The following is a 72,089-nucleotide window of genomic DNA, read 5'->3' as shown; positions in this document are numbered from 1 at the left end:
AAGATTGTAGGAAGAATCCAATCAGGAAGAGCAGTACTTAGATAGGGGATGGCTCCCAAACTGTGGTAAGCAGCCTCTTAAAAAAAAAAAAAAGACAGAAGAAAGCAATGGTAGTGACAGAAGCAACTGGGATGGAAGAAGGGTATATGATTTGAGCAGCCAGCCGGCAGCAGAAAGGGACAGTATGGGAAGGTGCATCTAATAGGGTTTTAGAATGGGCAGACCCATGTGTATATGGGTATGTATGTATGTATGTATGTGTCTGTATGTATGTGTCTAATTAGTTTTTATTTTATTTTTTTTTATTGTTATCTATGTCTTGCTGCTGTTTTTGTATTGTATTTGTATTGTTGTACACTGGAAGCTCCTGTCACCAAGACAAGTAAGCATACTTGGCAATAAAGCTGATTCTGATTCTGCTTCTGGAAGATAACCCAGGCCAGGCCAATTTTACTAATAAGATCCACCTATGACACTCTTCCAAGCCCTGGAAATTTGTTTTTGTAGTATGCTAAAGAGGAGAGTTGTCCCCTCTGTGAGGCCCAAAGAGTAAATCTGCAGCACATGTTGGCCGGATGCAAGACTGCCTTGGCACAAGGACAGTATAGGTGGCGGCATGATCCGGTTCTGTGAAAGCTGGAAGAGATCCTAGAGGTGTGCAGAATAAAGAACAACAAAGGCCATCATGCTCCTCAGAGGAAGTACATTGAGTTTGTTAAAAAGGGAGGTGCCACACAAGGCACAGCACAGAGGGAGGAAAGGTAAATCCTGGCACATGGAAGTGATTGGTCAATGGTGGTCGACCTTGGCAAGCAGCTAAAATTTCATTCTGAGATTGCCCTTACCTTCTTGAGGCCGGATATAGTGTTATGGTCGGCATCTGCTAGGATAGTCATAATGATTGAACTTACTGTCCCATGGGAAGAGGGACTGGAGGAAGCCTATGAGAAGAAGAAGCTAAAATATGCTGATCTGGCCAACGAGTACAGGGAAAATAGATGGAGGGCTGTCACTTTCCAGACACTGGAATCTTTGGATCAGCGTTGAAAAAGTCTCTGAAGGAAATGGCAGAGGAAGCAGAAAAAGGGAGCTTCTGGCTAAGGGTTAAAAAGGAAGAAGGAAAAGTGGGGTGTGCAGAAGTTAGAAAGTAGGAATAGGGAGCAATTGCAATATGTGGTGAGTAGTATGTAGAAGAGTAAGGGGTGGGGAAGAATTATTTCCGCTGACCCTTATCTGGGGGTTTCTGGAGAGGGATTGAGTGGAGGAGTGAAACCAGGCCAAGCTAGGCATTGGAGGGGTGGCTGACGCAGTCTTGCGACTCGCCTCTCACGTCGCACTCCTACTAAATCTGTTGGATGATTTGTTTAAGAATAGGCACTGGATGGGTGGTATGTCTGCTCATGGGGGTGCAGTGGCAGATTTAAGCATGGAGGCGGCACGAGGGACCCACACAGACACAGACACATAGGTCAACAACTTTTGGGGGCGTGTTGAAGCGTGTTACGCCCAGGGCGCAATACAAGCTAGAACCGCTACTTGGGGGGGGGGGGGGTTGTATTGAACCCTGGTTGTATGGTATGTCTCGACGAGAAAGGACAAATGTCTTGATGGGAAAGCAAGAACGAAAGGCAATCGAAAGGATCCAGTGTCCAGCTGTGGGGGGTGGCAGGGAGACATCCCCGACCGCTGTCCCACCACCAGGAGATGTTCTTGGATTAATGGGGCGAAACATCTGTGATTGGTGGCTCCCAGCTGATGACCTCGTAGCTAGATGACCGGAGGCACCGGCGGAGCTGCGGCAGGCAATAATGTGCAGCAGGTTTAGACATCTACCTGTGCAGCAGATTTTTTAATAAAGTATGTTTTGAGTCTGAAAACTGTCTGCACTTGGGTTTTCCTTACTAATACCTGACATGCCACAGCAAAAATATGCTAATATGGTAATGTGCTATCGAACTTACTCCTTTAGCCTATTTTAAAAAGTAACATTTCAATGTTAATAAAAAAATGTAAACAAATGCATGTTTTCTTCAAGGGTTTCTCAATTAAGAATGCATTGCCTATTGAAATCAGTTTTATTATTTCCCAAATCCTGTGTTCCATTTTATTTTTTAGAATTCCATGTTTTAAAGTTTAATTTCACTTCATCAAATAATGACTAATCAAATGTATTCCTAAAACTTTTAACAAATGAATCAAGAGCAGTTACTTTTCAAAATACCAAAGATTGATTTATCAAACTTTTATTCAGTACAAAACTCTTACTTATGATGTACAGTATTACTTTATTATTAATAGTATTGGTATTATTAATTCTTATTTTTTTATATGATTACTACAGAGAATACAACATTTTTCTATGCATTTGTAATATATAGGTATTTATGTCACAATTAGTTCAATTTCAAGTGTCTAGCTTGTATTTTGAATCAAGATTTTATTTTGACATGTTGTTTTAACGGAAGCTTCACAAGTCAGGATAAACATTTCGCTACATGGCCCAGTGTGATTATTAAAGTGCAAATGCTGTGATTTAATAATATAAATATAACGTTTACATGTGCTGCATGCTTCACAGTGGATGAGCGCTGTTCTTTCATCTCTTATAACACACAGCGCGCATGATTCTGTTGAGTTTGGAATTGTGTTGTCGGCTTCACACATTCACTTTAAAGGTGCATCATATGACAATATTAGTAATTTTGAAACATGTATAAAATCATGAGCACTCACATGAGCTGAAGAATCAAGTCATATCAGTAACCTTATAAAAGCTGTTTTATTCTACATGGAGAGGGTCCGCACATGGGGGTTAGGGTTAGGGTTAAACAAGAAAAAACTTAGGGCAAGATTAAATTTTATCCTTCGGAAATTGATTGTATCCTGAAAAGTGTGTGTTACCAGAATGGAGAAAGGTGGTTGGAGGAGTGATATTAGCTGAAATGAAAAGTTATTTCAGAGGGAGAGCGGAGTTGATTAAAGATTACAAAAAACAAGCAACTTTTTATTTGAAATTATTGCTTTGATGAATTGTGGAAAACAAGACCAGGAGCATGCAGTCTTGTTCATCTAGATTTCATGTTGACTTTTGTTCTTTAAACAACAACATGCTTTTAAAGCAGGATGCATTTCACACCTGAGCTTTTGTTCTTTGAAGATTGATTCCACTCCTCCATGAAAGGACAAGAAATATTCTATCTGTCTTCAGATTATTTTTGCTTCACCTGTCACTGACATGCCAGGAACATCAAAGCAGCGTGAGATGCAATGCTGGCACAAAGGACAAACATGATCCAGAGAATAAAGGAAAACAAAATACATACAGTACATACAATTTGTCTTTGTGTGCATATGTTAATGAGGTATGTCAAACTAGCCTTACATTCTCACTGCTGATGATCCTTTTTGTAGTTGTTGTTGCTGACAGAGATGTGTTTGCGTTTGTGATTTGTGCAAGTGTTAATAAAAACCCTATAAAAAAAAGATTACACTACAACTCTAGAGATAACACAATTCTAAAGAAATGTTGTGTTATGTTTCTTATGTTATATTTTGTGTTATGTTATGTTTAGTTGTGTTTCAAACCAGCTGGCAAAGCTTCCCAATGGAAACGGTGGAATTGTGGAATCTAAAAATATAAGTGAAGGTGAGACTTCAAAGAGACCATGCTGGAGAAGCAAGTTTTGAAATAATATTAGAATCGTTATGGAGGCCTCAGATATGGCGTGATGTCAAGCAGACTTGGCTGCTGGTGGAAAAGCCACAGAAACAGACTGTTCATTCCAACACCAATGAATTCAAACAGTTTTGAATGTGGAAAACTGCAGCAAATTAGCCATAACTGCATAATTTAATATGTAGAGTAGCTAGAACCTGTATAAACCATTGGCAACAAGACAAAAACAAGAAACAGCATTCCTAGCAAAGTTAACCTTGATAATTTGAAGGATTTTTGAGTGAAGCGGGAAATTATGGCTGAAACTTGGTTTTATGTATTGGGATTAGATTAGTTCATGAAAAGTAGACTATTACATTAGCAGAAAAGACAGTTTAAAAGACAGAGAGTTGTTACACTTTAATAAAAAAACTATGAAAACGTTATTTATATTTTTAGAATAATGTGCAGTGATGAGTAAGTCCATGTATCAAGAAAGACAACATTATCAAGAAAGCAAAAATATATTTTGACTTCATGTTAAGGACCTTGTAAAGTAAATTGTAAACTACTTATTCAATTAACCTTCTGGGTGAATTCACTAAGAAAAAAGCACCAACATCTACCATGGTAGTGCCATGTGTTTTTGGAGATGTACCATGTTAATACCATGTGTCATGTAAACACCAAGGTATATGACAATGACTACGATGATCATTCAATGCCATGGTATTTACATGTATCAAAGTATCTTATGTTGGGCTGGGAATTGATACAGATATACAGATCTGATATATACTTGACATGATATATACTATACTTGACAGTCTAATGGCTTTTTTATGTTTATTTAATTTGTAGTTTTTGATCAGCTGACTGCTAATAAGAATATTAAAAGAGATAATATACTACAGTATAATACAATTTGGTTGCATATGCAAGTAATTTAATCGCATTGTAGAGGGTTGTTGAGTGAAAGATCGATCTTGGGATTTAAGAATCAATATAGAGATCGTTTAAATGAAGATTGCGATGCATCAGAAAATCTATATTTTACCCAGTCCTAATCATCTATTACCAACACTGTACCATTGTACTGGAAAAGTAATTTCTTTGTACTTTTGTATGAAAACAAAGATTTACCAGTGTCAGAGACAAAAGTTTAGACCAAATGCATTTTTGTTAAGATCCATAGCCAACTTTCTCAGTTTATCTTTCTCCCACCTCTGTAAACAACAATAACACAGCGTAGCAGGGAAAACCCTTTCAGATCTCTCTTCAAAAGTGTGCTGAATAAAGATTTAGGAGAGCAGAGAGAGTTGCCAAGGTGATAAGGATTGGCATGCCCAGGCAAGAAACCATAGAAACATTTGGAATTCTGCAAAGTAGGTCTGTAACGAATCATATCTCCGATGTTCAGAGCAGAACAGAGGATCAGAAGAGTTTGAGGGAACAGCAGTGTCGACAGAAACACAGAATATAACCTTCATGACCAGCCGCTGAGAAAAAGTAATAGGGGATACACTCAGGGCTCAAGTTGAGGGGGGATGCGATGGGATGCCATCCCCCTTGTTGCAAGAAATACCAGAAAGCATCCCCCTTGTAAAACCACCATTCCCCCTTATCATCCCCTTTGGATCAATTGTGTTATGTACTGTATTACTTAGAACTAATCATGCAAGTAAAATATTACATTTTCTAAGTTTGATAAATAACAGACTTTAAATAAGGGCGATTAGCCAATCAGAATGCTATTTCGACGTGTGAGGTTGCCAGATTTCTATAGGTGAAATCCTCCAATCAGATCTGGACACTTGTACAGTTCGGATATATTCTGCCAGGGTGACACTTTAGTCACACAACCAGGCAACCTTGAGCATGCGAGCTCTCACTCCACTGCAAAAAGACGCCGGTTTTCTGAAAAAACTGGCAAACATGTATGTCGGAGTTTTTCCCGGTGTGTTCACATGAAACTAACGCCACTGAACGTAATGCAAAAAAGTTTTGCGCACTTTAAAAAATGGCCAACAGAACAGTTCAAGAAAATATTTAGTCTTTCTTAAAAAGAAGAGAACAGATGGTGAGATATTGCTATGACGAGTGTATAGTTACAACATGTAAGCCAAAAACATGTTTTCAATTCAAACTGTTTTCAGGGTTTCGCCCATAAAACGCTTTTGTATGTAGAAAAAAATGTTTACACCACTGTTTAAGCATCCTTCTTAGAAACAGCCCAAATGTCCTTTACTAGTTCGGTTATTGGAGTTTTTTTTTTTTTTTTTTACAAATTAACCACAGTAAAAAGAGGTGACCTGCAATTATAACCTCAAGGATCTATTTCTACTTGATATAGCCCATAAAAATTACCCATATAACCCATGTGTCATTATATTATAGTAGATGTTTTACCAGTGCCCAATTTTTTTTATTGGCTCCAGAGTGATTTGTCACATGACATTTACATCTCAGGTTATTGCCTCAAAAACGGTTTTGCCCAGAACTGAGTGACCATGAGAGAAGATGGTGAAATGAACACTAGAGGCACTAAAACAACAATTACTTTTATCCCTTTTCACACAAATCACGAGTAAAATGGCAGATTGTTAGATCATAAACACTTACTTTTCACCCTGTTCCTCACACAATGCTATCTTATGACATCTAATCTCTTTTACTAGCGCGCATGACTCATTTTAACATTTGCATTACATAATCAACTACATTTACAAGCTTGTACGAGTGTGATCAAATTGTTTGGTAGCTCAACTGATAGAGTGTTGCACTTGTGACGTAAAGGAGAGGGGTGCAAGACCACATGTGAGCCCAAAGTGTCATAGAAGCACCACAAAATGACGTGGTTGTGTTTTTCATCTCACATATGCTTTTTATTACACTATAGGTTAGGTTTAGGTTTAAGGTTTATTCAGTTGGGCAGTCACATACCAATCAGATTCCGCCTCTGCAGATGGTCGGAACTCCACAAAGCTGCAGTGCGACACTGTATTTGAAATGACTGGCCTCTGGTCTGTCATCTGTCTTTTGTCATTTGATGCAGTGAAAAGGTGGCTTCAGTCCAGTAAGATGAAAGAAAATGATCTGCAAAAATTTCTTTCTTAGGAAGTGTAATTAAGTAAAAGTACAAGGATTCCGTTTAAATTACACTTGAGTAAAGTAGAAATCCCAAAAAATTATACTTAAGTATTTTTACTCAATTAATTTACACCCCTGTTTTTACAATAATACTTCTGCAAGCTGCATGGAATTTGAATGCAATACAATAAGAAGAACTACATTAACGGATTAAGGACAGTCCTCAGTGGCCTATTTGAGTTATACTTGTCTAAAGTCAGCTGTGAAAGTGAGTAGTTTTGATATCTAATATTGAGAAAAAAAAAAATAAATTGTGGATAGGCCATCTTGGGAAATCCGCTGCTATGGCATTTCTTTAATACTGTTTAATCCCATGAGGACACAATTAATGATCCAATTAATTGCATTATCAGATTAAATCTCAGAAAGCCTAGAAATGTCAAGCAAACACCCAACACCAGTTCAAGACAACCTCATAATTACTCACCCTATAATACTGCAACTTAATATATTTTCTTTCTATAGCTTTCTATAAAAATGTGACCAAGAATATTCTTATTGTCTACTTAAAATCAAAAAAATGAAATTAGATAACAGAATTAATTCATTTATCATAATATTAATATCTATCATCTACACTGGGGTCCAAAAGTCTGAGATCACAATTGAAAATATGGGAATTTATTTAAACCTGGAAATAAACAAAAAGCTTTAAAGGGATAGTTCACCCAAAAATTTAAATTCTCTCATCATTTTCTCACCCTCATGCCATTCCAGATGTGTATGACTTTCTTTCTTCTGCTGAACACAAAGGAAGACATTTCAGCTCTGTAGGTCCATACAATGCAAGTGAATGGTGGACAGAACTTTAAAGCTCCAAAAATCACATAAAGGCAACATAAAAGTAATCCATAAGACTCCAGTGGTAAAATCCATGTCTTCAGAAACGATACGATAGTTGTGGGAGAGAAACAGATCAACATTTAAGTCATTTTTTACTATAAATTCTCCTCCCTGTCCAGTGGGTGGTGATATGCATGACGAATGCAAATCGCCAAAAACAAAAGAAGGAGAATTTGAAAGCAGAGATGTATAGTAAAAAAAATGACTTAATTTCACACCCGCACATATCATCTTTTGAATCTATTATGCATATGCTTTTGAATCATATCGCTTCTGAAGATATGGATTTAACCACTGGAGTCGTATTATTTACTTTTATGCTGCCTTTATGTGCTTTTGGAGCTTAGAAATGTTGGTATCCATTCACTTGCATTGTGAGGACCTACAAAGCTGAAATATTCTTCTAAAAATCTTTGTTTGTGTTCAGCAAAAGAAAGAAAGTCATACACTGTCCTTGTAGCCTGTGAAGACTGTCACATCGGGGGTGGATGTGTGCCACAGCTGGGCATGCAGGGGCGAGGAGACCGCCGCTGGAACGCCAATCCTGCAAGGAAAAACCCGTGGACGGTGGTCATGATGACGACCGTGCACACTGGATATGTGACCCAGGGAAGGAGGAAACCGCTCTTTCGCTCTTTTTCAAAGAAAAAGGCAACAAAAGATTCTCCACCCGGCCCTCCACTGGGGGATGGAGTGGTCTTACTACCAGCTCCAATGCAGTGGGTTTCGTTGACCCTGGGTCGCCCGTCTCAGGGGCGTTTTGACGACCTTTGTGGGTTCTTAGCTGCCGGCCATGAGACAGGTGGTGTCTGCTTCCTGTGGTGGGCTCCTTGCCTTGGCCGGGCCGAAGGGGCGGGCTGCAGCAGAGCCAGTGCAGTCACCGCAGGGGGATGCCCTTGGCGATGAGCAGACAGAGTGCAGGATCTTGAGCCACGCTGGGGCAGGATATGCCCGATAGCCTCCATCTGCTGCTTCACCGTCGAGAACTGCTGGGCAAAGTCCTCGAGGGTGTCGCCGAATATGCCAGCCTGGGAGATGGCAGCAAGGAACCGTGTCTTGTCAGCCTCACCCATCTCGACCAGATTGAGCCAAAGGTGGTGCTCCTAGACCACTGATGTGGACATCGTCCGCCCAAGAGTCCGCACCGTGACCTTCGTCGCTCGGAGAGCGAGGTCGTCGCCGAGCGCAGTTCCTGCATCAAATCTGGGGTGGAACTACCCTCATGCAGTTCTTTTAGCGCCTTGGCTTGGTGGACCTGCAGGAGAGCCATGGTGTGCAGGGCAGAGGAGGCTTGTCCAGCAGTGCTGTAGGCTTTGGCCGTCAGGGATGACGTGAACCTACAGGGCTTGGACGGGAGCTTTGGGCGTCTGCGCCAGGTGGCGGTGCTCTGCAGGCATAGGTGCACCGTGAGTGCCTTATCCACCGGGGGAATCACGTATAGCCCCTGGCCACCCCGCCATTGAGGGTAGTGAGGGCGGGGGAGCTGAGAAATCGGGACCGGGCAGTAAAAGGTGCCTCCCACGATTTGTCAGCTCCTCGTGCACTTCCGAGAAGAAAGGCACTGGAGCGGGGCGTGGCTGCTTTGAGCAGCACCGCGAGCCCAGGAACCAATCATTGAGCCGCCCGGGAAAGCATGTCCGTCATCTTGCATCCGCCTGTGACTGGGCAATCGACCCCCGAAGGGGGGAGCCCAGCTGAGGATTCTGCGTCCGACTGGACAAGCCTGCTCTCCGATGCTGCGCTCGAGAGCTCATCAGCTTCGCGGGCTCCGAACAAGAGGTCGAACTCGCCGTGAGACGAGCTGGCGGACTCATCCGGAAGCCCGATCGGGGCAGACGAGCGTGCTGGGGAATGGGAGGTCCGCGGGGGGATATCCGGCGGAGGCGATCCCATTGGAGTTCTTACGAAAGCAAGCCACGACCGCAACGTTGCCATGGTCATGTTCTCGCAGTGAGAACATGAACCATCCACAAACGCTGCCTCTGTGTGGGTCGAGCCCAGACACGAAAGACAGCGATCGTAACCGTCTGAAGTTGAGAGGTAACGACCGCAACCAGGAATAACACACAATCGGAAAGGCATCTTTAAAAAGACGCGTCTTTAAAAAGACGCTTCATGTGTGCCGCTCTTTTAGAGAAATATACTCTTTCAGGAAAATATACTCTCTTTTCTCTGCCAAAGCGCCCAGGGGCATTCTCTGCAGTGCACCAGTGTGTCCAGGGGAGTGGCATGCAAATACCACTCGGCAATTTTCATTGGCCTTTTATCAAAGACCAGAGGTGTTTCGGACTCCCAAGAGTGACCCCTAGTGTCACTACATCGACACAATGTCGAGTGAGTGACAGATAGGGAAAGGGGAACATACCAAATACTAAGGAATTCTGAAATTCATGTAAAAAGGTTCTAATAACATTTTTCCCTCAAAGGGTTTTGCTGATATAATACTGTATAATTAGCAATGAAAAATATTGTGTTCGATTATAAAATAATGCAAAAACAGAAGCATTTTCACTAATAATCAGTCTTTTGGGTTCTATTATATACTTTTGGACTGGGAGCTGGTGCAAATGAACCTCCATTCTCTAAAGAGACGACAAATATATATAAAAGAACTGAGGGGGATATATTCGTCCTTATCTCTAGGTAGCAAGCTGGTTGACCCACTGTACCTCAGACAGGCGGTAAGCTCCTGGAGACATTCCTTTACATTTAGAGCTTTCCTAATGGATAAAGGTTACACTGTCCTCAGGTCATATAATATAGGATGACAAGGACAGACGGCAGATAGGTCATTGTAATCCCATTGGGGGTCCTCTCGCCCCAGTACTGTGATTATGAGGACGACAGTAGGTCAGGGTCACAATCCTACAGTGGAAATAGAGGGTCTCTAACTCTTTTTGTCCTTTCGAGCTGAGATCAGGCTTATTTTAGGTCTGTTGCCAGCAGGGGATATATTACCATCTGCTACTAATGTAGGAACAGTGATTTGCCATATTGACAAATGAGGCTTTTTGCAGCTCTGTTAGAGGCACTCAGATATGCTTGATTATCATTGGGCCATGGAGTTTGAGGCTGGCATGCAGTTTAGCATGATGTTAGTGGGGAATGTTTTCAGTTGTAAAAATGATTACATTATGATTACACTTCTTGACATTTTATAAAATAGGTTTTAAAAATATATTAATTTTCATTTTCATCATCATCATCATCTTCCTTAACTGTCACTGACCCTTAAAGAGAAAAAGTTAAATAAGAACTGGGAATTGAAAATAGTCAATGGCTGGTTGAAAGAATATCCCTCATGGGCTTTGAAATGTAATCTACAGAATCTTTATGTGATTTTATTAAGACTCTTGCGTCAAAGCATTATTCAAACCTATTACCACATTTACACATGCTGCTGCATATCTAGATTATTTGTGAATAAAGCTTTTTTCAAGGGTAAGTAATACTGAATTTATAAAAAGCTTATAGGACATTTTTATGACCAAGTGACTATCAAACTCGGATTAGGGACCATGTTGAGTACCATATGTAAAATTCAGTAATCTTATTTGGCATAGCTTAAAGCTTCCATTTCAGGCATGGCTGGTATTATGCAAGTCTAGTGCTTAACAAAGCATACAAGAGCTTAAACAGCTACTGAAACAAAAGGGATTTAACCTCTGTGCAGAATGTTGCTTCTAATCACGTCATGTCTTGTGCTCTCCACCAGGCCTTATGCTGTTAAGTTATAATTTGTTTTAAAAAGTTTATAATGAGGTTTTATGGGGAGGACATTCAGCCCAAATATGATAACACTAAACTAACTAACTAAAATAAAAAATAGAAAAGTTGACTAGTTCACTGGAGTCGTCCATTCCTGAAATTATCTGATCACGTGAATTGTGAACCAAAACACTCTAGAGCAGGACTATTTGTTTGGAACTAATGCCACCTTCTAAATATATATATATATAAAAGGTTTTCCAAACACTCCCCCATCTGCCATTGGTTGGGCCCAGGGGTCAGTTTGTCTAGCTTTCCAGTTAGCTTTTTAAACAGAATGCAAATTAATCACAAACATTTCTTTATATTATAGTATCCAGGACTGCATGAGTCAGCCTAGCAACTGTCGTTGACCCTTTTCGCAGACTTTTAAACTAAAACTGCAATTGTATGAGGCTGACACAGAAGAAGCAAGGAAATCATAAAGGTTGGAGAACCCTGTTTTTCATTATCCTGCAGTGTCCTGATGGAGCTATCAGCACCAACAGCTAAATGATACCAAACAGCCATGGTGACTGAAACACTGAGTGCGTTTACATGCACGTTTTAACATGCATGTTTTTACACCGATTATGCTTAATAAACCAACAATGCGTTTGGTCATTTAAATGCAATGAACGGCATTCTTTTATCGATGTAAGGTCATAAACGGCTCAACACGGGTAGATTATTGCCCATTACAGCGAGTTCGTGTGGTATGTAAACACCTTAACCGACATTCTTACCAGCTCATCCACTGTGCGCACATGTTGAGGGCATGCCTCTTCACGGTTTGACATCAAAAGCAGAGAATAACGTGATTATTTCAAATGTCATGTAAGCGCGGATTTCTTGCCTTGTAAATTTTTTTAAATAAACTAATTTTAGAGAGTAATCAGCATATTGGTGTGCATGTAAACGAGCTCATTGCTGTTATATGAACTGATATATTTAACTACTCTACAACTCTGCTTACTAGTCTTTAACTACTACTGTATGTACTAACATGAAAATACATACAATACAATGTGTGTACTGTGTAACTATGTGTTGTTCTGCAAAATTCTCACAAGATTCACATTATTTATTAGATTATTTGTGCAGCTCTAACATCAATACAATTTTCAGCTTTTCATGTAATGTACATTTTGCATATGGTATTTTTTTATGTTATTGTTATGAAGAACAGTCTTAAATCAGTCTCTTAACTCTTATCACATGGCTTGTTACAAGTGTCCTTGAACTGGATTCATGTTTTAAGTCGACTATGGTCAAAGCCAGTTCTTAAGGCAGGCATATACGGTGCGATTTTCGGCTGTCACGCAAGCTCCCGACCGATTCTTTCCAGTCGGGAGAGATCGCATGGAAATCGTGGGTGCTCGTGTGGTCGTGGCTCACATCGTGTGAGAGGAATTACGAGTGGAGCCGAGCGGAGCGAGGGGCTTAAGAGCAGCTCATGACCTCCAGATAATTTTTTTAAATGTTTAAAAAATTTGGGCTGATTTGGCGATCTACCTGAAGTTGACCAATCAAGAGAAGGTGTTACAACTCACACGATCAATGTAAACTGAGTGTTCATGAAGCTTTTAAACATTTGGAGAAAATGGTCATGTTAAAACTGTTTTCCCCATATTATTCACGACCACATCACTGTTTCACAGATTCTACAGAAATACCATGCTGTTCTCTGCTCTTCAAACAAATAATTTGCCATACGGGTTGTGCTAGAAAACAATCTTTATCTCTCTGACAGACAGAGTTTTCAAATTTTCATCATGGTCTATTTTTATTCGTCATACTTGCATTCGTTTCAGTTCTAGGGCGACATTCAAGGGGGTATAGCATCTGTTATAACTGTATATACACGAGAGTGGATATGTATTAGAAGATTTTTTTAAACTCTCCAAGTGCGTGCCTAGTGAAACAAAGGACTTCTAGGTTGAAAGCTCTACCTATCAATCAACCGCTGCGCTAAAACAGGATTTTTTTAACTTTGCAGTGTGCGGGTTTAAAGCACATTCACATGGACAAGACCTCATGGATCTTCTTCAGAATGTCTGCTATAAACATGCGAGCAGTGACACAGATGAGAAGTACATAGCCTACATCTAAAGCTGAATAGTTCAGGTAGCCTACTCCAGTAAAATAACTCAGAATTCTGCACTAAACGTCATGTTTGCACTTAAATTAAATCCAAGTATAACTGACAGAAATGGTGCGCGAATTTTCCGCACTTTCTTTTTAATCTTGTACATTTTGTGCACTTTATCATCATGCAGTAACTGGCAGCAACACACTGACGTTATGATTGATGTATGCAGTCATCAAATCACACAGCCTCCCTTCGAAATCTCAATCTGTCAAATGTTGGACAGCATTTGTAATAAGTATCCTTTTTTTTTTTTTTATCGGCAGATGAGTTTTCAGCTAATGCAGCCCCTGGCCATGCCAGTCTTCTTTTTTATTTCTAAATCACAAGCTACGAGGAATTAAAGCAATGTCCTCCTCTGGCTTTATGTCTTATAATGAATCCCTCCCGAGTCTCAGAACTCGCATCGTGTACACCGGGCCTTTTAGTTGACCAAGGTAAACTTTATTTCAGTCTGTCAATAGGAACAGATGGTCATCTCCGGGGTCATGGGATCTCTCTTAGAGGTAGAATATACTATTTCTAAGAACATCTCTAAGCCATTTCGTGTACATGTCCTCAAGATTGTCACACTACACCTTCAAACATTTCCCCATTCTTGACATGAGAGTTGAGTCCTAGTTCCTAAACCAAAGGTAACATTACACAGTAAATGCCATGGTTGTGTGACATGTTATGTGTGATATTTTATGCTCAATAGCACCCATAAATATTGTAAAATCTTGGTAATGTTTCACAGTGTGGGGCAGACCTCACTGCATTTAAGAAAATATCTTTAAGAATTAACAATAAACCACACCCTGGTATATCCAATTTTCAGAACAGAGTGTTTTGGCCCTTTAGCTTAATCTTCACTCTAATAGCATCAGGGCTTCTCTGCTCACTCATATTGTGGACTGTCAGGTGTCTGTACTATGTTTTTCTCACCTGTCAAACAACAGCAGTTTAGCACATATCAGCCTGTGGGTATATGTGCAAACAACAACCTCCCAGCTTGGAAAAAAAACAACCCATTTACAATTCTACCCCCCTTGGTATAATTGAGGAGTGCTTCTGCATGAGTTCTGGCTGGCATTCTGCTATTGCCAGGGGCTTATTTTATGACCTGCTCACAGCTAAATGAGTGTGATTTGTAAGCAGTTAAAGATTGCCTGATAATAGATGGAGGTAATCATTTGCTTGTTGCTCACATATAATTGGCGGACTGGAGAGAAAAAAGCATTTTACAGGTTAAAATAGCATCCAGATTGGAGCTGTTCATATACGAATCGTTGTTGCATCAGTCAGTGCTATTATTTAAGTGTAGGTCTATGTAAACATGCTAAATGAACATGTTTGTTTGTCACAGCTGTTTTTCAGCACCTTGCATCATGATTGCTTGTAAGACCCTGTTTCAAGTTAAAGCTGAAGTGTGTATTTTTTATTTTATTTTTGTAGTTTGATAAAATACTTTGTCTTTTCCAAGCTTAATATGTAGAGATAGCTATAAGTAAACAACATAGAAACATTGGCTATAATTATTAAATACTGACAATCTGTTTACTCTATCAATGGCAGACGGGGGAGCGTTCAAGAAAGTCATTATGTTTGCAGTTTTGTTTGGTCTGCAGTTATAGTTCAACTTAAAAAAAACCATCGTGAGACCCAGTTTGTACCTCATGTTTTTAATGCAAGAGTGAGTCCTGTGTGAACAGCCCCAAGTAAGACTTTTCAATGCAAGTTGTAGAGAATAAACTTATTGTGGAAACTTTTTAAAAATGAAATACTTGTGTTGATTCCCAGAAATATGAGTATTTTACAGTTGTGTTCTTCAATTTGTTATTAAACGAATGGGCGGTACATGTAAAATGTGGGCACACGGAATTATTTGCTAAGCTCTAATTTGCCTTCCATTACCAAGGTAACAGTGGTCTTGATGTGTCAGTTAACATCAGGTGCTGTTTCATAAGCCCAAGGGAAATGTATCCACCCTCAAAACTGTCTCCTATGACCTGACAGGATATGCTGTCCCTCCTGAAGCTCCAGATAAAAGTAACCAGATTGAAATACAGTGGGACTGAGTATAGACTGAGAGTACTACACTCTTACTGATAGATAAGCATGCAAGGGTCAGGGCATTTGTAGAATTTTGTGAATGCTAGGCATTACAATTCTGTGGAAATTTGCAGAATTTTGTTTTGCCCTACACATTAGCAGACTGTTCAAAAGCATTGAAAAAATTGAGTCACATCTAGGACAGATTTGCATGCTTCAACAACATGCACTGTAAAAAAAAAAAAAAAAAAATGAAAAGCAAATGTTTGTTTGCAGAGCTATTTCTACCTCATGACCCTTAAAAATACTTCTGTTGGTGTAACCTAATGTAGTCAGGTTGATTCAGTCATATAAAATAATGTTTAATTGAATAAAACCCAGTTAATTTAGATGTTACCACATGAAGCACATTACTAGGTTTTACAGTGGTAATTTTTACTGATTTATTAACTAGGTTTGATTACCATTGCTTTTCACCATTTTGAGGTAAATTGAGTATAACTAAATATCACTTTATAATCATTCCCATTAGTGTTAGGATTAAAAACATTATTTCACACTTACAGATCAGTATATGTACATTCAAATATGAAAATATTTGAAAATATATAAATCAAGGTTTCATGACTCTTCTAACTATTTGAATTAACGTTAACTACAGATCACTTAAGCATTATATAATGTAATGAGGCTGCGTAATGTTACTTTTGAACCTAAGTGTAATCCACCCCTTATATTCAGTATGCTTAAGCATGGGCTACCAGTCTTTTATGCATGCATGTACTGTACAGTATATATGGGTATCATAATACTGTACACAATTTGTCTATCATGTCAACAGTCTATTGGGTCAATAAAGCACACAATAGAAGAGAAGACATGTTACGCTCCAGTAAAAATAGGTTTATTTTTTCACGGCACAGAAATACTCAGTGTTTTGCGCCCCTGCCATACTGTTTGGTTTGAAGTAAAAAAAAAAAAAAAATACAAATACAATAAGTGAATACAATAATGTTTTACTCATTTTATCTAATTAATTATAAAAACAAGTGGCAGACAACATTTGAGCCTGATACAATAAGTCAATTTTGAAAGTACATAATAAGGGGTTGAATAAAACTCAACCATTGATGTATGAAAAAAAAAAATATGATGAGAAGTTCCACTTCCACTTTTTGCAATTCTTGCAAGTAATGAAGCAAGTTAACTGAACTTGTCCCTATTATATTCATACTGAAAAGGCCCTCAGATTTTTAAATATTGAGGTTTTATGAAAGGTCTTACAGTAATATGAGGTCATAATTTAGACAGAGATGTTTGTGCTTTTCTGTGTAACAGAATTGCAAAAGAACATGTGACAGCATTGCCTCCATTTCACTTCTTAATCATTTAACAAGAACTACAATCACCCCTCAAAAATGCAAAAACAGACTCAGAATATGGGGCACTACTGTAATACACAGTTTCTGGGGTGAAACCAGTTATTATATGCACTGGTATAGTGCTGCACCATGGTATTTAAATAAAGTCAAGACGGGAAATTGCAGCACACAAATAGCTTTCAGCACATACTTTTTCGCTTCATTCTTAGTGAATTCCCTTTTGTGCTTAATGCTGATGTATATTTATGTAAATTATGTTAAACATACAGCTGGTGTCCTAAAAACGGTGCCAGACTTTTTTTGTTGTTTTTTTGACATAATGTTGAATAACTTTATGCATATTGATCTTTCAAAAGTGGCTTTGGAAAAACTGAAACTAAATACTGACCCTTTAAACTCTAGGTCCATAAAGAAAATGAATGATGGTATGTTCGTACCCTTGTGTAACAGATGAAATAAAATGTTTATTAAAAGAAAAATTAGGCCCTATTGCGCAACTGAATTAAGAATTGATCAGAATATTCTCTCTGTGCAGGACAAAGAGACTCACAATACACCCGTAATTAGTTACATTATGCTTTTTTCCTTTGTCAAACTATTTTTTACCATTTGAAAATACAAATTATCAAGAAATACCATGCTTACAGATTCAACTGGAATGTATCAAGTAGAAACTTACAGTTTGTACAACAACAATAGGCAGCAATAGGCAGCTAAGTGAGTATATTACTCTCAAATAAATTATGATAAAATAGACTTCTATACTTTTTACAATTAATTATCTTCCAAAAAAACAATAAACAATTTGTTCTAGGAAAAATCTCAGTCCCAGTCAAAATCCTGGCCTGTCATATGGAAGAACTTTTTGTTAAATGGCTTGTAGAAGTCTCTCAGTCTTTGAATCACATCCGGATCAATGTTTGGGTGTGTTCGGCCTTTTGTTTTGCCAAGGCAGTGCGGTTTGCTGTTGCTTTCGGGCCTTCTGAGGCAGGGGAAGCCCTTGGCAGGGTTAAAGTGGAAGTGTTTGTGTGAGACCACCCTCCTCAGGCCCAGGAAATGCTGTACATGGGCCATCTCCCCTGCGGGGTCGCTGATCAGTCGCTCCCCGCTCACAAACAACAACTGGCTCATGGGGAAGAACTGCAGCCATCGCTCCAGATGTCTGGCATACATGCCGATCTGGACAGCGCTCCATGAGGTGTCTATTATATTTGCTGTGATGTTCTTAAAAGTCAAGCTCTCAAAGGAGGGGATGTCAGGTTTCTTTGAGCGGGTCTGCGTGTAGTCCGAAATCGCCCGGGTTACGGGGTCTCTAACCACAACTATCAGCTTGGTGTCCTTGGACATGGCATGGATCCGGCCTGGAACCTCCTTGGTAACAAAGTAGCTCGGTGTCTTCTCCATGGTCAGCTGACCCTCCAAAGTCTTCGGCATTAGTTCCCTACGAGCAGAGAGGCACAGGGAAGGTAAGTATTCATACTTAAGACACATTCCGATAGACACACTAATATGAAAAACAGCAGGACGATCATGGTTCATATACACACAGACTTTTTCTGTTGTCCTAACAAAGCCCCCAAAGCGGTTCCCTGCCTCGAAGAGGATATTCTCAGTCTCAGACGACACGCCTATGGATCACTCACAGACTGTCTGATTCATATTGCACACAAAAATAGCAATTTACAAAATACAGAATATTTACAAGTTGCTACAATAGAGCGCAAAAGTCTGGTTCTGTAAGTAAAAATCCCATTGTTTTTTCCATATGGGAACTGATTTTTAATGATTACATATAAAACCTTAAGACAGACCTATTGTGAGCTCCTAGGTTGTTAATTGATGGTATATGCTCCAAATTAAAGCCCATCTATAAGAGTTATTTCAAATTCATTTAAAAATCAAAAACAACAACATGTTTTATAGTGTAATTCCAGGTGAAGAACTACACTATCCAAGATTCCGAGGGGGAAAAATCCACTTATCAGAGAGTAGCGGCAAACAAAGCACTCCAAAAGATCTGTGCTGTGGCCGCCCTCTCCCATGACGCACCGTGAATAAAGTAATCTTGTCAGTCTCCCTACACTCTCAAAAATCTAAATATTTTGCAATACACTTAGATTTTTTTTTTTTTTTTAAACTTATAATCAGCAACCTAAAATCAGCAGTTTTATGTATTTCCATTATTTTAATTCGATCACATCATTCACAATGTTTCATGGAATTGTAGTTTATTCCCCATTAAAGATATTAAGTACCTTTGACTTTTTGTGTGATTTAAAAAAATTTTTTTTTTTTTTTTTTTTTGCTTCAAATCCGAGCTTGTAATGTTGTGATTCACCTCTGAGCTGGTTGGTTTGGTTCATGGATTAGAACTTGAAAGTACTTTATGAAATCCTTATTGAACATATTAATGGATAAAAACACTTCCGGAACCAAGAAGCCTGAAAAAGTGGACGGGCACTGTTGTGTTCTATTAGAGCTTCAGAGGAAGAGTTAGTCATTAAATTTGCAGATTTGTTTTTCAAACTCTTTAAAAGATTATCAGAATTCAGTTTCAGCAATGTGAAAGCAAGTACAGTTGAAGTCAGAAGTTTATATCCACCTTAGCCAAATACATTTAAACTCAGTTTTTTGTAATTTAATCATTTAATCGTAGAAAACATTCCCTTTCTTAGGTCACTACTTTATTTTAAGAATGTGAAATGACAGAATAATTGTAGAGAGAATGATTTATTTCAGCTTTTATTTCTTTCATCACATTCCCAGTGGGTCAGAAGTTTACATACACTTTGTTAGTATTTGGTAGCATTGCCTTTAAATTGTTTAACTTGGGTCAAATGTTTTGGGTAGCCTTCCACAAGCTCCTCACAATAAGTTGCTGAAATTTTGCCACAACTCTGGAGGTATGCTTGGGGTCATTGTCCATTTGGAAGACCCATTTGCGACCGAGCTTTAACTTCATGGCTGATGTCTTGAGATGTTGCTTCAATATATCCACATAATTTTCCTTCGTCTTGATGCCATCTATTTTGTGAAGTGCACCAGTCCCTCCTGCAGCAAAGCACCCCCACAACATGATGCTGCCACCCCCATGCTTCACGGTTGGGATGGTGATCTTCGGCTTGCAAGCCTCACCCTTTTTCCTCCAAACATAATGATAGTCATTATAGCCAGAAAGTTCCATATTTGTTTTATCAGACCAGAGGAAATTTCTCCAAAAAAGTAAGATCATTGTCCCCATCTGCACTTGCAAACTGTTACTGAAAAAATTACTTGTGTCATGCACAAAGTAGATGTCCTAAACGACTTGCCATAACTATAGTTTGCTAATATTAAATCTGTGGAGTGGTTAAAAAATGAGTTTTAATGACTTCAACTTGTTTGTAAACTTCTGACTTCAACTGTAAATGCAGGGCTCCAGACAAAAAAGTTAAATTTAATAAAAATTACTACGGAGTCATTGGCTCCTAAAATAAAACATTTAGGAGCCAAAATGTTGTTTTTACTGTAGTTGTGAAATTACAGAATTGCTTGATTTAGATGGTTATTCAGAAGCAAGATAGAAAGCCTAAGAAAAGAAAGAAAGCTGATAACCAATTAATCAGCTGATATATATATATATTTTTAAATATTCTTAGTTTTTTCTTACTATGATGGGGCGGCCCAGACAATGAAGCTAGTTCAAATTGCAATTTATTGTACTACCAAAATAACAATAATAACCAGAAAACAAAAGATTTGGTGCGTAATGTTGCATATAACTACACCCCAATTCCGAAAAAGTCGGGACAGTATGGAAAATGCAAATAAAAACAAAAAGGAGTTATTTGGAAATTCTGTTCACCATGTGCTATATTGAAAGCACTACAACAACACATTATTTGATGTTTTATCGTGTAAATTTAAATGCTTTTTTGAAAAACGGCATCTAAACGGCATCTTATGCAGGCCGAATTATTTTATTTTAAACATTTCTAATTTTTTAATAATTATTTAAAAATTTGTTCTCCAAGTAGGATTTCACCTAGGGCCCTCATGTGCTCTTTGCCTTTTCTCTAGTGACACAGTCAGTCAAAATTAAAATGATCCCATCAATCAATAAAGGTTATTTAACAATCTCCCATGTTCTCTCTACAAGTCATTATATTCATTATGCTCTGCAATAATCAATAATGTTTATGCAACATATTGGAATGTTTTAGAACTTTATTAATTTCAAGAGAACTCAGTTGTAAATTTGGATCTTAAATTACACATTGCCATACAAACAATTAATCAGTAATTTGGCTGATGTTAAGTTTAATGAACCTTATGTACACATTCCAATTATGGTTCTCAGTTCAAATCGGACATTTTAACATCTGTGTGGCATGGGGGGCATGGTCATTTATCGGTCTGCGGGAGAGGGGAGCAGTAAGGCTTATCTCCTGGCTCATAATTATCTCTAACACCTGTCTCTCAATATAGTGATGGCGGAGGGAGACCTAAAGGGCATGCCAGAGCGTCAGAGAGATGAGAGAGAGTTACCTGAAAGCACAACGGACAGTGCGTCTGAGAGTGTGCAAAATTTATTTCCTTTATGTTTATAACGACGGTTACCGTCGTTAGTGTGAAAATACTGCAAATTAAAAAACCTGACCTTGAACATGCTTCGTTGTCTCCTGACACCTCCATTGCCCCGAATTAAGACATTTTTCACAGTCTGACTCACGGTTCAGTGAGGAAGTCAGTTGTGAACTCACTGACATCTGATTTACTGTATGATTCGCTGATAAAGTGACTCTGATTCAAACCGCTAACTCGCTTATGATTTCAAAACCAATTTATGAATATTTTGGGGTAATTCATTAAAAAGATCCTGTTCAAAAGAGTCACGACTCGGACATCATGGCTCACGCTGGATTTGTGTTGTGTGCAAAGAGTTCATCTCAACTGAAAGGGTGAAAAGCAAGCGGAAGACACACTACTGCGCACTCAAAAGATGTATTTCAATAACTCACGAGATAATATCTGACAAAACACAAAGGGTTTCCAATTGATTCGATTTTAGATTTAAATTACTTTATTCAATTAATTATTTTGTTATCAATTGCGACCATTTTAGACGTAGCCTGGATCCCTGAAAACCATATTCATGAGCAAACATGTATATACTCTTATATCCAATTTCATATTTACCCTCCCCTTAAACAACCTTAAAGTGAGTGGTTGTTGGACAGACTAAACAGCAAAGTGGACCAGACTTAATGCTAATAGTCAAAAGTCTGGTTACACAAGACTACCAAGACAGCAAGTAGATTGGACCGGAAGCTCTAGGGCCAGTGAAAGCTATATTTTCAGAACCATATCAACCCATCATTACATTTGAGAAATTACAGACTGCAACATGGACACTGGAACCAACCTTTGGTTGAGATTTAATGAGTTATAGCAAAGTCTTTTTAGCAAGTCAGTCCATTCGATGGCCATCTTTGGAACGCTCCCGGGCAGCTATTATGTAAATAAGCAGCATACAATTGCAGCTCTTATCTACTTAAACGTGGAAAGACCTAAATCTCCAAAACAGTTGTTCAGGATTACAATCAAAGAACATATTTTAAATCAACAGTAAAATCTGACAACACTGGTGTCATAAATTGTGCTTCTTTCCCTCAGATTATGCCAAAAAATGAAAATGTTCCCAGCTTGTCTAGCTAATGAGCATGCACGTTATCGAGTTGATTGACAGGCAATGTCTGTATCTAAAAGGTGATTGACTCTTTTACCTTTAAGGTGGGACTTCTTTTTCTACATCTGTTCACCGTTGGGTGTTCCAATTTCTCCCAATCATTTTAATAGAAGTGGCTACTAAATATAGGATCATTGCATTCATTTGCCTAATATGTTATAGAGTTACTCTTCATCAATGAAGTTATATTTAGCTCACAGAAGAAAAGACATTCATCTCTTTACACTCCCTAATCCCTCTTACAGACTTGAAGTAATCCTTCTCTGCTAAATCAATGCTATCGCTCTATATACAACACAAGCTGAAACACTCAAAAGCTTGGAAATTTACATAAATGATACAGCACTCTCCCTTTTTCCCAATATTTTGTTTCATGCTACTTTTGTGCATGCATATGAAGATGAGATTTCTCTCCCATGATAACTGATTCAGCAGTTTCAGGCCAGCTGTTATAATTGGCAATTTAGCCTTTAGCTAGCAAGGGGGGGAATGACTAAAGTAGGTCAAATGGGGTTTACACAAGGCCAGACAATTGCAATAAAGCACATAATGGTGGGAACAAACTTAAGGCCAATGCGGTGTCAGAAAAGGTAAACAGAAAGGTCATAAGAGAACTAGATCCTCCAGATACTTCAGTGCAAATGCCATCAATGCTATCATTTACAGTCAAACCTCCAATCACCAAGTAATTTCTTGAAGGGGTCATATCATCAGGAATTAAACTTCCCTTGATCTTTTGAAATAAACGAGTTCATTGTACTAAGAAAACATTATAGAATTAAATCTCCTCCCTATTGAGAAAAAGACCATTGACTGCCCATATTTACATGCCTGAATATATACTATTGCAGTAGTCCTAAACACCAGAGTTTGCCTTTTCAGTCTGATCTTAACCATTTGAAAGGCACGTTTATGCACAGATTGTTGTGTGAATCTGTTATAATGCAAGGAAGGCTTTGCAAAGAGGCTGTTATTAAAGGATGAGAGTTACAAACAATATTTTATGATTCTCATTTCACAATTCACAAGTCTTGGAGGCACAGCAGCAAAAAAAGTCACATTTAATTTTAAAAGTCAGAGAAAGGGTGGACAATGATCATAAAAAGCCAAATTGCACATCTGCAATTACGTTCGCAGTCTCTTAGATAAACAAGCAGAGCCTTGTAAGCCTTTTGCAATGGCCTGGAGGGAAAGCACAACACAACTGATCAAACTTTCCACTTGGTCCCCAAGCAAAACAGACCTGCATCAGAGCTGCATGAATTATTAATGCAAGCAGACAGACACCTACATGCTGTCTTGTATTAAAAGAAAGAAATACTGTCAGTAAAGGTGCGGCAAGCTCTTGCAATTTGTTCTTCGCGCAGACTGGGAAGCCCGGAAGCAATGGATGTTCAAGCATTCAAATCCATTAACAGACAGAACTCATTACTATTACAAAACTCACTGCCACATGCTAGCCTATTGGTGTTGTGTGTGGTTGCCAGGTAGTTGCTATGTGGTTAGTGAGGTGTTCTGAGTGGTTGTTAGCATGTTGCTGGGTGCTTGCTAGGGTGTTCTGGGTGGTTGCTTACTGGCATACATAGGCATAGGGACAACCAAAAATCTCTATGTCGAATGTATTATTTGTTTTATCTGTTTTTTATGTTTCTCTGCCATTTTATCATCTGCCAGGTGAAAATCTTAAAAGAATAGTCCACCCAAAAATGAAAATTCTCTCATCATTTACTCAACTTCATGCCATCCCAGATGATTTTAAGAAAAATATTTAAGCTCTGTCCATACAATGCAAGTGAATGGTGGCCAGACCTTTGTAGCTCCAAATAGCACATATAGGAAACATAAAAATAATCCATATGACTCCAGTGGTTAAATCGTCATGGTTACTGGTGTAACCTCCGTTCCCTGATGGAGGGAACGAGACGTTGGTGTCGATGTAGTGACACTAGGGGTCACTCTTGGGAGCCCGAGACACCTCTGGTCTTTGATAAAAGGCCAATGAAAATTGGCGAGTGGTATTTGCATGCCACTCCCCCGAACATACGGGTATAAAAGGAGCTGGTATGCAACCACTCATTCAGGTTTTACGCTGAGGAGCCGATATAAGGTCCGGCCATTTCAGCGGGTAGTTCAGCGTTGTGGCAGGAGGGACCAACGTCTCGTTCCCTCCATCAGGGAACGGAGGTTACACCAGTAACCATGACGTTCCCTATCTGTCACTCACTCGACGTTGGTGTCGATGTAGTGACACTAGGGGTCCCTATACAAAATGCCACAAGGCTGAACTGTGTTACGTGAACTGTGTGTGGTGGGCAGACTTGCTGTGTGCCTCATAGCCAGCACACCAGGTCGACACGTAACCTCCCCCAATACAGTTATGAGTGTCGAACGGCCCTTTTTGGGGACAAGTTGACTACCCAGAGATAGAGACAGGCTTAATGCAGTCGTGGCCTCTTTCCCCTTCTCTTTTTCCACTCCCTAAAAAAGAAGGGGGATTATCTGACTGGGCCGCCAGGTCTAGTCGGGGGGTGTCCCTCCCAAGGGGAGGACACCGCGGAGACCACACCTCGCCCCAAGAGGGGGGGGATATTTAAGTGGAAGAATACATCACATGGTCTTTCCAACCATGTGGAGAGCCTTCAAGGTAGATCCTGCCCAATGGGGGAGGAGTTACTACAACATGGAGACTGAGGGGCTCTGCCCAAGGAAGACGCAGTTTGCCAGTAGGGAAACGAACTAGCGGAAGATATAGATCGCATGGGGTTAGCCTTACAGGGAACCACCACATGCGGAGCACCTACCCCAGAACCAGGCTCTTAGTTAGCGCGTGTACTGGGCCGGCAGTGAGTCTCTCCGAAAACTCGACTGCCACAGGGCTCGGAGGAAGTCAACCAGGGAACAACTTTTGTAAACACTACTGGGAATTAACAGCGCACGTCTTCAGCTCAAAAGGAGGTGGAAGGCGCTATGTGCAAGCGATACACCCGGCCGGCTATCCTGGGCTTATCCGCTTGTGTTGCGTGCCACTACCTGGGATGAAACCGGTTCCACCCGGAGGTTGTAGAACCTTGCAAAGGTGTTGGGTGTTGCCCAGCCCGCTGCTCTGCAAATGTCTTTTAGAGAGGCACCTCTGGCCAGGGCCCAAGAAGCCGCTACACCACGGGTAGAATGGGCTCGTATCCCTACCGGGGGCGGCATGTTTTGGGCGAGATATGCCATAGTTATGGCGTCAATGAGCCAGTGGGCGATCCTCTGCTTGGAGACAGCGCTTCCTTTCCGCTGTGCACCAAAGCAGACAAAGAGCTGCTCAGAGATTCTAAAGCTCTGCGTGCGATCCAAATAGATGCGTAAAGCGCGCACCGGACACAGCAACGACAGGGCTGGGTCTGCCAAGCGGGCAGCGCTTGCAGGTTCACCACCTGGTCCCTAAAAGGAGTGGTGGGAACCTTGGGCACATAGCCCGGTCGGGGGTCTCAGGATCACGTGAGAATAGCCCGGACCGAATTCCAGGCACGTTTTGCTGACAGAGAACGCTTGCAGGTCACCTACCCTCTTGATGGAAGTGAGCGCAGTCAGGAGGGCAGTCTTCAAGGAGAGTGCCTTAAGCCCGGCTGACTGCAAGCTCAAAGGGTGCTCTCTGTAGACCCTGAAAAACTACAGAGGTCCGATGAGGGAACAAGCCACGGCCTGGAGGGATTCAGCCTCCTGGTGCCTCTTAGGAACCTGATGATCAGATCATGCTTCCCTAAGGACTTACCGTCGACTGCGTCGTGGTGTGCTGCTATGGCAGCAACGTACACCTTCAAGGTGGAAGGGGACAGCCTCCCTTCCAACCTCTCTTGCAGGAAGGAAAGCACTGATCTGACTGCGCACCTCTGGGGTCTTCCTGACGGGAAGAACACCACTTAGCAAACAGACGCCACTTAAAAGGCATACAGGCGCCTCGTAGAGGGGGCCCTAGCCTGAGTGAACGTGTCTACCACCGCAGGTGGGAGACAGCTTAGGTCTTCCGCATCCCATCCAGGGGCCAGACATGGAGATTCCAGAGGTCTGGGCGCAGGTGCCGGATGGTGCCCCTTCCCTGAGAAAGAAGGTCCTTCCTCAGGGTAATTTGCCTTGGGGGAGCTGTCACGAGGAGCGTGAGGTCCGAGCACCACATCTGGGTGGGCCAGTAGGGTGCTTACCAGGACGACCTTCTCCTCGCCCTCCCTGACCTTGCACAGGGTCTGTGCAAGCAGGCTCACTGAGGGAAAACGCATATTTGCGAATGCCAGGGGACCAGCTGTGTGCCAGCGCATCTATGCCGAGAAAGGCCTCTGTGAGGGCGCACCAGAGCGGGCAGTGGGAGGATTCTTGGGTGGCGAACAGGTGCACCTGTGCCTGACCGAATCGACTCCAAATCAGCTGGACCACCTGAAGGTGGAGTCTCCACTCTCCCTTGAGGGTAACCTGTTGTTACGGCGCGTCCGCCGAAGTGTTGAGGTTGCCCGGGATGTGAGTGGCTTGCAGCGACTTGGTGCTGCTAACTCCGTTGGAGGAGACGGTGGGCGAGTTGTGACATACAGCGGGAGCGCAGACCGCCTTGGCGGTTGACATATGCTACCGCTGCCGTGCTGTCTGTCCGAACTAGCACGTGCTTGCCCTGGATCAACGGCCGGAACCTCCGCAGGGCGAGCAGAATTGCCAGTAACTCGAGGCAGTTGATGTGTCAAACCAGCCGTGGACCCGTCTAGAGGCCGGCGGCTGCGTGCCCGTTGCCAACAGCGCCCCAGCCCATTTTGGAGGCATCTGTCGTGACCACGACGCGCCTGGAGACCAGTTCTAGGGGAACACCTGCTCGTAGAAACGAGAGGTCGGTCCAAGGGCTGAAAAGACGGTGACAGACCGACGTAATGGCCACGCGGTGTGTCCCGTGGCGCCATGCCCGTCTCGGGACTCGAGTCTGGAGCCAGTGCTGAAGCGGCCTCAGGTTGAGCCAAAGGTGGCGCTCCTGGACCACTAGTGTGGCCATCGTCCGCCCGAGAGACCGCGCCATGACCTCCGTCGCTCGGAGAGCGAGGTTGGTCGCCGAGCGCAGTTCCTACATCAATCCCGGGGCGGAACTACCCTCGTGCAGTTCCTTTAGCGCCTTGGCGGACTTGCAGGAGAGCCATGGCGTGCAGGGCAGAGGCGGCTTGTCCAGCGGCACCGTAGGCTTTGACTGTCAGAGACGACGTAAACCTACAGGCCTTGGACGGGGGCTTGGGCACCCGCGCTAGGTGGCGGCGCTCTGCGGGCATAGGTGCACCGCAAGCGCCTTTATCCACCGGGGGATTGCCGAATAACCCTTGGCCGCCCCACCATCGAGGGTAGTGAGAGCGGGGAAGCTGAAAAGATCGGGACCGGGCAGTAAAAAGTGCCTCCCGCGACCTTGTCAGCTCTTCATGCACTTCCGGGAAGAAAGGAACGGGGCGGGGCGTGGCTTTGAGCGGCGCCGTGAGCCCAGGAACCAATCACAGAGCCGCGAGGGTTCAGGGAAGAGCGGTGAAATCCACTCTAACCGACGCTCGCGGCTGTCCGGGAAAGCATGTCGTCATCTCCGCGTCAGCCTGTGACTGGGCGATCGACCCCGAAGGGAGGAGCCCAGCTGAGGCTTCCGACTGGACGAGCCCACTCTCCGATGCTGTGCTCGAGAGCTCATCACTTTCGCGGGCTCCGAATAAGAGGTCGAACTCGCCGTGAGACGAGCCGGCGGACTCACCCGGAAGCCCGATCGGGGCAGACGAGCGTGCTGGGGAATGGGAGGTCCGCGGGGGGATACCCGGCGTAGGCGGTCCCATTGGGGTCCCCAAATCGCCCCCAGTGCTAGCCGCGCTGGCCTCAAACCCGTGGGTAAAAGGACCGAGGCGGGAGCCTCTGGGGTGGCTCGCTTTCTTACGAAGGCGAGCCGCGACCGCAACGTTGCCATGGACATATTCTCACAATGAGAACATGACCATCCACGAACGCTGTCTCCGCGTGAGCAGTGCCCAGACACGAAAGACAGTGATCGTGACCGTTAGAAGGCGAGAGATAACGTGCACAACCAGGAATAACACACAATCGGAAAAGCATCTTTAAAAAGACGCATCTTTAAAAAGACGTTCCATGTGTGCGCTCTTTTAGAGAAATATATACTCTTTTAGAGGGGAAAAATGCTCTTTCAGAAAATATACTCTCTAGTTTTTCTGCCGAAGCGCCCAGGGGCATTCTCTGCAGTGCACCAGTGCAGAGGAGGGAGAAGCCGCTGAAATGCGCCGTCAGATCCAGCAGGTGAATGAACAGTAGTATTCAGCTCAGCGAGCATGACCGTTCGGCTCTGAAGAGAAAATCTGAATGAGTGGTTGCATACCAGCTCCTTTTATACCCGTATGTCCGGGGGAGTGGCATGCAAATACCACTCGCCAATTTTCATTGGCCTTTTATCAAAGACCAGAGGTGTCTCGGGCTCCCAAGAGTGACCCCTAGTGTCACTACATCGACACCAACGTCGAGTGAGTGACAGGTAGGGAACCATATCTTCAGAAGCAATATAATAGGTGTGCTTGAGAAACAGATAAATATTTTAGTCCTTTTTTTACTCAAAATCTCCACTTTCACTTTTACATCTGAAAATCACATGTTGTGCCTGTTTAGTTTCACTTCCACGTGTGAAAGTGGAGATTTAGAATAAAGAAAGGACTTAAATTTTTATCTGTTTTTCACCCACACCTATCATATCGCTTCTTTTCCAAAATCTTCATTTGTGTTCAGCAGAAGAAAGAAAGTCATACACATCTAGGATGGAATGAGGGTGAGTAAATTCTGAGAAAAGTTTCATTTTTGGGTGAACTATCCATTTAATGGGGTAGTTGCCCTTTCCAAAAAATCTAGAGTTGCCGCAAACTTGCTGTAAACTTGCCGCAAATTCACCACTCTTTAATTTTTGCATGCAAATGAGCTTTGCAGCAAACTCTTCATTGTCGCCAAAGGTTTGCTGCAGTTTCACCACTACCGGTGAAGACAAGTTATAACAAGCTAATTTGAAAGTGAAAATAATGAGTGGCGAATTTGTGGCAAGTTTGCAACAAGTTTGTGGCAAGTTTGCCAGAACTCTAAATTTTTTGTACGGGTCACCCCAAAACATTTTTTGTCATAAAAGGTTTTGAGGTATCATTCATGCAGTATTAATCTCGAAATGACTAAGGGTTCTTTTATTTTGTCAACGATTACAAAGACGAGACAAAAAAGATGCACCATGACAATAAACAAAATGATTTTAATAAAAACATACTGTTGATAAAAATATGGCAATAATACGGCAAGATATTAACAATGCACTAACCCTGTTTTTGATTCATTTTATTTTATTTTTTTAAGAAAGGAAATTCTACAAATAATTTATTTAAATAATCCAGTCATAGTACGTTGAACTACAAAAGGGTTAATTACCTCACTCAAACACATCCTTTATTTGTGAGATTAATCAGCTATATCCACAACATACTGTAAACTTGATATCACAACTTACATTTGCACAGACAATTAAGCAAATAAACAGGTGAACTTGAACCCTTGAAGTTACACGCTAGTCAGAATGCGAAATTTGCGTTATGAATACACCATTTCTTCAAAAAATGCACTACATGCATGCTGTCTAAATGTGAGGAATTCATGACAGAATTCAGTAATAATCCTTAATATGATATCATTTCAGGATATCATTTTCTCATGTTGTTATTCTTACATATTAAACATATTAATCATTAATACAATTTTATCTTTAATATGTTTAAATAATTGTAAGTAGTTAATGTATTTTTTTTTTTATATATATATATATATATATTTGGTTAAAGTTTGGTGTTTTACAGTTTGATACATAATTTATCATTTTGCACATTATCATCAACTAAAATATGTTATTTGAATAAAATTTATCAATGTGACATAATGAAATATTATAACATTGGAAAACAAATTTAAAGGACAATTTCATTTAAAGTAAAAAAAAATATATATATATATGACTACAATAAAAACTGTGTGATAATTAACACTGCATTCGTGTCCATAGCACAAACATTCCAGGACGAGTTATGAGCCATAGTTGAACACTTATAGCCGAAACATACTTTACACAGATGCTTCTAGCTACGTTAGCTCGATTTCATGTGTTGTTGTGTTCCAAAATGTGTCATGTGTGTCGCATGTTATACACGACTGGCAATGCCAAGCACTTGCATCTGCGTAAAGTATGTTTCTGGCCTTAGGGTTAGAGGTTTTGAAAAGCAGGCACCACTAAAACCTTAGCAAGCACTACTTATAAATAGGGATTTTAGCAAGCTAAAAAGAACAGTATAGTATTCTGTAGACCAGGGGTCGACAACCTATGGCAACCTAGGGTAACCACTGGTACGCCAGCAACGGCGAGAGAGGAGTAGACTATTTTATTTATATAAATTCCACAACTGCATTCCAATCTACATTTTTATGTAATCCTTCCTCATGATCATGCAGCATGTTTTCATGAGCTGAATGGTAGGCTAAACAAAACATTAAAATGTGATGAGACTGCAGTATTCCCAACAGACTCGTGCAGCATGTGCAAGCCATTCACGCATCACAAGCCGTTGTTCTGACAATCTGTGCTCCCTACTCAGGATGTGCTACCAGCAGTAAAAATATGTAAAGTTCAGTTAGGACAACTCTCGGAGTAGTATAACAAATATTTTTTATTTTATATATTTTTTATTTTATATATATATATATATATATATATATATATAAATACACGACATGGTATGAGCTTGGTCTTGGCGGACTAGATCTGCTCTAAGCATGCTGCTGCTGCTGCTGCTGCTGTTTGACATGAGTAAATATGCTGCTGCTTTTGCATGGAACCCATGCGCTGCTGCTGACAGAGAAGCATGCTGCTTGTACTGAACAAACATAAAATCCCCATCTCCGTTGAGCAGATCTAGACAAGTGGTGCTGGGGAGGTGGAGGGAGAAATGCTGCGTGTTAGCATGCTGCTGCAGCCATGCCGCTACGATGCGTAGGCAGGTTATATATAATTTGATGAGGACAAAAGGGGTTCAGATTGGTTAACGTAGCAAGGTGTGCCAGGGTGACCTATCAGCCTGCGCCACAGAGTTTCCTAACTGAGCTTAATTTGTCATTTCAGTTAGGACAACTCTCAGAGTAGTATAACATATATTTTTTGTTCTATATATATATATATATATATATATATGGCATGGTATGAGCTTGGTCTTGGTGGACTAGATCTGCTCTACACATGCTGCTGCTGCTGCTGCTACATGACATGAGTAAATATGCTGCTGCTGTTGCACAGAACCCATGTGCTACTGCTGCTGACAGAGAAGCATGCAGCTTCTACTGAACAAACATAAAATCAGTGAAAATAAAATAAATGGACAAGACAAGCAAATAAGATGATCCCTCCCCCCCAACAAGCAGATCTGACCGCCAGACATGTGGGCTGCAGTGAGGTGGATTTCAGATGTGTGTATCTATCAGTGTATTCCTAGCGTGTGTCAAAAATGTGTTCCCACTGGGGTTTATCTAGTGACCTGAATAACAATGCGTGATGACTAGCATGGCGCAAGCTGACAGCACACCCTAGCCAGTTTAGGTGATGACTAGTAAGGCACAGCTGACAGCATACCCCAGCAACCGCTTTAGCAATTGTATGATCAACTGAATCCAGAATACACCGCTTGAGTATTCAGATAAACTGAACTGGTCTAAGATACAAGCTGTTGAAAACCAACATTCCATTCTTATAGATAGCTGACAAGGTAACTCTGGGTGCTGAAGTGATCTTGCTCCGGCTTTGAAGAGTGCTGGTGTATGCTTCTGCATACAGAGTCCCTTCTGGATACAAAGTCCCTTGAGTAGACATATTTTCTTCACTGCAGACCAACCATGACTCATCATAGGCTATCCGTCGACCGTTAGGAAGAGAGGGTCATAGAAGGAGGCAGAGTTCTGGGTCTCAGGTCCGGAGACATGTGGAGAGAGGGCAGAACTATGTTAGTTTGGGTTAGGCAATAGGTGATCCTTATTAAAGTACAGGAGAAGTAAATAAGTGAACAGCACATTGTGCTCAGCAGGCCGAGACAATCATAATGGATTATGATTGGACACAACTGATTATGAATTAAGAAGTGTAAGCCACAGAGGGAATATTCTACTATTTAATATCTTGTACTTGAACAGTAGGTGCAATCATGCAATACAGCCTCAGACCCTACTGGTATATTGGTATGAATTTGTTGCTGCATTACACAAGCGGTATGTCTTTCAAAGCTTATAATGCTCGTCATGCATGAGTGACCCTAGATGTTACGAGCCAATTTATGCAAATTGAATGTACACTTATCTAAAATGACAGACAGGAGTATGCTGACCATGCAAATAAAGTAATCATATCAACAGGATCTTATGACATAACTGGTTGTTTAAAAATGCCAAAGCATGCAAAATACAGCCTTAAGTCCAATTACTGCATGCCTGCTGATTTCATTTTTATGATAGACTGAAACCATTTGTGGAAGGAAGCTTCCATAATAGTTGGTCTGATATTACCATGAGAGGGTCCGAACAGTATGTCTCTGTAAGATGCCTAGTAGCAAGGGTTTCTGCAAGGGAAGACTCTAGACCGACACTGAAAAGGTGGAATAGATGCTGCATCTAAAACAGTGGTTCTCAACCTGGGGTGGGGACCCACTAAGGGGCCTCAGCATACTTCCAGGGGGCCTCAAGATCTTTACAATTATTTCAGTAAGGAAGATTATGATTTAAATATTAATTACATTATATAACATACTGAAAAGCTAAAATTAATACTCCCTTCAACATCTTGCTTTTAATGAAGAATGTACAGTTCTAGATGTACTGGAGTACAAATTATAATGATTTGAACAGTTTTAATCTATTGTCAATAGTAGTTTCTTTCATTAAAACTTGAAAACAGGCTTGTCATTATTACAGTAGAAATAGAGGAATATCTTATAATAATGAAATATACCCTACATGGAAGGCCTTCAAATATATTTTTTTCTGACAGTGGGGAGCCTTGAAGTCAAAGGGTAGAGAACCACTGATCAAAATACATTCAGGTAAATTTTCAAACAGATTAATGGTATTCAGTGGGCATGCATGAATTTATACATCAATTACATTGAAACAACTGAGATGGCCATTATGCTTTAAAATATCAAATCAAATATGCTATACGAGTACATAAGTTTGAAGCTGCTCTGAAGCTGCCATCATTATGCAAAACCAGCGTACAAAACTTACACCAAGGCTGAGTTTGTAGAGGTGGGAGATTTATGCAGAGTTCGGAATGGCACACCACCCCCACTACCTCCGCCACATGTGTAAATGGTAGAAATAGCATGAGAAGTACAGTAGTAATCAATTCCGAACCCAGCACTAGTCTGGTTTCAATGCGGCATTGCGTTCAAGCTAGACAGATAACTTTCTGCTGAAATACTATTCCAAAGTGTTTAAAACAAATAAGCAATTCTGTTCACATAAAACTGAATTAAGCAGGTACAGAGCAGGCTTGACAGAGCTATGTAAAGATACCTTTAAAAGCTTGAATTCTCTTCTAGAAAAAAAAAAAAAAAAGAATGTAAAATTGATCTCATTACCTGCTAAAATCTCTTAAGAAGGATGGTGGTATGCTGCTGCAGAAGGAATCATACAGCGGTAGATAAAGGATTTGCTGCTGCCAAAGAATGGTGTGACGTCACGATCAGCCGAAGGACCCCCGCAGTCCCGCAGGTGATGCCAGAGATTTTTACACTAACACTCGGCCTAGTAGGCTCGGGCATGACGTTTCCTTCGGTGTGTTTGCAGATAGGAATTCAAGTATCTCGTACGATACTTGATCAGCTCCTCTATCTTCTAGGAAAAAGGGACTTTCTGGGTCTGAAGCTTGAGATGAGGCATGAAGGTGGGAAAACAAGGAGAAAATAGCGAAAATGATGACTCAGGAGTCTTGAGAAACGTTGCGTGTTACCATGATGCCGCAGCCATGCCCCTATGATGCGCAGGCAGGTTATATATAATTTGATGACAACAAAAGGCGTTCTGATCGTTTAACGTAGCAAGGTGTGCCAGAGTGACCTATCGGCCTGCGCCACAGAGTTTCTTAACTGAACTTAATTTGTCATATAAAACATGGGTAGCACAAGTCAGGAGGCACGGGAGAACCTGTCGGTATGTACTACAACAGCACGAAATGTGTTAAAAACCTAGGTAGCACATCTTGTCAGGCAGATAATACCTATCAGGATGTACTACCAGCATAACTATCAGATAGTGTGATATGGTGTGAGGCTGTACTAAGCCCTAACCCTACCCCAAACCCTAACCCTAAAACTATGCAAATATAGCGTTGGTAGCACATCCTGATAGGTAGCATATATTTTCAGCACACAGGCAGCAAATTAACTTTCGGTTAATCGTGCAAGTAAAGTAGTTAATGCCAGCCTACATTCCGTGTTTAATTTGTTTCTTTTTGCTTTCAGAACATCACGTCATGTAATTACCAAAACACCACTATTAATCCTTGAGATTTTGCATACAGGTACACCCTCAAACCATGGTCACACTCAAAATTACATTAAACGATTAAAAGAGAAAATATAATCCCACATCATGGGGTTCAAAAAGTCTATTCAAAATATTGAAGGGGAAAAATTCTAATCCCTCTTTGCTCTTGAAAGTTATATTTTATATTTCATAATCCTCACTTATTCTTATTATATTAATCAATGTTCTGTTCTCTTTTCCTAAAAGGTACAAGTAATATGTATGTAATTTGGGGGGTGACTGAGGGTCTGGCCCATGCCAGGAGTGAAGTAACAGTGATTACTCATTTAGCCCGGCTTCCAGATAATGTGCATTTTATGTTGTATTGCATTTATTCCATTTCTATTTTTATTACAAAATGAATCATATACCCTATTTAACCATTTGATTATACTGAGGATTGATTAATCACAAGTAGTAATGTAAGACAGAGAGATCGTTGTTATGATTTTTTGTTATTATCTTCGTTTTATGGTTCGTAAAATAACCATGTCTGGACAACACATCTACCTCATTATGATCTACTTCATGTCATCAATGAATTGAAACATGAATTTACTTCCTGACTTTACTATAATAGTAGGCAACTAGATGCAGCAATGGTGTGCTCTCTTGTGCTCTTTTGTGCCCTTTTGTTCCTCTCTGTGCTCTGTCCTAATGTTCCACAGATGGTGAGGCCTGGCATTCCATCAAGGTTGGGGAGAAGGCCTCTATTCCTGAAAAGAAGATAACACCTACACATTGCATGTCTAAATAACTCATGTCTCTGAATTATTTATGGTTATTGTGCCCTCTCAAATGTGACTTTGCCATAGTCGAAAACAACTTCCAAGGATTTTAATTGCTTTCCTTGGTACCCCTTTGACATAGAGAAATAAGGAGTAGCCATAACTGATAGCTAACCTCTGATATCTGACCATAAGTTTGTTTCAACCAAGGATGGGAACTCGATTCATGTTGTGGCTAACAATTATTGTTTGCACGAAGACGATATTTGTAATATGTTAAAATGTATGAAGTAATTGACCTACTAGAATGCTAGAAATTTTGGTACGATGACACCCTTAATGTAATTTGCATATGACTATAATTGCTTTGGAAAATTTTTAAAACTTCACTTCGACTTCCTGTTGTATCTCATCGACTTGTGATGCCTATTGAACCTTCAGAGAACAATCAGTAAACTCTCTCTCATTTGATTATTGCAAAACCTGACTGAGTTTTTATTCTTCAGTATCCGTATTGAGGACCCAGCTGTCGCCCCATACAATATAAATGAAAGCTGGAAAATAAAGTTTTAGGATTTTGCAGGTGCGATTCACCGAAAAGGGCTAAATAGTTGATCGGCCTGTGATGTGCGAATGGCCTGCACACGCAGCGCAAGTCTCGTCACATTTTAACTTTTTGTTTAGCCTCCCATTCAGCTGATGAAAACACACTGCGTGATCATAAGGAAGGATTACATCAAGATGTAGATTGGAATGCAGGTGCGGGAAACTTTATATCAAAAAAATAGCCTGCTCCCCTCTCACTGTTGCTTACGTGCTAGTAATTACCCCTCTGCGTGATTTTGAAAAATGTATGACATAATATAAGAAATATTTAAGATTCCACACATTTTCGTGATCAGTAATCAACTAAGCAAATTTGTGACATTAACTTTGTTAACTCATTTTGTGCAAAAGGACAGGTTTTCTTTCATTAAAGCACATTCACAAGATGCTATGTGAAAATTCATGTGTAGGATCATGATTATATCATAATCATCGTGTTTTCACAAATTTTTCACTCAAACTGTTATGCTGATAATATAATTTGTAATGAAAAATTGAGTTGGGTTGGCACAGCCATTGACCAGGAAAATAAAAAATGGCACTCCATGCCAAAAAGGTTTCTGACCACTGCTGTAGATGGTATGGCATAATTAAGTATTTTACCAGCCATAGTTTAAGATGAAGCTTCCCTCTTGGACTGGCAGAGAAATTCAGGTAAAGCGTTATATCACAGGGTTAAATTAGAGAGCCTGCTGTGTTAGATGGCTGTTATTAACTTGTGTTTTGTCTAGAGGGAAGTGAGCTGTGTCTACACTCAAGCATGTTTTTGAAGACCTGTCTGTAAGCCTATGTTTACATTATCTGCTGTCAGATTGCACGTTCAAAGGCTCATGTGTATGCCTTTAAAGTCTGTGTGAGTCTCACTGTTTGAAGTTCCCTCAGGACAGTTTATGATGCTGAGAAGATGATTGTCATAGAAAAGCACTTTGCAGCAGGGAACAGCACTGTTTAATGAGTTATTGTTTGTTTACAAAAATGTAGTTATTGCTCAATGAATTTTCTCTCTGTGTTCCTGTTTTAATTGCAGCCCTGACAGCATGTAAGAACAACCATCAGCAAATGTTTTTGACATTTATGATTTAGAATACATGTAAATCCACTCTTTTTAAGATGTTTATAAGATGTTTGTACACAAATGATGCTTTCCAAAAAGTGTGCTCTTTAATAAAAGTCTCTGCAACATACAGTTTATGTATATACATTGTAAAAACAAAATCTGTAAAATTCACGGTAAACTACCGGCAGCTGTGGTTGTCAGAGATTTACAGTGAAAAATGCGGTAACCACGTTTCAGGTTTTACGGGATGTAATTTTGATGCCTGTATAATTTACGGTGCATTACCACTCATATTACTAAATGATAAACTTGGTACATTAACCTTCTGAAACTGCTTTTCACTTTATGATGTATTGTTAACCACTGTAGTAATTACAAAAGGGCACATGATGACATGAAGTTCATCGATAGAGGCCCTTCCAAGAGCAATGACCAAAAAACATGTAGAGACAGTGCTCAGTGTCACTCACACATACACTAAACACTATCAGGGTAACACATGTGAAATTAAATGTATGCAGTAAACATGAACTAAACTACATCAAATATAACACCCCAAAGTACATAACTGATATTAAAAATAAGAAGATAACTGTTTCCATAAAATATAATGAAATGTAATGGGTCACGCAGGGAATTCTGGGAACACTCGATTATTGTTTTTTTACTGTAATTTTAACAATAATTTACCATAAAAAGTACATGTACTCTCTTGTTAAAAATAATATCAATTTTTACTGTTAATTATACAGGAAAATCATACTTCTTACATTTTAAAAAATCTCATTTTTACAGCATTTTACCATAAAATTACATGTATTTTTTTTTTAAATATACAGTGCATCCGGAAAGTATTCACAGCACTTCACTTTTTCCACATTTTGTTATGTTACAGCCTTATTCCAAAATGGATTAAATTCATTATTTTCCTCAAAATTCTACAAACAATACCCCATAATGACAATGTGAAAGAAGTTTGTTTGAAATCTTTGCAAATTTATTAAAAATAAAAAACGAAAAAAATCACAATGTACATAAGTATTCACAGCCTTTGCTCAATACTTTGTTGAAGCACCTTTGGCACCAATTACAGCCTCAAGTCTTTTTGAGTATGATACTACAAGCTTGGCACACCTATTTTTGGGCAGTTTCTCCCATTCTTCTTTGCAGGACTTCTCAAGCTCCATCAGGTGGGATGGGGAGCATCGGTGCACAGACATTTTCAGATCTCTCCAGAGATGTTCATTCGGGTTCATGTCTGGGCTCTGGCTGGGCCACACAAGGACATTCACAGAGTTGTCCCGTAGCCACTCCTTTGTTATCTTGGCTGTGTGCTTAGGGTCGTTGTCCTGTTGGAAGATGAACCTTCGCCCCAGTCTGAGGTCCAGAGCGCTCTGGAGCAGGTTTTCATCAAGGATGTCTCTGTACATTGCTGCATTCATCTTTCCCTCAATCCTGACTAGTCTCCCAGTTCCTGCCGCTGAAAAACATCCCCACAGCATGATGCTGCCACCACCATGCTTCACTGTAGGGATGGTATTGGCCAGGTGATGAGCGGTGCCTGGTTTCCTCCAGGCATGATGCTTGCCATTCAGGCCAAAGAGTTCAATCTTTGTTTCTCATGGTCTGAGAGTCCTTCAGGTGCCTTTTGGCAAACTCCAGGTGGGCAGTCATGTGCCTTTTACTGAGGAGTGGCTTCCGTCTGGCCACTCTACTATACAGGCCTGATTGGTGGAGTGCTGCAGAGATGGTTGTTCTTCTGGAAGTTTCTCCTCTCTCCACAGAGAAAGGCCGGAGCTCTGTCAGAGTGACCATCGGGTTCTTGGTCACCTCCCTGACTAAGGCCCTTCTTTCCCGATCGCTCAGTTTGGCCAGGCGGCCAGCTCTAGGAAGAGGCCTGGTGGTTCCAAACTTCTTCCATTTACAGATGATGGAGGCCACTGTGCTCATTGGGACCTTCAATGCTGCAGAAATGTTTCTGTACCCTTCCCCAGATCTGTGCCTCGATACAATCCTGTCTTGGATGTCTACAGACAATTCCTTGGACTTCATGGCTTGGTTTGTGCTCTGACATGCACTGTTAACTGTGGGACCTTATATAGTCCAAATCATGTCCAGTCAACTGAATTTACCACAGGTGGACTCCAATCAAGTTGTAGAAACATCTCAAGGATGATCAGTGGAAACAGGATGCACCTGAGCTCAATTTTGAGTGTCATGGCAAAGGCTGTGAATACTTATGTACATGTGATTTTTTTCATTTTTTATTTTTAATACATTTGCAAAGATTTCAAACAAACTTATTTCACGTTGTCATTATGGGGTATTGTTTGTAGAATTTTGAGGAAAATAATGAATTTAATCAATTTTGGAATAAGGCTGTAACATAACAAAATGTGGAAAAAGTGAAGCGCTGTGAATACTTTCCGGATGCACTGTATTACAACTTTTTATCGTATATTTCAAGGTAACTACCCGTTAACCAATTCAAGTTTTTTTTACTGTTCATTTGTACAGTCTTTTACTGTTACATTTTGTTTTTTACAGTGTATGGTGTGAAACTATATCGCTGTACAGCGACCAACTATTAGGCCACAGCACACTTAAGCCTGATTTATACTATGGAAGAAGCCGAACTTTTTTTTCTCATGGTGAACTAAAGCACCCTAGGCAAACAAAGCCGGCATTGCCACGCTGTCTTTGAGGAGTTTGTGTTGTGAGTCATAAAAAAAGTATACTTCCTAACAATTCCTGAGAGACGGGCTTCAGAGTTATAAATTTTAACGACAGTAACCTATGTAACAACTCACATATGCACACACAGTTGTAAATAAAAAACATCACGTCCAAACCCCACCCACGATTAGTTTTAACCAATCATCAATGCTCTTCGACCAGCCGAGTTCTCCTAGGTTAAGAATTTCAGAGATTTACATGAACAGGAGAAATATCACCAAACCAACACTTTGGTAGTACAAAAACGTCACTGCATTTCGTCATTATTTGTAGGCGAACTAAGCGAAGACTGTTTGCCATTAAGTATAAATTAGCCTTTAAGGACAAGTTCTTGTTTGATGTTCTTGTGCATGGATTGACGGTCTCAGATGCAGAGGCAACTGAGATACGTCCTCCACCACCCAGATTGAGGCGAGTCACTATGCCACCACGAGGACTTAAGAGCGCATTGGGTATTGGGCATTCCAAATTGGGGAGAAAAGAAATATTGTGACTATTCACAATATTACATAGCCATTTGTACCTTATTGCTTTAAAGTATTGTACCCACTTGACAAGCAAAATGGGTGCTTATCATGGCTCATTTTAAGAGCAGAGACCCAACTTGTATTTGCCACAGTGGGAAGGAATTCCTCTGGGAACGTCACTTTCTTTAAAAACCCATGACGGTATGAGAGGTGGTGGTATGCAGCTACTTCAAATAATCTGTTTCAGAGGGACATGTTCCAGACCTGCACCAAAGGTTGGGGGGCTGTGGGTCCGTTAATGACCGTAGTATGATGTCTTATCATTTGCGTGAAACCCTTTAATTTTCTCCTCCATGCAGAGCCTTCTGAGCGCTCTAAAAAACTCAGATTTTACAGTTCTGTTTGCAGAATAAAGACAAAATTAGAGATTAGAGAACACTGGGTATTTTGTTACACTCCTGTTCTTTAACCTTGAGAGAGAACTGAGCGGTTGTCAACTTTACATGCACACAAAACATCTGCCTGACCTTTGTTTACACTAAGACACGATACAGACGAAAACTGATTTTCTAGGGAAGTATGTGAAGTATGTTGCAGGTACCAGAGTGGATGATTAGGTTAATTTAAAAAGCATGTTTTTAAGTATTCAGTAGCTAAAACTACATCTAAAGACATGGGCTCTGTTCCAAAACCTAGTGAACTGCCTATACAGACTGAATATACACCGATCAGCCACAACATTAAAACCACCTGCCTGATATTGTGTAGGTTCCCCAAAACAGCCTGCAACTACGGTAACTCAGATAACCACTCAGAGCATTCTGAGATGCTATTCTTCTCACCACAATTGTACAGATCGATATTTGAGTTAATGTAGACTTTGTCAGTTTGAACCAGTCTGGCCATTTTCTGTTGACCTCTTTCATCAACAAGGCATTTCCGTCCACAGAACTGCCGCTCACTGGATGTTTTTTGTTTTTGGCACCATTCTGAGTAAATTCTAGAGACTGTCATGTGTGAAAATCCCAGGAGATCAGCAGTTACAGAAATACTCAAACCAGCCCGTCTGGCTCCAACAATCATCCATGCGATTATCTAATCAGCCAACTGAGTGGCAGCAGTGCAGTGCATAAAATCATGCAGATACGGGATAGGAGCTTCAGTTAAGGTTCACATCAACCATCAGAATGGGGAAAAAACTTGATCTCAGTGATATGGACCGTGGCATGATTGTTGGTGCCAGACGGGCTGGTTTGAGTATTTATGTAACTGCTGATCTCCTGGGATTTTCATACACAACAGTCTCTAGAATTTACTCTGAATAGTGCCAAAAACAAAAAACATCCAGTGAGCGTCAGTTCTGTGGACGGAGATGCCTTGTTGATGAGAGAGGTCAACAGAGAATGGCCAGACTGGTTTGAACTGACAAAGTCTACGGTAACTCAGATAACCGCTCTGTACAATTGTGGTGAGAAGAATAGCACCTCAGAATGTTATTCTGAGATGCGGCTTGGCGCTGTTTTGGCGGCACGAGGGGGACATACACAATATCAGGCAGGTGGTTTTAATGTTGTGGCTGATCGGTGTAGAACACAGACAGTATATAGTGCATCATAGGCATGCTCTTTACACGATGACCATGTAAGAAACCCTGATAGCACACGTACATCACACAGACATCTATTTGATGTTGTGTTTACATCTGGAAGATGCATTTTTTTAGGTTGTTTGCTCATTTGCAATATGTTACATTTATATGATATTTCCTCTCGGATGTCAATAAGACATTTATGATTTAGAATGTTTGTAAATCTGATCTTTTTAATGTGTGTAGCCGAATTTAATTAGTCGTGATGCTTTCCAGATGAGACACTCTAAAAAAGACATCTCTGAGATGTACTGTATGTGTGCAATCTGGGAACTTTCTTTTGGCTGAATTCCAAGGCAGCATCACATGTATCCTTTGCGGAAAAAACAACAGCAAAACGCTTTGAGACAAAATCCAAAACTCTATCCAAGATGGTGAACGTAGTAAGTGATATGTTGATAGGCTTCTTATTATTCATTTGATTGTGATAAGTATTGATAAACAGTGCAAACTTATTAAAAATAGAGTATTTTGCCCAATTATTGTGTGTGCTATGTATTTTTTATGCTTATTAATGTATCGCTTTGTTAGCTTAGCAACATGATAACATCAAACTCCATTGAAATCAATTGCAATTCAAGTCATTTTAATTTGTAAAGTGCTTTTCACAACAGACATCGTTTCAATGCAGCTATGCAGGAAATTATGCTAGAACAGAAAATATAGCTATAATGTCTTAGTCATCATGGTGCGATTTGATAAAAATGTGTTTGTAGATTGTGCCTTAATAAGTACATAATAGTTGTATTTAGACCCCCAGTGAGCAGGCTAGAGGCAAACTTGGAAAGAAACAAAAAACTCGATAAGATGTTGGTTAATGCAGAAAAATAACCATGGGATAATCAAGGCTCACTTTGGTAGCCAGTACCCGAGCTTCCTCAGTCACTTATGAGGTTACATTTGAGTTAAGATGCTACTTTCTAAAGCAGCTGCCTAAGTTGGCAGTAGACAGCAAGGCAGCTCACTAGTTTTTTGGAACAGAGCTGTCTAAAAGAAGAGACATTATGCTACCATTCAGGTTAATGTTCCAGAGAAGAGATGAGCCAGTGGTTTATAAGTAATTAAAAGTAAGGCTTTGTGCATTTTCACATAAAATACATCCATCATTCTCTTCAATCAACTTGTGTCTTACAATACTACACAAAGTCTAGCAGCAATTTTATCAGCAAACATAACAGCAAAATCTATCCTTCAACACAGAAGAAAAGTTACGAGCTTGTTTTTAAGAATACCCTCTCTTTATATCTCCCAGGGCTTTTTTGAGAGAGAGATCCTGCTGTGTTTCTTAAAAAGCACTTTCACACTCTGAGCACATTTGCATACAAAGTGAAGAAAGAAACAACACAATTCACTCTAATCGCCTGCTCTTTCTCACTGGTGTTAATGCAGAACCTCAGGGGTTCCACAAATCCCCTTGTGAAACATTCACTGTTTTAGCATCGCACTCAATAGACTCATTTTCAATTGACTGCCAGCATCTGCCATCCACAAACAAGCTACTGCCTGTAACTCTATCACACTACCAGAATATTTGGTTCCGAGTCAATGAAAGATGCAATATGATTGCTGCAGTTGACTTTTCACCATGCAGGTCCTTTTCTCAAAATATATCTGATTTAGTGTCCTTTCAAAGGGATAGCTGTGTTGCAGTTGTTTTTCATTATTAAAGGAATAGTTCACCCAAAAATGAAAATTCTCTCATCATTTACTCGCCCTTATGCCATCCCAGATGTCTGTGACGTTCTTTCTCCAGCAGAACACAAATCAAGATTTTTTGAAGAATTTTTAGCTCTTTTGGTCCATACAATGCAAGTGAATGTTGACCAAAACTTTGAAGCTCCAAAAATCACACAAGTCAGCATAAAAGTACAACCCCAATTCCACAAAAGTTGGGATAGTATGAAAAATGCTAATAAAAACAAAGAGTGATTTGTAAATTATATTCACCCTTTGCTATTTTGAAAGCACTACAGCTACACATTATATGATGTTTTACCTTGTGAATTCATTGTTTTTTTTTTTTGTTTTTTTGAAAATGTACAGTAATTTCAAATCAGTTGATTGCAACACGCTCCAAAAAAGTTGAGACAGGGGCAATTTAAGATTAATAACAATTTGACGAGTTAAAATAACAAGGCGGTGTGAAACAGGAGATGTTAAACAGGTGAGACAATCGTGTTATAGTATATAAGGAGCCTCCAAAAACAACCTAGTCCTTCAAGAGAAAGGATTGTTCAAACTTGTCAATTTGCCAACAGATGCTTCAGCAAATAATCCAGCACTTTGAGAACAATGTTCCCCAAAGACAAATTGGAAGGATTTTGGGCAATTCACCCTCTACAGTGCACAATATACTTAAAAGATTCAAGGAATCTGGTCAAATCTCAGTGCGTAAAGGGCAAGACGGAAAAAATTTATGAATGTGCATGATCTGTCTTAAAAAACATCATTCATCTGTAATGGATATCATGAACATGGGCTTGGGATTACTTTAGTAAACCTTTGTTAGTCAACACCATTCGCCGTTGCATCCACAGATGCAAGTTAAGACTTTACTATGCAAAGCAGAAGCCCTACATCAACACTGTCCAGAAGCGCTGCTGACTTCTCTGGTCTCGGTCTCATCTTAGATGGAAAGTAGAACAGTGGAACTGTGTTTTTTGGTCTGAAGAGTCCACATTTCAAAAAGTTTTTGAAAAACACAGCCATCGTGTTATCCGGGCAAAGAAGAAAATTATCATCCAAGTTGTTATTAGCGTCAGGTCCAAAAGCCAGTCTCTGTATGGGTCAGGGATGTGTCAGTGCCCATGGCATGAGTAAATCGCACATCTGTGAGAACACCATTAATGCAGACAGATATGTAAAAATTTTGGAGCAACATATACTGCCATCCAGCACCATCTTTACCAGGGACGTCCCTGCATTTTCCAGCAGGACAACTTCAAACCACATACTCCTGCATTACAAGTGCATGGCTGTGTGGGCAGAGAGTGTGGGTGCTAGACTGGCCTGCCTACAGTCCTGACCTGTCTCCAATTGAGAATGTGTGGTGCATTATGAAGCACACCATATGGCAACAAAGACCCCGTACCATTGTGCAGCTAAAGATCTACATAATGGATGAATGGGGGAAAATTCCACTTTCTAAACTTAAACTTGTCTCTTCAGTGCCCAAATGCTTAATAAGTGTTAACAGAACAAATGGTGATGTTTCACAGTGGAAAAAATTCTACTGTCTGAACTTTTTTAAAAGCGTGTTGTAATCATCTACTTTAAAATTACTGTACATTAAAAAAAACATTCACAGGTTAAAACATCATATAATATTTAGCTGTAGTGCTTTCAATATAGCAAAGGGTGAATATAATTTACAAATCACTAATTTTTGTTTTTATTAGCATTTTTCATACTGTTCCAACTTTTTCGGAATTGGGGTTGTAATCCATAGGAATCCAGTGGTTAGAGTAATGTCTCTAGAAGCGATTTGAAAGGTGTGGGTGAGAAACAGATCAATATTTAAGTAAATTTTTACTAAAAAATTTCCTCCCTGCTCAGTCAAGCTGCACATTACCCTTACAAAAAAACATGCAAATGAGCTTTTGATTCACTGCAAATGTTTGCCAGAAGTTTGCAGCTCTTCATCGGTAATGGTGAACCTTTGAAAACAATGGACAATTTGCCACAAAGCTCATTTGCATGTGAAAATTATCAGTGGCAAATTTGTGGCAAGTTTGCCATGAACTCTCGATTTTCGTAAGGGTAATGGTGTGTTCCAATCGACCGTTAGGGTCCTCCGAAGTGGAATTGACACGATATTCAGCCATCTTAAGGGAGATTCCAATTCAAAAAGAGCGTTTATGTTCAGTTGGAAGGGCACTGCAAACAACATAGGGAATAAGTGTACATTGATACATCACTTCACAGGAAGTGGAGAGGGAAATTTACCCACCAGTCATTGCGAACCAGAAAGTACTGATGTAGTGTGGCTAAAATAAATGCTAAAATAAAATAAATGAACGGAGTTTGAGATGCTGTTGTTTTAATTAAGCTTAATTTACCTCAGGTGTGCTTTCAATGCAGTTGTACTCGAATGCAAAGCGCACAAGATGCAACCGTTACATCCATTATCATGAAAATTGGTCATATAACAGTTAAAATGACACACATATTATAAAATAACCACATAACATTTATTTTTTATATTATTTTAACTTACGGGTTACCAGTCTAGAGAAATATATCAATTTAAATATATAACAATACATTTTTATAAGTATGCACGTGGATATATTATATAAATTTATATATATGGATGTAAGGTTATTTATTGTACATTTATATGTATTTACAAGACTATATCGTCATCTTACTTGAACCCCGTGATCAGCGTGATTCAAGGGTTGTTCGTATTTGATGACATTGCAGGGTATTTCAAATGAACACTTTTTGTCAAGTGAAGTGAACTTCAACAGATATCCCATGCTCAGTGAGTAGGGAGCAGTGAACACTGTGCAGGGACCCTGTGGATTGGAACGCACCTTAACTTTCACATTCACATTCTTCTCCTTCTGTATTTGGTGATTCACATTCTTTGTGCATATCGCCCCCTACTGGGCAGGAAGAAGAATTTCAAGAACAAATTGACTTAAATATTGACTTATAACGTGTATAAAAACACTTATAATTTCACTTCAGAAGGTATGGATTTAACCACTGGAGTCACATGGATTACTTTTATTCCACCTTTATGTGATTTGTGGAGTGTCAAAATTTTGGCACTTATTCACTTGTATTGTATGGACCTACAGAGCTGAGATATTCTTCTAATTTGTGTGCAGAAGAAAGAAAGCCACACACATATGGGATGGCATGAGAGTGAGTAAAAGATGAGAGAATTTACATTTTTGGGTGAACTAATCCTTTAATCATGACAAATAACAATAATTTGAATATTGACTTTATTACTGTATATTATAGGCCTATATAGGTTACATTTTTATTTCAAGTTGTCTTTTAAGGCCTTATGGAGTATATTTCTTTTACTCTCGATTACATAAACTTCTTGGAGAATTCACTAAAAAACTTACCATGCACTTCTATATTTCAAAATTACAAACTAAATCTTAAAGATCAACAAATGAATGGCCAATATAACATTGCTCAATTAATTCACTATGCCTTCTTGTTCTTTCAAAAGCTTTGTGTGTAAAGTCAAGCTGCATGTACAGTTATAAAGCCCTGCTGTGCTCAGTCACCCTTCTGAACACCACCAAAGGGAGCACATGGACGCCACCTCGGTGTTGGGCTAACAGAGCAGCAGAGCTCAATACCTCGGCTACCTGGGTTACATGCTCCTCTCTCCATGTCTCTGCTTCACAATTAGTCTGCTGGGCTCCCTGGATAAAGGGGCTCACTGGGTCCTCAAATTCCTCCACAGAAAAGTCTATATCAGCTAGAACAATGGCAAACCTAATCTTGGGATGCATCTTCCTCTGCTAATTGGTCCAACAGAATGGGGGAACATTTTGAGTATATGCAAAACTGTGATTGTTGTTTATATGGTACAGATTTCATATAGTTTTATTTGAATTTGTCACTTTGGGACAAATGGATACAACTGGTAGTAGAGCACAATAAAATCTGTTATGTTTGTGCTACCCTAAAGTCTTAGTATGTTTTCTAAAAGCTGTCTTTAAAGATCAAACTTTATCAGAATGAAGCCTAAATGGGGTAGTGTGCTACTTTACCATTATATCTGGGTACACATTTCAATAACCCTCAATGGATCTACTTACATTTTTTAAAGCTACCCTTTTAATATTGCCATGCTGACTTTATGCAAGTAAACTTGCAACTGGCATAAGCCCAAAGTATATTTCAGTTAGACGCAGACGCTCATCAGCAGAGTGCACGAGCACTGAACGCGTACAGCCAGATTTTTTTAACCGCGCATCTCTGAACATGCAGAATGCGCATGCGCCTTGAATAATTTGCACTGATTAGTGGGTTCACAAGGGGGCAGCACTCACAGTTGAGCGGTTGTTTTCACAAAGAAGTGCAAGAAGATGTAATCACGCTAAACAACAGGAGACGAAGTTGGAAACAACAACAGTGGTTGTGCACATCAAGAGCACGGGAGTGAGCAGGTCAGGAGATCCCTGCCTTTGTAGAACTCGAAGGAATATAAAGACATCTTTATGGGTCTAAATTCCAGAAGAGAAACAATCCAGTAACTCGTAGCAGTAATAGTGTGCATGCGCCAACCGCCTGTGTATGCGTGCACAGTCAAATGGAGTATACTTTGAAAGGCTAATTGTTCACGTCAAAACCGAGGTATACTTTGGGCTTAAATCTCAGCCTCAGACAGCACCTACAGTGCATCCGGAAAGTATTCACAGCGCTTCACTTTTCCCACATTTTGTTATGTTACAGCCTTATTCCAAAATGGATTAAATTCATTATTTTCCTCAATTCTACAAACAATACCCCATAATGACAACGTGAAACAAGTTTGTTTGAAATCTTTGCAAATTTATTAAAAATAAAAAACGGAAAAAAAAAAAAAAAAAAAAATCACATGTACATAAGTATTCACAGCCTTTGCTCAATACTTTGTTGAAGCACCTTTGGCATCAATTACAGCCTCAAGTCTTTGAGTATGATGCTATAAGCTTGGCATACCTATTTCTGGGCAGTTTATCCCATTCTTCTTTGCAGGACCTCTCAAGCTCCATCAGGTTGGATGGGGAGAATCGGTGCACAGCCATTTTCAGATCTCTCCAGAGATGTTCAATCAGGTTCAAGTCTGGGCTTTGGCTGGGCCTCTCAAGGACATTCACAGAATTGTCCCGTAGCCACTCCTTTGTTATCTTGGCTGTGTGCTTAGGGTCGTTGTCCTGTTGGAAGATGAACCGTCGCCCCAGTCTGAGGTCCAGAGCACTCTGGAGCAGGTTTTCATCAAGGATGTCTCTGTACATTGCTGCATTCATCTTTCCCTCAATCCTGACTAGTCTCCCAGTTCCTGCCGCTGAAAAACATCCCCACAGCATGATGCTGCCACCACTATGCTTCACTGTAGGGATGGTATTGGCCAGGTGATGAGCGGTGCCTGGTTTCCTCCAGACATGACGCTTGCCATTCAGGCCAAAGAGTTCAATCTTTGTTTCATCAGACCAGCGAATTTTGTTTCTCATGGTCTGAGAGTCCTCCAGGCGGGCTGTCATGTGCCTTTTACTGAGGAGTGGCTTCCGTCTGGCCATTCTACCATACAGGCCTGTTTGGTGGAGTGCTGCAGAGATGGTTGTTCTTCTGGAAGTTTCTCCTCTCTCCACAGAGAAATGCTGGAGCTCTGTCAGAGTGACCATCGGGTTCTTGGTCACCTCCCTTACTAAGGCCCTTCTCCCCCGATCGCTCAGTTTGGCCGGGCGGCCAGCTCTAGGAAGAGGCCTGGTGGTTCCAAACTTCTTCCATTTACAGATGATGGAGGCCACTGTGCTCATTGGGACCTTCAATGCTGTAGAAATTTTTCTGTACCCTTCCCTAGATCTGTGCCTCAATACAATCCTGTCTCGGAGGTCTACAGACAATTCCTTGGACTTCATGGCTTGGTTTGTGCTCTGACATGCACTGTTAACTGTGGGACCTTATATAGACAGGTGTGTGCCTTTCCAAATCATGTCCAATAAACTGAATTTATCACAGGTGGACTCCAATCAAGTTGTAGAAACATCTCAAGGATGATCAGTGGAAACAGGATGCACCTGAGCTCAATTTTGAGTGTCATGGCAAAGGCTATGAATACTTATGTACGTGATTTTTTTCGTTTTTTATTTTTAATAAATTTGCAAAGATTTCAAACAAACTTGTTTCACGTTGTCATTATGGGGTATTGTTTGTAGAATTTTGAGGAAAATAATGAATTTAATCCATTTTGGAATAAGGCTGTAACATAACAAAATGTGGAAAAAGTGAAGCGCTGTGAATACTTTCCGGATGCACTGTACAGAAGGCCCACAGTCCGTTCACTTTCTATCTGATGAATAGTGCACAGAAGCCTAGAAAGACTTGACAAAAGCACATGCTGGAATCAGATCGCTTGAATTAATATGCAACATCTAGGAGTTGGGGTGCCCAGGTTTTTATAAGTCTGACAAATTGTGCCATTATTTGAGTATTTTTCCATACCAGTCTATCATCTAGTTTTAAACTATTTCAGAGAAATTGCATTTAAAAAAACAAAATGAACTGTGGTTGGTAGCTTCACATGTTGATCTAATGGTCTTTTCCTGTTCATAGCTGAAATGAATGCAAAGTGGATCAGACTTCATGTTGATGGTCAACGTCTGGCTAAGCGAGACTACAACTTGCCAAACCAACTCACTTTGACTATCACATGTAATCCACATAATGGAAAGACATGTACTGTATAGCTCATTTCAGGCAACATCTAATTATTCCTGATATTGCTATTTGGTGAAAGAATAAAAATACCAGGAATCAAGGGTTAGGGTCAAACTAACCCCCAATGACTGATAAAGTTGTGCAAGTGCACCTGACTATGAGGGGTGTTACACAAGCAGAGAGCATAATATTTATTTAGGCTGTTTGTCTTGAGCACATTTTATCTAGGTTTAGTTCACCATTCCCAAACTTCCCAGACTGGCTGGAAATATTTTATTCCCACAAGAACAGCATAACTGTGGATGACTGCATGTTCTCACTCAACAAGCTGCCATTTTCTCTATAGTTTTGTGATTTTTAAAAATTATATTTCTAAGTGTTTATCTCTCCTTATTTGCGATATTTCCAGAATAGATTGTACTTTTGTATATTTCTAGGAAGTTTCTTCTCACCTTTGTCAACTTTAGCTTGCTCATTGGTGTTTGTAAAGCCATATTCTCTGTAAAACTTCTTTGGAACAAAAAAATATTGTGAAAAGTGCTATACAGATAAACCTGAATTTAACTGAAAATGTGTCTCCTCAGGTTTATATACATCTAAAATGACTCTAATAGTGAGTAGAAAAAAAGATATACTGTCAACTTAAAATATATGTCTTATTGGAAAATATTATCTCTGTCTTTAGGATTTAGTACAATGAAAATATTAAAGCCAATTATTTACATTTTGCAAACAGCATGTTGTCTTTAAAATATCACATAGTAAATGGGTCTTTATACTTGAAAATATATAGCTGTCTTTATATTTTGGGATCATAAATCATCAAAAAGTTTGAAAACCCCTGGTCTAAAATGACCTCATACAAAATATTATTAACATGGAAACCATTTGGATAAATTTTTTGCAAACCAAACTGACTAAAAGACAACCAGCAGAAATCATAATTTTTTTTAATTGATGATCATTAACACTAGACTATTATATTAATATTCTTTCTTACAATATATGCAACTGAAACCAATACGACAAAGATTTCTCAGTTTATTCATTATAAACTTCATTAGCAAATGGCAGCTTATTGTTAGACAAAAAATAGGCCTCTTTATTATCTCTAGTAGCCTATTATTTTATGGTGTACAGTATATTGTTTTTTAATATATATATATATATATATATATATATATATATATATATATATATATATATATATATATATATATATAGGTTTTTAGGGTTAATCCCGGTGTGGATAAACTCACCTGTACCACTCGAGTCCTTTCTCATAGTTGCGATCAAAAAAGTGCGGCTCCGCTCCCACCGCGCGGATATCCGGATGGAGGCGCAGAAACTCCAGCAGTGCGCGCGTTCCTCCCTTCTTCACACCTATAATTATCGCTTGGGGCAACCTTTTTGTCTCGGACCCGTTCGGGGCACCTGTCACTCCAGAGTCCTCGTCATAAGTCACATCGCCCTTATTTTCCTCCCAGCCATCTCCTCTGCTATCAGCATCACTCTCGTTGTTTAATAAGTCCCTGGATTGGCTTTTGAGGAACACCTCTGGTTCTTCAGGTTGGTTGTGGAGAGCTCTGGGTGTCGGCATCCTCCTGCTCCGTTCATCCAGCATAAAAGTCGGTGTGATGGAGCAGTAACCCACGCAGCAGTAGAGCATGTACACCCACAGTGACAGCATTACGCACAACACAAAAAGTTTATTTTTCACCGGCGGAGAAGTGTGGCAAAGCGCACTATATTCCATAGGACTCTCCGGTGTATAGTACCAATGTCCAACAGGGCATATTGGCAAAGTTATTTGCTCCTCCGCATAAATCCCTGTAACATGCAGGCATCTCCGCAGTAGAGGAAAAAGAAGAGGATGAGTGCCCGGCAGATGCTGAATTCATTTCATTTTGGTGTCACTGACAGTGCTGGAGATGTAGAAAGTCATAGCTGTTACACTGGCACGAGCGCGTGTTTGCGCATCACTACATCGCCTCCCGCTGGTAACTGTATCATCTGGGTGAACCCGGGGCCTGCACAGTATTTAAATAAGAGGGGCGTGTGATTGGCAGCAGGATTGACCAATCAGAGCACATCTATTATACTCGCAATGCCCAAGCCCTTCGGCAACAAATGATTGAAACTTTGACTTTATTCGGGACATTTCATGCAAATATGTTATCTAATCAATGTTTCAAATTGATTTTAATTTAATTTACTTTAATACTAAAGAATGAAAAATCTACACTGTAGAAAGGGTTTGTCAGTTAATCTAAAATCTGCTTCAAATACTAAAAAAAAAAAAAAATAAATCTGTCTATTTTCAAGATTTCTGCATTTCAGCTGTATGACAAATTTCCATCACATCTGAGTAATTGTTAAATAGTGTACATAGGCTATTATGAATTCAAAATCGAAAGTATTTAATTAAAATGAATTAGGAATATGAACTTCTTAAGTTTTAAACAATACAGTTTAGTAAGTGGAAAAGCATATATTTAATTTTAATAATTTAAATTATAATTAAATTTAATAATTATAATATGCAAAGTCAAGCATATTTTAACACACATTTCAATTAATGTAATATTAAAAAAATATTTCAATAAAAAGTAATATTATTAACGTTGAAAAAATATATATTTTATATATTATTCATATTTATATTATTTTAATATTGTATTTATATGATAAAATAATATTTCAAATAATTTATTCAATTAATTTAATTAAACCATTTGCTTAAATCTTATATTTGTCGGGCCTGGGTAGCTCAGCGAGTATTGACCCTGACTACCACCTCTGGAGTCACGAGGGTCTCCTAAGCAACCAAATTGGCCCAGATGCTAGGGAAGGTAGAGTCACATGGGGTAACCTCCTCGTGGTCGCGATTAGTGGTTCTCGCTCTCAATGGGGCGCGTGGTAAGTTGTGCGTGGATCGCGAAGAGTAGCATGAAGCCTCCACATGCTGTGAGTCTCCGCGGTGTCATGCACAATGAGCCACATGATAAGATGTGCGGATTGACGGTCTCAGAAGTGGAGGCAACTGAGACTTGTCCTCAGGCACCCGGATTGAGACAAGTAACCGCGCCACCACAAGAACCTAGTAAGTAGTGGGAATTGGGCATTCCAAATTGAGAGAAAGGAGGATAAAAATAAACACATGTAAAAAAAAATCTTATATTTGTCTGGAATAATTTTTTAGCGATGATACAAATGTAACTAAATGAACTAGTTCAAGTAAAAAAAAAAAAAACATTTAATATGACTGACACTACCTGACTACATTAGGTTTCACCAACAAAGAATTTAGGGCTAAAATAATATTGTTTTTCTGATCAACAATGTAACTCCTTGATGTAACAATAAAGTTGCTCCTTGATGGAACAATTAAAAATTATAGGAATTTTATGTTTTCACTTTTCACAGATGTACTATACATAAAGGAATTTATTTTGGTTGTTGATTACAACATTGTGTGACAAGTGTTGTCTAATTTTTTCTTTATTTTTCGCATTAATAACAGAAAATAGAACAAAATGTAATTGAATTTGCGATCATTATAGGGTAAAAACATCAAAGAAAATTATAAGAATCATGAGCCCAGACTGCTGTTCCTCTGTCTTTAACAACATTTTACAAGGATGTAAACATAAACATGTCATTCTTGCCATTATTGCTTTGAAAACTACACTGGTAAATGCATCTCTAAAAGAAAGAAGAATATCCAGCTTTGCACATGTCTGTTTTCAAGGAAGTTCTCGACGTAGACTTTAAAGCAACATAAATCAATCATCCATGCAACGGGTTGTGCCATATAATGAACAACAGTTGTTTTCACTGGTGTCTCGTGGCATATTCACGATGCAGAATTGTGTAGGCACGAATCCAGCAGATGTTTGTAAAACTCCCGCTGCTTGTCTCTTGCTCGTGGCTGTAAACATGTCACAGTGGCACCAAACACTTAACATGAAAAAGATGCTGGGTGTAGATGATGTTATTCTAAGACATATGTTGAGTGGGGAGGCAAAGTTAAAAGAGACACATTTGAACTTGAGAACTGTGTGTGTGTGTTTGGCCTCAGGTCAGGGGCCCTGGACCTCTGTCACCTTTAGCATTCTACCAGATTATCAGGATTACACCAGAGCTGCCATGTCAATCAGAGCTTGAGCAGCACACAGCCACTGCCCATTAATCCCTTTATCTCATCTACCACACGGTGTGTATGTGTAGCCTATATCTATACTTCCTGCATGCACTAGTATCAGTAGTGAGACACATTTGCTTCCTGTCAGAGCATGCCCTCCACAAACAAAAAGCAACAAGACAAACAATTGCATGTGTTCTAAGCAAAAAGGTTTGCCTCTTCAAAGCTAGATTTATATTAAGTTAACTTACAATCAGTTATGGAAGAGAATGTTGGTGCATTGGGTGACTTTGTTGATATCTTACCTTATCTTATCTTATCTTATTTCACGCTCTGAGTAAGATCAAGACAAATTTACAATAAAATACTTAATTTGTTGCATGTTCCACTAAATCTACAGGAAATGCAACTTTTGGCTTTATGAAATATAATTTTATGCATTCAACAAAGCATGGTTCTTAACTGGTTTTGCTTCAAGGCCCAGATTGGAGATCATTGAGCATTAAGTGGTGACCCAACACAGTACCACAGTTGTTTATAAAAAACAACAAACAAAACAACAACAACAACAACAACAACAACAAACATGCCCAATCAAACATTAAAATGTATTAATATTACAATGAATTGCATAGGCCCAAAAATATGCAAAATTATTAACATAGCATATACTGAATAGGAAAATGGTTAATTTTGGTTTCCAAATGAAATTGTCACTTCTGATGGTTTAATGTTCAGCCAATAATTAACTGCATTAAAAAAAAATAAAAAAATAAACTTTGAAGAAAAAGAAATAGCTGAACAGCTGAAATGCTTCTTCGGTTTGCGTCGGAGTTCTGTTAATGTTATTTTGTAATTAATGACTGTCGGACTGCTCATTATCCAGCTCATTAAAAGACTACTTGCCAAATAAATAAATAAATGTACATGAAACTTAGATAGAGTTGAAATGATTGTATTAGCTTGTAGAGCACTGATTCATGAGATATGGGACAAAACATGTTTAAAATCATAGTTTTTTTTATTTATTATTTTTTTTTTTAATACTAAATCACTTTAAAATGGATATATTAGACAAAGGTTAACAGCTAATGAACCATGTAAGGGAACAGGTTTTTATAAAAAATGCTTTTCTCTGAAAATTGACATTAATTCACTTCACAACTTACATCTTACTGTGGTTTGAGTCAACTCAGTCAGACACACTAAAAAGCATGTTATTTTAATTTGATCCATCCAACAATAGTGTAAAGTTTTTGATTATCTAATAATGATGTGCAGTAACAGAGTTAAGTGATCAAATATATTCTATAAAAAAAAATTCTGTTTTCACACTATTCTGAATACTCTGACAAAGTTGACAAAATATAATATTTTTCTTACTTAACCATGTGTTTAACTCTGGAACCATTTTGTTTGTTTCCCTCAACTGCCTATAGCTGCCTCTATAACCTAAACTACAATGCCAACATTATTCCACAATTCTTAACAGAAATTATCATAATGGGAGATGGAGTTGACATGTTGAAACTGTGACCACAGAGACTTAAACATTGTTTGCTGAAAATATGAAGAAAATATTAAACTTACCAGACCACGTGTCCTACTGTTGCATCCACCATAAGCAACAAGTGGGAAAAGGGTCCTCAGAGTTATAGCAGACCATGACATTGTACTATAGGATAGGATTATAAACAAAATGAGTTGATGCAAAGTGAGGACTTTGATACAGTTTTTTTTTTTTACGAAAAATATAATTTAAAGTTGACTTTATGTATTGTATGATATCTTACAGATCCCTATCTTTAATTTTATATTTATGAATTTATTGAATTTTTATGCACTTTGTTGGCAGTTTAAGATTGTGACCTCTTGATGAGGACAGCTTAAGTTACATGTGCTTTCAAGTAGCGAGCAAGCATTTAAAAAAAATATAATGAAATTATTAAAAAATATAAGCAGTAATAAATGCCCTAAGTATACACATTTCCTTTAGAATGAACTTTTTCAGTATTTTAAGAAGTATGAATTTCTTGATTTTTAACAAAGAGAACTTTTGTATGAAAGACATGTTTTGTCCCTTATCTTAAGAATCAATGAGAGATCGCACAGTGATCGAGATGTAGTAAAGATGACTCACAATACCTGGATGAATGATCTGATATGTGGATGTGCGGTTTTTATTTAGAAATATAAGAACACTAGATGGCACCATTGACCAATCAGAGTAGAGTATTCCAGAGCACCATGTAATAAGCCTATTTATTTGCTATCCTAACTTATATCTTTAGTTGCAATTTAATAATTGCATTTAGCATAATTTTTTCCTGCTCTCTGTGACCTTTTCAGTAAATACCTGCAACCCATTTTTGGGTTACTACCAACAAGTTGAGAAAAACTGACATAAGGCGTGGTCACACATACCTTTGCACTGTGAAAAAACGCACACAAAGTCATAGAGAGATAGACAAAGAGAAAAGCCGAAAAGTAATATATTCTGTGCTGGCGGTTTGTCCTTTGTGAGCGGCTCCTTTATACTTGATTGGCACTTCAAAGTAACTTGGGGACTAGAAGGGAGGAGACGACATGGTGGGAACAAAAGACACCTGAGGGGTGGGAGTGCAGTGATGTAGACCGTAGACTGCTCCAGCATCCGGAAGACCATATGGGCAGATCAGTTCAGTAAGTTATGCTTCGTGATGCACAGACACACACATAACCTGACTGTGTGTTTGCAAAAGGATTTAGGAGCTGTTCGGTTAACACATCAAAGGACTTGTGGTCTTGTATATCTCCCTCAATAAAATATCTGTAACTGTACCATGTTAACATGTGTTCCTCTGATCCCCCATTAGATCAAATACTAAAGCCATTTCTGCACTTATTTGCACTGCTTTGCTCTCATTTATAGCAAAACAACAACAACAACAACAACAACAAAAAACTGGTAACTAGTAGTTAGCCATGCATGAAAGTAATAAACTTCAGGGTTCCTTGCACTTTTTGACCAGTACATTTCCATAACTTTTCTATGACCTTTCCAATCATTTGTGAGCACTGTCAGTACCCAGTGCCCAGTTATAATCAAGCTACATTAAGTTTTTGCATAGTCGGGCTACAGTCTTCATCTGTCTGTCCATGTGTACATGACATAATATAAATTCAAATATTTGAAGGAAGGACATCAGCTGAGGAAACACCAGCAATGCATGCCACGTGTCAACTCTTTTGGAGGATAAGCACACCACCAAGGCCAATAGAGCCCAACAGCCTGGTTCCCGAAGTAAAAATCCTATTCTTTTTTTTCATAGATGAATTGATTTTCAAAGATAACTTAAAAACCTTTAAAGACAGACCTACCATGAGCTCCGAGGTTGTTCATTGATGGTATATGCCTCTGCTGAAGCCATCCATCTGCGTTATTTCAACTTCATTGTTTAAAATTTATGCTTGATAGCGGAGATCACGTGAGAGTAGCCCGGACCGAAATCCAGGCATGATTCGCTGACAGAGAATGCTTGCAGGTCTCCTACCCTCTTGATGGAAGTGAGCGCAGTCAGGAGGGCAGTCTTCAAGGAGAGTGCCTTAAGCTCAGCTGACTGCAAAGGCTCAAAAGGGGCTCTCTGTAGACCCTGAAGAACTACAGAAAGGTCCCATGTGGGAACGAGGTGCGGTCTGGAGGGGTTCAGCCTCCTGGCACCTCTCAGGAACCTGATGATCAGGTCGTGCTTCCCTAAGGACTTACCATCCACTGTGTCGTGGTGTGCTGCTATAGCAGCAACGTACACCTTCAAGGTGGAAGGGGACAGCTGCCCTTCAAACCTCTCCTGCAGGAAGGAAAGCACCGATCCGACTGCTCATCTCTGGGGGCCTTCCCGTCAGGAAGAACACCACTTAGTGAACAGATGCCACTTAAAGGCATACAGGCACATCATAGAGGGGGCCCTGGCCTGAGTGATCGTGTCTACCATAGTGGGTGTAGACACGTCCAGGGGCTGATGAGCGTGCTGAGGAATGGGAGGTCCGCGGGGGGATACCCGGCAGAGGCGGTCCCATTGGGGTCCCCAAATCGCCCCCAGTGCTAGCCGTGCTGGCCTCATACCCGTAGGTAGAAGGACCAAGGCGCGGAGCCGCTGGGGTGGCTTGCTTTCTCACGAAAGCAAGCCGCAACCGCAACGTTGCCATGGTCATGTTCTCGCAGTGAGAACATGAACCATCCACGAACGCTGTCTCCATGTGGGTTGCACCCAGACACGAAAGACAGCAATCGTAAAAAGATGTTACGTGTGTGCCGTTCTTTTAGAGAAATATACTCTTTCAGGAAAATATACTCTCTTTTTTTCTGCCGAAGTGCCCAGGGGCATTCTCTGCAGTGCACCAGTGCAGAGGAGGGAGAAGCCACTGAAATGCGCCATCAGATCCAGCAGAGGTGAATGAACAGTCAGCTCAGAAAACATCGACCGTTCGGCTCCGAAGAGAAAATCTGAATGAGTGGTTGCACGCCAGCTCCTTTTATACCCGTATGTCCGGGGGAGTGGCATGCAAATACCACTCGCCAGTTTTCATTGGCCTTTTATCAAAGACCAGAGGTGTCTTGGGCTCCCAAGAGTGACCCCTAGTGTTACTACATCGACACAACGTCGAGTGAGTGACAGATAGGGAACTACAGATTACAGAATACATGCTGTAAAATGTAATTTGTAACGTATTCCGTTAGATTACTCAAGGTCAGTAATTTATTCTAAATACTTTGGATTACTTCTTCAGCACTGGTAAATTTTTTCACTTGTTTTGACTATAAAATACATTCTCTGAAAAAACTAAATATCTTATGCAGTGTTGTTTCTAAAACAAGATCAATCAAATTGATCTTGTTTTAAGGATTTTTAGATATTTTTAAAGGAAAACAATACAAAAATTATTATCAAGAATACGATTTTTGCCCTAATATCAAAGGTCTTACTAGAAAAAAAAGAAATTATGATCCAATGTGAATTTTCTTGATCACATTATCTAGATCTGTTAGTCCGACTTCACAAAAATCAGTCTGGTGTGATTTCAGACAGACTGAAGCATTTACATGACATTTACAAATTTAGACAAAAACTTTCAAGGGGCATTCAGTAGTTCTCTAGCTTGTGTTATCTACGGCCATCTATCAACGTGGATCAGCATGATCGTCTCTGCTGCCCCCGCCAGCTCTGGAATATCATTTGTATCTGGAAAATGTTGAACTTTGAGGTAATTTCTAAAGTAATTTATTATTACTATAATATGCTTGCTTTGCCTAAAAACAAACATCAGAAAACAAGTAAACATGCTTCTACTGTTAAGGACAGATTATTATTGTCCCTCATATCAATAATCTTTGGAGACTGTCTATTCTTCGTTATTTCTAAAGACAGTTATTACCTTGATTAGAGATCTGCTTAGCGTAAAATAAACCTCAGTTATCTAGCGATACAGAAGGTTATGGTTAAGGAAAGATTAGAATTGTTTTTAATGATCAAATTTAGGATGTCCAAGAATACCGTTTTTGACTAACTCGTTTTGTTTCCAAGCAACCAACATCATGGTTTACACAAAATCCATAAATCGCTGTGCCAAGCTCCTTTGCACTAAACAAATGAAGACATAGAAGCCTTACCGTTACCGAAGTTTACTCTAGTTTTTTTGCCTTTGCCGGTCTCTGTCTTCTTGCTTCAGACCTTTTTTACTTCTTCAGCAGTACAGCTACTGAATCTCCCATTGTCACAGCTGCTAAAGCATGATAATAAATATGTTCAGTTGAGTTCTTTTTGCTCTTCGCATCACAAAACAACAAAACTGTGTGAAATAAGCATTGCCAAACGTATCTACATAGGCGGCAGCCAATGAGCGCAAGAATTCCCTTCTTCGAGGTTTAGTGAAACAGAGCGGGTCATGTGATTTCAACATGGCGAAACACATTGAAGGGGGTGACCTGCGCCATGTAGAATAAAACACTTTTTATAGAAAACTATACAGAGTACAGTCTTCATTTCAAGTGAGTGTACACCATTCGGATCAAACTTTACAAAAACACAATTAATTCGTTAATGTGTAAAACTTTTTAAATTGTCTCCAAACTACTGAATGCACCTTTAAGACTGACTGAAATCGAACTTTTAAAGTGCATCTAAACATACGGAGTATAAGGATTTTTAAGAATTCTTCAAATTCAGACTGATTCACTAATTAATCATTTAGTATGATTTGTGAACCGTTTCATAAAAAAAAAAAAAAAAAAAAAGACTTTAAAGAATGTTCTGCTTGCACATCAGACTTGTGAGTTTTAAACCACACAAGAGCGAAATCTAGCCGAGCAACATTTTTGAGCAAAGCATAACCTTAAAAAAAAAAAAAAAAAAAAAAGATGTGGATGAGCAGTGAGATCCCCCGACCACCACCAGATAGGTATGAAAACTTATGGCTGATGGAGAGTTGAGCATGTTTGATGACATGAGGGTTCGGTTGAATATATTTCTGGTAGGATGAAGACCAGCATCTGATTGGGGATTCTGATAGTCCTTGATGAGCAGTCATTGTGGCTGCACCAATTCTGAATGACTGCCCCAAGACTAGTGGAGGGGATCGCAATATTTGAAGAGTCAGATGCATACTGTGAACTAGTTTGCAGATATATGCAGTGGAGGTGTCGAGGCAGGAGGAGCTGAAGATAATAGATATCGTTATGCTACAACCGCACCCTGCGTGTTCTGTTTTGGAGTGTTTGAAAAAAAAGGGTGAAATGAGCGTGGATTGTGCGAGTCCTTTCTGCATGAGTTTTAGCGGAATCTATAGGAGAGGGGTGAGGGGCTTAGTCCGGTAGAGGTTCGAAAGGTGTGGGCAGGGGGCGAGAAGTATGCTGGTGGAGGGACATAGTCGATGGAACTCCTGAAACGGGATAGAGAGTAGCAACTGAATTGAAAAAACCCGGGAATGTGCTTAGCTGAGAGAATGGGGTTCAGTTGGTGCTCTGCCATGCCAAATGTCTCAGTAGGGACTAAGGGCCTGGAGGAGGACCTGCCTTTGATGATCACGATGGCGGTGGAGGTGTTGCAGAAAAAAAAAAGGAATGGTCAAGCCATTTCCCTGCGAATTATGTTCCTATACAATAGCCTCAAAACCTTCAGAGGGCGCGTGTCCATGAAAAAGGACATGCCATCTGAGGTTTCGGGGTTTTGTTATGGAAAAGGGAAAATCAGTTCCGGTGATTAGTAACAGGGACCAAATCTGAGGTCTAATCAGCAGCGGTCATCAATAGATACGTTGTCAGAATGTTATCGATGAAATGGCTAGCGTGAGGAGGCGAGAGATGGAGCGGCCTTGATGAGTGATGCACATGGCGAATCGAGGGACCTAGAGGGACAGGAGATTGAATATAGAAACTGAAACTGTGAAGGAAGTGGAAACTGGGAGGAAATGTGAACTAATGATCCATCTAATTAATAGAGAGGCGGGGAAGCTTGCATCTGGGGGCAAATAGAGCATGATGCCGGAAATTAAGAAACATAGAAGGGCTTTGGTTTTTCCACTGGAGTGGGTATGCCTAGTTTGTGTTTTGTTTAAACATCCAGGTGGAGCTGAGAGTAGCAAGGGACTAGAGGAGCAGAGAATAGGAGCGGGTGCATATGAACAGGAGCTTAAAATATTGGAATGATCCGGCATGAGCCTTCAGACGGAGATTTAAATGTGCAAACTACTACTACAGTCATTTGTTAGCAGTGGGGTGAATGGGTGTCGCTTTTGGAAGCATCTTGATGTTTGCTTTGGAGAGGAGTGCGCCGTGCCCAGCCTTGAATGGGGTGTAAGTATATATATGCGAAAGATGTGATGATTGAAGCTTAAGTTCCTGATAAAGCCCGTAAAACCAGCAGCACGACGCATGGTCCATGACATGTGAAGCTTCAGTCAACTGAACATTCGGTATCTGCTTCGCAAGAATGCTAATCCGGCATGGTTTTATCCAAGAGTGAACGAATCTTACTTATCTGCTGCTAAATGTAAGATGCCCTGACTGCAAATATATTTACAGTGAATGGATCGAAAAGCAAAAACATTGGTAAATTTAAAAATCAATAAATGCGTTTAGGCAAACATGGTTGTAGAAATAATGTAGAAAGCATTAAGAGGGAACATATAACTTACAGCAGGAACAGAAAATTAACAGTAGCGAAAAAGAAAATGAGCTGTGAAAACTAATCTGGCATAGGTTTTATCCAATAATTACACAAAACTTTACTTACCTGCTACTAAATGTAACAGCCCCGACCACGAGCGCATTAAAAGTGAACAGAGCAAAACTGAAAAGATTACATCTGCTCTGTGCTGCCTGCCTCACTGGACTCACTGCAGTTTGCATACTGCAACAACCAATCCACTGATGATGCCATTGCATCTACACTACACACTGCTCTCTCCCACCTGGAAAAAAGGAACACATATGTGAGAATGCTGTTTGTAGACTACAGCTCAGCATTCAACACCTTAGTGCCCTGCAAGCTTGAACTCTGAGCTCTGGGCTTAAACAACTCACTGTGCAACTGGATCCTGGACTTCCTGTCAGGCAGACGCCAGGTGGATAGAATGGGCAGCAACATCTCATCACTGACCCTCAACACTGGAGCCCTGCAGGGCTGTGTTCTCAGCCCACTCCTGTATTCCCTGTATACACATGACTGTGTGGAAACACATAGCTCCAATGCCATCGTTAAGTTGGCTGATGATACGATGGTGGTAGGTCTGAACATGGTGAATGAATATGATTTGTGAACCTTAACCTAGTTACCCTCATGGTGATCACGCTGTGAATGCGTGATCGCCTGCCATAACTATGAGAGCCGAATGCTCAATTAAAATGAAATATTGGCTCTTGATTTTGATATTGATGCAGATGAGGATTATGATGAACAGACAACATAGGCAACAGAAAGCCTAGACCCATAAACCATCCTCTGAATGCATTTGATGAATATGATTGAGAACTTAGCTTATTTCTGATGGGAATCAGCTGCTGCCTTGAGGCAATGATTTTGACGGACTTGGCGAGGAGCGCGCTCCTATTTTTTGTGCTAAATGATGTAATAAAGTCAACATGACTGCATGTTTTACTCACTCTAACACCCTAACCCATACCTCAACCTTGAACCTAACCGTCAGTGGAGTAAAAATTTAATTTTAGAGCGAAAATGCAACCTCCGAATTGCACTCATCATTGTTTATATGAACATTATTACTTCCTGGTTCCCACGGGACCAGTACCTGCATCTCTGTGGCTGCTCGTGCAACATGCTGTCAGTAGCACCATGATAAAAGGTAAACACATTTAAATTGATGCAAAGATGTCTGATGCTGCTCGTCAGTAATTCGAACCCTGGTGCCTTTAAATTACGTTCATTCCTTTGGTCGACACGACACCTAAAGTGACTTACAGTGCATTCAAACTGTAAATTATCAGTACATGTGTTCCCTTGTTCCTGTGTACATGTGATTGAACCCATCACCCTGACGTTGCTAGCACCACACGCTACCCATTCAGCTACAGGAACATATTCAGTAGTTAAATTAAATCGTGCTCTTTGATGTTTAATCTATAGCTTTGTTTAAATGTTTTCCGCACACTAACCTTGTTCTGATAACATCTGAAGGACTTTGATGCATTAATTTCATCCTTTGTGAAAATTACTTCAGGAATGTTACCTAAATTAATTTTCATTCAACATCTTGTACACCTTTTTATTTTGTGCGAGCGAGTCACTAAACCGAGGACAACAAAGCAGTAGGTGCCCTCATTAGTTGCCATCTCCAGCAGGAGCACAAACAGCACAACAGGAAGAGCAGATTTCAGTGACATGACAGGCTCGTTAAATATACAGAAAAGCAGATCAATGCACTGCTCAGGCTCCTTAAGTCACACTCCAAAGTAATTTGCTCAAGCTAAGACTGTTTTAAATTTCTATAAATTCCCACAGGCCTGCTGAACTTCTGTCTTATCTCCTCCTCTGAGGTCCAAGTTTGCTTGGATTACAGGGCATTATCCTTTAGAGACAGCTTCAACCAGCTATTCTGTCCTTCTGTTGCTGCTGGCAAATGTTATAAAGCAAAATGCCATTTAATCATATAAGCTTAGAGGCTCTTCAGCAGGATTGTGTGTTCAGTGTCTCTGGCCAGCGACTTCTGCCCTGGTTAACATTATCAGAGACTCTTGGGCGACTCCATCTGCCCTGAGGATTCCCATCAACTCTATGGCGCAATGCAATGACACTGTACAACAATGGCATTGACAGTTCTAGTTATACTGAACGTTTGGTGGTGGAGTACCTCTTTTCTAGAAGTGCAACCAGTTATATTAGCAACTAGAAAATTAAAGTTCATCAAGACAAACTTTGATTGTTGGCTTGGCGATGTCTTCTCTTAAAATAAAATAATATATATATATATATATATATTTTTTTTTTTAATAGTTGAGGCCTAATGCAGTTTGATATTTAAAAGCTATGTGGTTCCTCGAGAGTTTTGGGTGGTTGCTAGAGCATTTTTAAATGCTTGCTAAAGTGTTCTAGGTGGTTGTTTGGCAGTTGTAAAGTGCTTGATGGTTGCTAGGGGATTCTGGGTTCTAACTAGGGCCTTTATGTGGTCACTAGACAGACAGACAGACAGATAGATAGATAGATAGATAGATAGATAGATAGATAGATAGATAGATAGATAGATTTATTAATGTCATTGTAATACTTGCATACTGGTCAATACTTTCATCTTTCTCACATCTTTATTTATCTATGTCATTCCTTTTTCGCATCTACATGTATTTAGCCATATAGCTGCATTTACACCATAAAGATGGTGTTGTGTTGGTTTTTCATGCACAGTTTAGTGTTATAAAAAAAGCAAAGCACTGCAGCTCTAAAGCTGAATTCCTTTACACAGAACCAAAGCCTAAAACTTAAACTTACCTAAAACTTTAACACTATTTAACACTATAAGAGATTCCTAAATAGATTAAGCTTAAGTTTGATCTTACCTAATTTGTTACAGCTTTCCTCTTCTTTAGTCAGATACTTACTATGTCCAAAGCCTAGCTGCCTACAGAGGCAGCATTTAAAGCATAATAGTGCAGTTACTACACCAACACTTGAAAACAAATTCCTTGGATTTTACTGCAACTATTATACTCCATTTACTCAGAATCTGAGCATAATTGAGCCAAATACGGTACGTCTGATACAGGGCAGATCATTGTCAAAAAGGCCCAATTTCGGTCGTAACTCAGGTTTGACAAAATGTGTAGTCACTGCATTTTGCCTTTTTATGTGTACTTTCAATGTAAAAGATGTTCCAAAATGTAGGTAACTTTATTATGCTGCCTCCTAATTAGGGTTGCCAACAGTCCCATTGTATCATGTTTTGTAGTGTCTGTGTCTTTGGACTCATATTTTGAAATGTAGTTTTGGTTTCTTGTCTACGTTATGTTCCTTGTTTTGTCATGTGTCTTCTTGGCCTTGTCACGTGACCCTCATGTTTCATGTGTTTTGTTCTCATTGGTTTAAAGTCATTATCTTGTTATCATGTTCATTAGTCTTGTCCTGTCATTGGTTCATGTTTCATAGTCTTGTTTATTAGTTCCATCTTGTGATTGGTTGTCTTGTTATCTTGTTAACCCATGTCTCTGTATTTAAGCCCTCATGTTTGCCTTAGACCTTGGTCAAGTATTGTCATTGTATGATTGTGTAATGTTGCTCTTGATTCAGTCCATTGTTTCTTGGTCTCTTAGTCTATTCAAGTCTTTTGTTTGTTCACTTTTGTATCTTTTTAGTCATTAAACTGAAATTGGGTTCACATCATTGTCTCGTCCTCACTTTTCCTGCCAACGCTACACCCGTATTAGCCCAGACATCCCATATTTTGGCTGAAATGAAGATGCCCGTAATTTAAGAATACATCCATGATGGCAGATGAAGCAAGAGAAATGTCAAGAAAAATGTATGATAAAAAAATAGCTCAGTGTAATTAAATATGTACTAGTTTACCTTATGTCTGTGTGTACATTATTGTATATTTTTATGCATGTCCCTCCTGTTATGTTTAAAAATAATGACACCTGTGATGTTCGGGTCAAAAATTACCCATATAGTGTTTTCAGTAGATTTACAGCACACTTGTTTATTATTTATGAACATGAAAATTAGCATATACTTACAAGTTTTCACCCTGAACACAGACTTGCAATGTAGAATTTTAAGAGTGCCACCTATTTGTGAGTTGTGGTACTACACATGTGCAAGGATTTACAGTACTTAAAGTTGATACTCATATAACTTACAAATATAATTAGTCTGAAAGAACTAATATTAATACTAATATTTCACTATATTTGTGAGTGCCATTTTGTTTTGTTTTTTTATGTCCTCACTAATATAGAGAAACTTAAAAACCCACTAGTGAGGTGGTCCTCACTAGTAAAAAAAAAAAAAAGGCGCATAAATTGGCCAAATCATGTTTAGCTTTAAATCTACTGACGTGCACAGGTTTCTGCGAGGGTTAGGTTTAGGGGTAGAGTTAGGGGATAGAAAATAGCATAAGCCTGCTATGAAATTAATGTAAGTCTATGAGATATCCTTGCTTATAAAGTGAAACAAACCTGTGTGTGTGGGTGGGTGGTCTACGAGGAAATTTTTTTAGGTTACAAATTGGTAATTACATGTGTATTATGCTATAAATGTGGTTTCTAAGGACATTTCTAGTGTCCTCATAATTCAAATCGCTTTAAAAACATACTAAACAATGTTTTTTTGAAAATGTAAAAATGCAGAAAGTTTCTTGTGAGGGTTAGGTTTAGGGTAGGGTTAGGGTTAGGGTTATGGGATAGAATCTATAGTTCATACAGTATAAAAATAATTATGTCTATGGAGAGTCCTCATAAGGATAGCCGCACCAACGTGTGTGTGTGTGTGTGTGTGTGTGTGTGTGTGTCTACACATAGTTTTGGCAGTATAAACATGTCTGTGTATAATATCTGCAAATATAAACCCTATAAAGCTGTGTATTATATTTCATAAACAATTTTGTAAAGCCTCTACATCATCAACATGATGAACACTTTGCTGAAACCCTGTGGAATGCAATGTATTAGATGTCTACTGCCTCCAGGTGAAAGTTTCTGAACTTCTGGAAGTAGAAGACCATGTAATATCATTTCTAAAATATTTTCATGCACATGTCTTTTTTAGGTGAAATCTTTTCTGATTTTGATAAAGTAAAAGTAACAATAATGTTTATTATCTCTTTAAGAAAGTGGGAGGGAGATTTTTTGACAGTCTAGACTCAACAGAAGCTTCAAAGCTGCATTGAACACCAGCATTATTTACCCCCGGGTCAGATTTGACCCAGACATACAAGGTGAAGACAAAAAGTTTAGCATTCCATAAATATAAACATATATTATAAAAACCTAAAAACTCTTCTTAAACATATTAATTTAGTAATGTTGAGGATAACCCAAAGGCATTTTGACCAAACTTAAGATTAAGTCTAGTTTTTCACTGTTTTTAACTCTTAAACGGGTCAAAAATTTCACATACATAATACTGTAAGAGTTATTGGAGTATGTTAGCTTAGAAACATGCTAATTTAAAGGTGCAATATGTAATATGTTTACTGTACAAAAGCATAAAATGATCATATGTTTTCAGAGATTTAGGAAACATGCAAAGTTGAAATACTGGCTTCTCCGAAAACAGTGCTACAGCCAGTATATTCTACTTTGAGATGTCCGTTCTGGGACAGAATTTCTGTTTGTGTTTTGGCCTGTGTGATCCTGCCCACTGCCCATTTCCCAATAGTATTTTGACACTCCGGGTTGCCAGATTTGAAACAAGCTAGCGGGCAAACACAGCACGCTGCAGCCATGGAAGCCAGCAATACATCTAGCTAACACTGACAGAGTCATAAAAAATCCACAGGAGCAGGTTTATAATTTGTAAACAATAAAAACATTGCAAATGTATACATTAGCTGATCAACTTACAGTGTAAGGCTCGTCGCTTGCCATTGTCAGTTTGCTCGTTCCTGTTGCGCGTCCTCAACCTGCCAACCCGTGAGAGCTTCGAGTCTAGGGAGGAGGGGCAGGGGAGACAACTCTCCCCAAGATTTTGAATTTGGACTGCAGTACCCATTTTAAATGCTTGATGTCAATGTTCCATATTGCTCCTTAAAACTCTTTCACAAAATGTTTTCTTCCTCATATAGCGAGGTTAATTTGGCAAACTTTTTTATATTTGCATTTTTTTTTTAATTATTGATGTAAATGTATAAAATTATTCTTTGTGTTATCTGAACTTGGCATTAAAAAAGTAAACATTCCTGCGAATTGAGTCAAGTCGTTTTTATTTGTATAGCGCTTTTCACAACACACATTGTTTCATTTTGTGGTCGTAATGAATGTGATGGAAAATAGCATGGTAGAAGGTCACTTAAGTACTTCGGAGCTAGACCTTCAAAGCTTTGTACGTACTGTAGTTAACAGAATTTTAAAATTAATACGAAATTTAACAGGTAGCCAATGTAACAATGATAATATGGGGCTAATATGATCATATTTCTTGGTTATAGTCAGCACTCTGGCTGCTGCATTTTGAACAGGCTGAAGTTTATTTATTGAACTTCCAGGACATCCTCCCAGTAATGCATTACAATAATCTAGTTTTAAAGACATGGACGCATTCATTTGTTTTTCAGCATCAGCAACAGAGTGTCAGGGTTTTGAAAGAAGAGGATTCAGTTTGCAGGGTAATACACAGTTTATTGGGAAAACAGGAGTTCAAGGGGTACAAACAGAAGCGAGGGCTAGACTGGATAAGGTCCTCAGTCAACGACGGTCGCAGGTAGCATAGACAAAGTCCATTGAACAGGAAACACCCAGCCAAGAGCAGTCCGCACAGGAGGTCAAGGATGATGGTGAATGAGACAGGGGGAGCATCAGGCAGTGGTAGCAGGTGAGGCGGGGAGAAGGGGAAGGGAGATGGCAGTGGGGAAGCCAGTGGTGGCAGGAAGATAAGCACTGTCCAGCAGCCAGGGAGAAGGGGAGACTGGAGAGAGAGAATAAAAAAGAAAAACAAGACAAAACTGATCGAAGGCAAGCCACAGGAGATAAAAAAAAATAAAAATAAATGAAAAAACCTATAAACTATGCCAAGCAAATGTGTCGAAAAAGGGAAGAGTAAATAAACTGGATAAAACTAAAAATCAAAGCAAGGCTGATAACAAGCAGGGCTCAAGACACAGCAAAAGAAAAGTAAAATAGAAATAACTAGGAATCCAAAGCAAAATCAAAACTGAAGAAAATAAGGCTTGACTAGATAACTAGACTACCAGGAATGGGAAGATGAACAGCAAGACGTGAATAACAAGACACATAAACATGATCTGGCACAGAACAAAAACACGAAGGGAATATATAGGGAAGCTAATGAGGGGTAAAACGTGAGAGTAATAATGAACTAACAGGGTAACAAGAGGGCGGGGCGACAACTGACAGTTGAACGCATGGCAAACACAACAGAACAACACGTGTAGAAGCACATGGCGAACAAACACAAACACCACACGCCGAAGCACGTGGGCAGACAAACAAGACAGCCATGCACTCTGGACGAACAACGGCACAGACACAAACACAACTAGGCTGACAAAACTGGCATCCTGACACAGAGAGCATATGTCGTAACAGCAATATTTCTGAGGTGGAAGAATGCTGTTCTACAAATGCTGGAAATTTGATTTTCAAAGGACAGATTGGTATCAAATATAACACCTAAGTTCTTCGCTGTTGAAGACGATGTAACAGTACATCCATTGAGAGTCAAATTATATTTTAGCGGCTTATTTTTAGAGGTTTTTGGTCCAATAATTAGTAACTCTGTTTTGTCGGAATTGAGTAGAAGGAAATTTCTGGCCATCCAATTTTTTATTTCATTGATACACTCTGCTTTCATCAGGTTTCGAAGAAATATAAAGTTGGGTATCGTTGGCATAAAAGTAGAAACTTATTCCACAATTCTTGATAATATCTCCCAGGGATAGCATATAAAAGGAGGAAAGCAGAAGCCCTAAAACGGATCCCTGTGGCACTCCATACTTAACTTTTGTTTGAGTTTACAGACAAAGTGGTAGGGGTCTGCTAAGTAGGACCTAAACCATGCTACAGCAAGTCCACTAATGCCAACATAATTCTCAAGCCTATTCAAGAGAATGTCGTGATCTGTGGTGTCAGATGATAAGAGCAAGTAATGTGTAACTCTGATAAGTGCAGTCTCTGTACTGTGATGGGGACTAAATCCTGACTGAATTTGTTCATATATACTATTTCTCTGTAGGAATTAACATGGTTGGGAGGACACTACCTTTTCTAGTATTTTCGACATAGATAGGAGATTTGAAATCAGTCTATAATTAGCCAATTTCCCAGGATCAAGCTGTGGCATCTTAATAAGCGTTTGATAACTGCCATTTTAAAGTTTCTTGGGACATGTCCTAGTTAGTCAAGTACTATCACTGTTAAGACTATGAGTCAAATACTAGAAAGGAGAGCAGCACATTCCCTGGAGGGATGGAGTCTGTCTCTCTTTAGCAGGTTAGGTCTACCCCAAAAACTCTTCCAATTCTCTATAAATCCTATGTTATCCTCCAAACACCACTCAGACATCCAGCTGTTCAGTGACACTAATCTATTATAAACCTCGTCACCACGATGAGCAGGGAGGGGGCCAGAGCATATTACAGTGCCTGACATAATTTTTCAGACACCGTGATATGCTCTGGAGGGAGAGAATTAAGGTATTGTAGCTTAGCAACATGCTAATGTAAAACTCTACTGAAATCCACAGACCCTTTTCACAGCCTGTGATGACAAATTTCTAATTTATTTAGTAACCTTAATCTAACAAACTTTTTAATATTTGTAATTT

The 72,089-nt window shown here is 39.7% G+C and overlaps 1 protein-coding gene across 1 annotated transcript; it reads right to left on the bottom strand.

Moving 5' to 3' along the window:
* Nucleotides 1-17,399: 17,399 nt before the first annotated feature.
* On the bottom strand, nt 17,400-52,944 carry LOC127450648 (heparan sulfate glucosamine 3-O-sulfotransferase 3B1-like). The gene is made up of 2 exons (XM_051714918.1): nt 52,220-52,944; nt 17,400-18,401 (listed from the first exon to the last, which is right to left on the bottom strand). The coding sequence occupies exons 1-2, from the start codon at nt 52,714-52,716 to the stop codon at nt 17,783-17,785; spliced, it is 1,116 nt and encodes a 371-aa protein (XP_051570878.1). The 5' UTR covers nt 52,717-52,944; the 3' UTR covers nt 17,400-17,782.
* Between the last annotated feature and the right edge of the window lie 19,145 nt (nt 52,945-72,089).

Source organism: Myxocyprinus asiaticus, chromosome 13 (assembly GCF_019703515.2).
Source record: "Myxocyprinus asiaticus isolate MX2 ecotype Aquarium Trade chromosome 13, UBuf_Myxa_2, whole genome shotgun sequence".
NCBI classification, from domain to species: domain Eukaryota; kingdom Metazoa; phylum Chordata; class Actinopteri; order Cypriniformes; family Catostomidae; genus Myxocyprinus; species Myxocyprinus asiaticus.
The sequence above is the reverse complement of the archived record's forward strand: the minus strand, read 5'-3'. Positions and strand labels throughout refer to the sequence as shown.

What these genes read in the sequence shown, in the direction of transcription:
- LOC127450648 (XM_051714918.1), bottom strand. Translation starts at nt 52,716, where the DNA reads ATGGAATATAGTGCGCTTTGCCACACTTCTCCGCCGGTGAAAAATAAA. An exon ending in AAAGGACTCGAGTGGTACAG is followed by an intron (nt 18,402 to 52,219) that starts GTGAGTTTATCC and finishes CTCTGCTCGTAG; the next exon opens with GGAACTAATGCCGAAGACTT.